Source organism: Salmo salar, chromosome 06, assembly GCF_965601325.2.
Source record: "Salmo salar chromosome 06, fSalSal1, whole genome shotgun sequence".
Taxonomy (NCBI): Eukaryota; Metazoa; Chordata; class Actinopteri; order Salmoniformes; family Salmonidae; genus Salmo; species Salmo salar.
Window position 1 is genome coordinate 15,322,854 of NC_138296.1, and position 60,948 is coordinate 15,383,801.

Here is a 60,948-nt window from a genome sequence, read left to right on the forward strand (position 1 = left end):
GTGTACTGACAGAACTACCCCTAGTACAGTGTACTGACAGAACTACCCCTAGTACAGTGTAGTGACAGAACTACCCCTAGCACAGTGTAATGACAGAACTACCCCTAGTACAGTGTACTGACAGAACTACCCCTAGTACGGTGTAGTGACAGAACTAGCTCTAACCTCTAGTACAGTGTAGTGACAGAACTACCCCTAGTACAGTGTAGTGACAGAACTAGCTCTAACCCCTAGTAGTGTAGTGACAGAACTACCCCTAGTACAGTGTAGTGACAGAACTACCCCTAGTACAGTGTAGTGACAGAACTACCCCTAGTACAGTGTAGTGACAGAACTACCCCTAGTACAGTGTAGTGACAGAACTACCCCTAGTACAGTGTAGTGACAGAACTACCCCTAGTACACTGTAGTGACAGAACTAGCCCTAGTACAGTGTAGTGACAGAACTACCCATAGTACAGTGTAGTGACAGAACTACCCCTAGTACAGTGTAGTGACAGAACTACCCCTAGTACAGTGTAGTGACAGAACTACCCCTAGTACAGTGTAGTGACAGAACTACCCCTAGTACAGTGTAGTGACAGAACTACCCCTAGTACAGTGTAGTAACAGAACTACCCCTAGTACAGTGTAGTGACAGAACTACCACTAGTACAGTGTACTGACAGAACTACCCCTAGTACAGTGTACTGACAGAACTACCCCTAGTACAGTGTAGTGACAGAACTACCCCTAGTACAGTGTAGTGACAGAACTACCCCTAGTACAGTGTAGTGACAGAACTACCCCTAGTACAGTGTAGTGACAGAACTACCCCTAGTACAGTGTAGTGACAGAACTACCCCTAGTACAGTGTAGTGACAGAACTACCCCTAGTACAGTGTAGTGACAGAACTACCCCTAGTACAGTGTACTGACAGAACTACCCCTAGTACAGTGTACTGACAGAACTACCCCTAGTACAGTGTAGTGACAGAACTACCCCTAGTACAGTGTAGTGACAGAAATACCCCTAGTACAGTGTAGTGACAGAACTACCCCTAGTACAGTGTAGTGACAGAACTACCCCTAGTACAGTGTAGTGACAGAACTACCCCTAGTACAGTGTAGTGACAGAACTACCCCTAGTACAGTGTAGTGACAGAACTACCCCTAGTACAGTGTAGTGACAGAACTACCCCTAGTACAGTGTAGTGACAGAACTACCCCAGTACAGTGTAGTGACAGAACTACCCCTAGTACAGTGTAGTGACAGAACTACCCAAGTACAGTGTAGTGACAGAACTACCCCTATTATAGTGTAGTGACAGAACTACCACTATTATAGTGTAGTGACAGAACTACCCCTAGTACAGTGTAGTGACAGAACTACCCCTAGTACAGTGTAGTGACAGAACTACCCCTAGTACAGTGTAGTGACAGAACTACCCCTAGTACATTGTAGTGATAGAACTACCCCTAGTACAGTGTAGTGACAGAACTACCCCTAGTACAGTGTAGTGACAGAACTACCCCTAGTACAGTGTAGTGACAGAACTACCCCTAGTACAGTGTAGTGACAGAACTACCACTAGTACAGTGTACTGACAGAACTACCCCTAGTACAGTGTACTGACAGAACTACCCCTAGTACAGTGTAGTGACAGAACTACCCCTAGTACAGTGTAGTGACAGAACTACCCCTAGTACAGTGTAGTGACAGAACTACCCCTAGTACAGTGTAGTGACAGAACTACCCCTAGTACAGTGTAGTGACAGAACTACCCCTAGTACAGTGTAGTGACAGAACTACCCCAAGTGCAGTGTAGTGACAGAACTACCCCTAGTACAGTGTAGTGACAGAACTACCCCTAGTACAGTGTAGTGACAGAACTACCCCTAGTACAGTGTAGTGACAGAACTACCCCAGTACAGTGTAGTGACAGAACTACCCCTAGTACAGTGTAGTGACAGAACTACCCCTAGTACAGTGTAGTGACAGAACTACCCCTAGTACAGTGTACTGACAGAACTACCCCTAGTACAGTGTACTGACAGAACTACCCCTAGTACAGTGTACTGACAGACCTACCCCTAGTACAGTGTACTGACAGGACTACCCCTAGTACAGTGTAGTGACAGAACTACCCCTAGTACAGTGTACTGACAGAACTACCCCTAGTACAGTGTACTGACAGAACTACCCCTAGTACAGTGTAGTGACAGAACTACCCCTAGCACAGTGTAATGACAGAACTACCCCTAGTACAGTGTACTGACAGAACTACCCCTAGTACAGTGTAGTGACAGAACTAGCTCTAACCTCTAGTACAGTGTAGTGACAGAACTACCCCTAGTACAGTGTAGTGACAGAACTAGCTCTAACCCCTAGTAGTGTAGTGACAGAACTACCCCTAGTACAGTGTAGTGACAGAACTACCCCTAGTACAGTGTAGTGACAGAACTACCCCTAGTACAGTGTAGTGACAGAACTACCCCTAGTACAGTGTAGTGACAGAACTACCCCTAGTACAGTGTAGTGACAGAACTACCCCTAGTACAGTGTAGTGACAGAACTAGCCCTAGTACAGTGTAGTGACAGAACTACCCATAGTACAGTGTAGTGACAGAACTACCCCTAGTACAGTGTACTGACAGAACTACCCATAGTACAGTGTACTGACAGAACTACCCCTAGTACAGTGTACTGACAGAACTAGCCCTAGTACAGTGTAGTGACAGAACTACCCCTAGTACAGTGTAGTGACAGAACTACCCCTAGTACAGTGTAGTGACAGAACTACCCCTAGTACAGTGTACTGACAGAACTACCCCTAGTACAGTGTACTGACAGAACTAGCCCTAACCCCTAGTACAGAGTACTGACAGAACTAGCCCTAACCTCTAGTACAGAGTACTGACAGAACTAGCCCTAACCTCTAGTACAGAGTACTGACAGAACTAGCCCTAACCTCTAGTACAGAGTACTGACAGAACTAGCCCTAACCTCTAGTACAGAGTACTGACAGAACTAGCCCTAACCTCTAGTATAGTAACAGAACTAGCCCTAACCTCTAGTACAGTGTAGTGACAGAACTACCCCTAGTACAGTGTAGTGACAGAACTACCTCTAGTACAGTGTAGTGACAGAACTACCCCTAGTATAGTGTAGTGACAGAACTACCCCTAGTACAGTGTAGTGACAGAACTACCCCTAGTACAGTGTAGTGACAGAACTACCCCTAGTACAGTGTAGTGACAGAACTACCCCTAGTACAGTGTAGTGACAGAACTACCCCTAGTACAGTGTAGTGACATAACTACCCCTAGTGCAGTGTAGTGACATAACTAGCCCTAACCCCTAGTACAGTGTAGTGACAGAACTACCCCTAGTACAGTGTAGTGACAGAACTACCCCTAGTACAGTGTAGTGACAGAACTACCCCTAGTACAGTGTAGTGACAGAACTACCCCTAGTACAGTGTACTGACAGAACTACCCCTAGTACAGTGTACTGACAGAACTACCCCTAGTACAGTGTAGTGACAGAACTACCCCTAGTACAGTGTAGTGACAGAACTACCCCTAGTACAGTGTAGTGACAGAACTACACCTAGTACAATGTAGTGACAGAACTACCCCTAGTACAGTGTAGTGACAGAACTACCCCTAGTACAGTGTAGTGACAGAACTACCCCTAGTACAGTGTAGTGACAGAACTACCCCTAGTACAGTGTAGTGACAGAACTACCCCTAGTACAGTGTAGTGACAGAACTACCCCTAGTACAGTGTAGTGACAGAACTACCCCAGTACAGTGTAGTGACAGAACTACCCCTAGTACAGTGTAGTGACAGAACTACCCCAGTACAGTGTAGTGACAGAACTACCCCTATTATAGTGTAGTGACAGAACTACCCCTATTATAGTGTAGTGACAGAACTACCCCTAGTACAGTGTAGTGACAGAACTACCCCTAGTACAGTGTAGTGACAGAACTACCCCTAGTACAGTGTAGTTACAGAACTACCCCTAGTACAGTGTAGTGACAGAACTACCCCTAGTACAGTGTAGTGACAGAACTACCCCTAGTACAGTGTAGTGACAGAACTACCCCTAGTACAGTGTAGTGACAGAACTACCCATAGTACAGTGTAGTGACAGAACTACCACTAGTACAGTGTACTGACAGAACTACCCCTAGTACAGTGTACTGACAGAACTACCCCTAGTACAGTGTAGTGACAGAACTACCCCTAGTACAGTGTAGTGACAGAACTACCCCTAGTACAGTGTAGTGACAGAACTACCCCTAGTACAGTGTAGTGACAGAACTACCCCTAGTACAGTGTAGTGACAGAACTACCCCTAGTACAGTGTAGTGACAGAACTACCCCAAGTACAGTGTAGTGACAGAACTACCCCTAGTACAGTGTAGTGACAGAACTACCCCTAGTACAGTGTAGTGACAGAACTACCCCTAGTACAGTGTAGTGACAGAACTACCCCAGTACAGTGTAGTGACAGAACTACCCCTAGTACAGTGTAGTGACAGAACTACCCCTAGTACAGTGTAGTGACAGAACTACCCCTAGTATAGTGTAGTGACAGAACTACCCCTAGTACAGTGTAGTGACAGAACTACCCCTAGTACAGTGTACTGACAGAACTACCCCTAGTACAGTGTACTGACAGAACTACCCCTAGTACAGTGTACTAACAGACCTACCCCTAGTACAGTGTACTGACAGGACTACCCCTAGTACAGTGTAGTGACAGAACTACCCCTAGTACAGTGTACTGACAGAACTACCCCTAGTACAGTGTACTGACAGAACTACCCCTAGTACAGTGTAGTGACAGAACTACCCCTAGCACAGTGTAATGACAGAACTACCCCTAGTACAGTGTACTGACAGAACTACCCCAAGTACGGTGTAGTGACAGAACTAGCTCTAACCTCTAGTACAGTGTAGTGACAGAACTACCCCTAGTACAGTGTAGTGACAGAACTAGCTCTAACCCCTAGTAGTGTAGTGACAGAACTACCCCTAGTACAGTGTAGTGACAGAACTACCCCTAGTACAGTGTAGTGACAGAACTACCCCTAGTACAGTGTAGTGACAGAACTACCCCTAGTACAGTGTAGTGACAGAACTACCCCTAGTACAGTGTAGTGACAGAACTACCCCTAGTACACTGTAGTGACAGAACTAGCCCTAGTACAGTGTAGTGACAGAACTACCCATAGTACAGTGTAGTGACAGAACTACCCCTAGTACAGTGTAGTGACAGAACTACCCCTAGTACAGTGTAGTGACAGAACTACCCCTAGTACAGTGTAGTGACAGAACTACCCCTAGTACAGTGTAGTGACAGAACTACCCCTAGTACAGTGTAGTAACAGAACTACCCCTAGTACAGTGTAGTGACAGAACTACCACTAGTACAGTGTACTGACAGAACTACCCCTAGTACAGTGTACTGACAGAACTACCCCTAGTACAGTGTAGTGACAGAACTACCCCTAGTACAGTGTAGTGACAGAACTACCCCTAGTACAGTGTAGTGACAGAACTACCCCTAGTACAGTGTAGTGACAGAACTACCCCTAGTACAGTGTAGTGACAGAACTACCCCTAGTACAGTGTAGTGACAGAACTACCCCTAGTACAGTGTAGTGACAGAACTACCCCTAGTACAGTGTAGTGACAGAACTACCCCTAGTACAGTGTAGTGACAGAACTACCCCAGTACAGTGTAGTGACAGAACTACCCCTAGTACAGTGTAGTGACAGAACTACCCCTAGTACAGTGTAGTGACAGAACTACCCCTAGTATAGTGTAGTGACAGAACTACCCCTAGTACAGTGTAGTGACAGAACTACCCCTAGTACAGTGTACTGACAGAACTACCCCTAGTACAGTGTACTGACAGAACTACCCCTAGTACAGTGTACTGACAGACCTACCCCTAGTACAGTGTACTGACAGGAATTCCCCTAGTACAGTGTAGTGACAGAACTACCCCTAGTACAGTGTACTGACAGAACTACCCCTAGTACAGTGTACTGACAGAACTACCCCTAGTACAGTGTAGTGACAGAACTACCCCTAGTACAGTGTAATGACAGAACTACCCCTAGTACAGTGTACTGACAGAACTACCCCTAGTACAGTGTAGTGACAGAACTAGCTCTAACCTCTAGTACAGTGTAGTGACAGAACTACCCCTAGTACAGTGTAGTGACAGAACTACCCCTAGTACAGTGTAGTGACAGAACTACCCCTAGTACAGTGTAGTGACAGAACTACCCCTAGTACAGTGTAGTGACAGAACTACCCCTAGTACAGTGTAGTGACAGAACTAGCCCTAGTACAGTGTAGTGACAGAACTACCCATAGTACAGTGTAGTGACAGAACTACCCCTAGTACAGTGTAGTGACAGAACTAGCCCTAGTACAGTGTACTGACAGAACTAGTCCTAACCTCTAGTACAGTGTAGTGACAGAACTAGCCCTAACCCCTAGTACAGTGTAATGACAGAACTAGCCCTAACCTCTAGTACAGTGTAGTGACAGAACTAGCCCTAACCTCTAGTACAGTGTACTGACAGAACTACAACTAACCTCAAGTACAGTGTACTGACAGAATAGTCTTAACCCCTAGTACAGAGTACTGACAGAACTAATCCTAACTCCTAGTACAGTGTACTGACAGAACTACCCCTATTACAGAGTAGTTACAGAACTAGCCCTAACCCCTAGTACAGAGTGGTGACAGAACTACCCCTAGTAAAGTGTACTGACAGAACTAGCCCTATCCCCTAGTACAGTGTACTGACAGAACTAGCCCTAACCCCTAGTACAGTGTAGTGACAGAACTAGCCCTAACCCCTAGTACAGAGTAATGACAGAACTAGCGCTAACCCCTAGTACAGAGTACTGGCAGACCTACCCCTAGTACAGAGTACTGACAGAACTAGTCCTAACCCCTAGTACAGAGTAGTGACAGAACTAGCCCTAACCCCTAGTACAGAGTAGTGATAGAACTAGTCCTAACCCCTAGTACAGAGTACTGACAGAACTAGTCCTAACCCCTAGTACAGAGTAGTGACAGAACTAGTCCTAACCCCTAGTACAGAGTACTGGCAGAACTACCCCTAGTACAGAGTACTGACAGAACTAGTCCTAACCCCTAGTACAGAGTAGTGACAGAACTAGCCCTAACCCCTAGTACAGAGTAGTGATATAACTAGTCCTAACCCCTAGTACAGAGTAGTGATAGAACTAGTCCTAACCCCTAGTACAGTGTAGTGACAGAACTAGTCCTAACCCCTAGTACAGAGTAGTGACAGAACTAGTCCTAACCCCTAGTACAGAGTAATGACAGAACTAGCGCTAACCCCTAGTACAGAGTACTGGCAGAACTACCCCTAGTACAGAGTACTGACAGAACTAGTCCTAACCCCTAGTACAGAGTAGTGACAGAACTAGCCCTAACCCCTAGTACAGAGTAGTGATAGAACTAGTCCTAACCCCTAGTACAGAGTACTGACAGAACTAGTCCTAACCCCTAGTACAGTGTAGTGACAGAACTAGTCCTAACCCCTAGTACAGAGTGGTGACAGAACTAGTCCTAACCCCTAGTACAGAGTAGTGACAGAACTAGTCCTAACCCCTAGTACAGTGTAGTGATAGAACTAGTCCTAACCCCTAGTACAGAGTACTGACAGAACTAGTCCTAACCCCAGTACAGTGTAGTGACAGAACTAGTCCTAACCCCTAGTACAGTGTAGTGATAGAACTAGTCCTAACCCCTAGTACAGTGTAGTGACAGAACCAGCCCTAACCCCTAGTACAGTGTAGTGACAGAACTAGCCCTAACCCCTAGTACAGTGTAGTGACAGAACTACAACTAACCCCTAGTACAGTGTAGTGACAGAACTACATCTAACCCCTAGTACAGTGTAGTGACAGAACTACAACTAACCCCTAGTACAGTGTAGTGACAGAACTAGCCCTAACCCCTAGTACAGTGTAGTGACAGAACTACAACTAACCCCTAGTACAGTGTACTGACAGAACTAGCCCTAACCCCTAGTACAGTGTAGTGACAGAACTACAACTAACCCCTAGTACAGTGTAGTGACAGAACCACAACTAACCCCTAGTACAGTGTAGTGACAGAACTAGCCCTAACCCCTAGTACAGTGTAGTGACAGAACTACAACTAACCCCTAGTACAGTGTAGTGACAGAACTAGCCCTAACCCCTAGTACAGAGTACTGACAGAACTAGCCCTAACCCCTAGTACATTGTAGTGACAGAACGAGCCCTAACCCCTAGTACAGTGTAGTGACAGATCTACCCCTAGTACAGTGTAGTGACAGAACTAGCCCTAACCCCTAGTACAGTGTAGTGACAGATCTACCCCCAGTACAGTGTAGTGACAGAACTAGTCCTAGTACAGTGTAGTGACAGAACTAGTCCTAACCCCTAGTACAGTGTAGTGACAGAACTAGTCCTAACCCCTAGCACAGTGTAGTGACAGAACTAGTCCTAACCCCTAGTACAGTGTAGTGACAGAACGAGCCCTAACCCCTAGTATAGTGTAGTGACAGAACGAGCCCTAACCCCTAGTACAGTGTAGTGACAGATCTACCCCTAGTACAGTGTAGTGACAGAACTAGCCCTAACCCCTAGTACAGTGTAGTGACAGATCTACCCCTAGTACAGTGTAGTGACAGAACTAGCCCTAACCCCTAGTACAGTGTAGTGACAGAACTAGCCCTAACCCCTAGTACAGTGTAGTGACAGAACTAGCCCTAACCCCTAGTACAGTGTAGTGACAGAACTAGCCCTAACCCCTAGTACAGTGTAGTGACAGAACTAGCCCTAACCCCTAGTACAGTGTAGTGACAGAACTAGCCCTAACCCCTAGTACAGTATAGTGACAGAACTAGCCCTAACTCCTAGTACAGTGTAGTGACAGAACTAGCCCTAACCCCTAGTACAGTGTAGTGACAGAACTAGCCCTAACCCCTAGTACAGTGTAGTGACAGAACTAGCTCTAACACCAAGTTACAACTACAACAGTTGCTCCACTGCACTTCTAGCACCAATTACCCAGTAATAAGACTACTGGATGGAGTTACCCAAAATATCCCTCTGGTAACCCCTCAACTCCATCCAAAACCTCCAAACACGCCACCATTCTGAGTCTAATTGTTCTCCCTTCACCCCCCCTTCTCCATCTTTCTTTCCCTCGCTCCCTCTCTCCTCCCCAGGCATTGAGATGTTCCACCAGTCTCTGGACAGAGCAGAGGCAGGAGATAACCTGGGGGCTCTGGTCCGAGGGCTGAAGAGGGAGGACATTAGGAGAGGGATGGTGATGAGCAAACCAGGCTCCATCCAGCCCCACCAGAAAGTCCAGGCCCAGGTCTGTATCATAAATAAATAAAGTCCAGGCCCAGGTCTGTATCATAAATAAATAAAGTCCAGGCCCAGGTCTGTATCATAAATAAATAAAGTCCAGGCCCAGGTCTGTATCATAAATAAATAAAGTCCGGGCCCAGGTCTGTATCATAAATAAATAAAGTCCAGGCCTGTATCACATCATAAATAAAGTCCAGGTCTGTATCACATCATAAATAAAGTCCAGGCCTGTGTCATGTAATAAATAAAGTCCAGGTCTGTGTATCATGTCATATATAAAGTCCAGGTCTGTATCACATCATAAATAAAGTCCAGGTCTGTGTATCACGTCATAAATAAAGTCCAGGCCTGTATCACATCATAAATAAAGTCCAGGTCTGTGTATCACGTCATAAATAAAGTCCAGGCCTGTATCACATCATAAATAAAGTCCAGGCCTGTATCACGCCATAAATAAAGTCCAGGTCTGTATCACATCATAAATAAAGTCCAGGTCTGTATCACATCATAAATAAAGTCCAGGTCTGTATCACATCATAAATAAAGTCCAGGCCTGTATCACATCATAAATAAAGTCCAGGCCCAGGTCTGTATCATAAATAAATAAAGTCCAGGTCTGTGTATCACATCATAAATAAAGTCCAGGTCTGTATCACATCATAAATAAAGTCCAGGTCTGTATCACATCATAAATAAAGTCCAGGTCTGTATCACATCATAAATAAAGTCCAGGTCTGTATCATGTCATAAATAAAGTCCAGGTCTGTATCACATCATAAATAAAGTCCAGGTCTATATCACATCATAAATAAAGTCCAGGTCTGTATCATAAATAAATAAAGTCCAGGCCTGTATCACATCATAAATAAAGTCCAGGTCTGTATCACATCATAAATAAAGTCCAGGTCTGTGTATCACGTCATAAATAAAGTCCAGGCCTGTATCACATCATAAATAAAGTCCAGGTCTGTATCACATCATAAATAAAGTCCAGGCCTGTATCACATCATAAATAAAGTCCAGGTCTGTATCACATCATAAATAAAGTCCAGGTCTGTATCACCTCATAAATAAAGTCCAGGTCTGTATCACATCATAAATAAAGTCCAGGCCTGTATCACATCATAAATAAAGTCCTGGTCTGTATCACATCATAAATAAAGTCCAGGCCTGTATCACATCATAAATAAAGTCCAGGTCTGTATCACCTCATAAATAAAGTCCAGGTCTGTATCACATCATAAATAAAGTCCAGGTCTGTATCACCTCATAAATAAAGTCCAGGTCTGTATCACATCATAAATAAAGTCCAGGCCTGTATCACCTCATAAATAAAGTCCAGGTCTGTATCACATCATAAATAAAGTCCAGGTCTGTATCACATCATAAATAAAGTCCAGGTCTGTATCACCTCATAAATAAAGTCCAGGTCTGTATCACATCATAAATAAAGTCCAGGCCTGTATCACATCATAAATAAAGTCCAGGTCTGTATCACATCATAAATAAAGTCCAGGTCTGTATCACATCATAAATAAAGTCCAGGTCTGTATCACATCATAAATAAAGTCCAGGTCTGTATCACCTCATAAATAAAGTCCAGGTCTGTGTATCACATAAATAAAGTCCAGGTCTGTGTATCATGTCATAAAGTCCAGGTCTGTGTATCACATCATAAATAAAGTCCAGGTCTATGTATCACGTCATAAATAAAGTCCAGGTCTGTGTATCACCTCATAAATAAAGTCCTGGCCTGTGTATCACGTCATAAATAAAGTCCAGGTCTGTGTATCACCTCATAAATAAAGTCCTGGCCTGTGTATCACGTCATAAATAAAGTCCAGGTCTGTATCACATCATAAATAAAGTCCAGGCCTGTGTATCACGTCATAAATAAAGTCCAGGTCTGTATCACATCATAAATAAAGTCCAGGCCTGTATCACGTCATAAATAAAGTCCAGGTCTGTGTATCACATCATAAATAAAGTCCAGGCCTGTATCACATCATAAATAAAGTCCACGCCTGTATCACGTCATAAATAAAGTCCAGGTCTGTGTATCACATAAATAAAGTCCAGGCCTGTATCACTTCATAAATAAAGTCCAGGTCTGTATCACATCATAAATAACGTCCAGGTCTGTGTATCACGTCATAAATAAAGTCCAGGCCTGTATCACATCATAAAGTCCAGGCCTGTGTATCACATCATAAATAAAGTCCAGGCCTGTGTATCACATCATAAATAAAGTCCAGGCCTGTATCACATGATAAATAAAGTCCAGGCCTGTGTATCACATCATAAATAAAGTCCAGGCCTGTGTATCACATCATAAATAAAGTCCAGGCCTGTGTATCACATCATAAATAAAGTCCAGGCCTGTGTATCACATCATAAATAAAGTCCAGGCCTGTATCACATCATAAATAAAGTCCAGGTCTGTATCACCTCATAAATAAAGTCCAGGCCTGTATCACGTCATAAATAAAGTCCAGGCCTGTATCACATCATAAATAAAGTCCAGGCCTGTATCACATCATAAATAAAGTCCAGGTCTGTATCACATCATAAATAAAGTCCAGGTCTGTATCACATCATAAATAAAGTCCAGGTCTATGTATCACATCATAAATAAAGTCCAGGCCTGTATCACATCATAAATAAAGTCCAGGCCTGTATCACATCATAAATAAAGTCCAGGCCTGTATCACATCATAAATAAAGTCCAGGTCTGTATCACATCATAAATAAAGTCCAGGCCTGTATCACATCATAAATAAAGTCCAGGCCTGTATCACGTCATATATAAAGTCCAGGTCTGTATCACATCATAAATAAAGTCCAGGCCTGTATCACATCATAAATAAAGTCCAGGTCTATGTATCACATCATAAATAAAGTCCAGGCCTGTATCACATCATAAATAAAGTCCAGGTCTGTATCACATCATAAATAAAGTCCAGGTCTGTGAATCACATAAATAAAGTCCAGGTCTGTGTATCATGTCATAAAGTCCAGGTCTGTGTATCATGTCATAAATAAAGTCCAGGTCGGTATCACGTCATAAATAAAGTCCAGGTCTGTATCACATCATAAATAAAGTCCAGGTCTGTGTATCACGTCATAAATAAAGTCCAGGTCTGTGTATCATGTCATAAATAAAGTCCAGGTCGGTATCACGTCATAAATAAAGTCCAGGTCTGTATCACATCATAAATAAAGTCCAGGTCTGTATCACCTCATAAATAAAGTCCAGGTCTGTGTATCACATAAATAAAGTCCAGGTCTGTGTATCATGTCATAAAGTCCAGGTCTGTGTATCACATCATAAATAAAGTCCAGGTCTATGTATCACGTCATAAATAAAGTCCAGGTCTGTGTATCACCTCATAAATAAAGTCCTGGCCTGTGTATCACGTCATAAATAAAGTCCAGGTCTGTGTATCACCTCATAAATAAAGTCCTGGCCTGTGTATCACGTCATAAATAAAGTCCAGGTCTGTATCACATCATAAATAAAGTCCAGGCCTGTGTATCACGTCATAAATAAAGTCCAGGCCTGTGTATCACGTCATAAATAAAGTCCAGGCCAGTGTATCACATCATTAATAAAGTTCAGTCATGTCATAAATATAGTCCAGGTCTGTGTATCACGTCATAAATAAACTCCAGGTCTGTGTATCACGTCATAAATAAAGTCCAGGCCCAGGTCTGTATCTTCAGCTAGCAGCGCTAGAGGAACTGTTGGTGTGCCATATGCATAGTGATGTAGTCTAGTACTACCAGTATATAGTCTTCTGAAATAATTTAATTCAGTGTTTTAAATTTGACTATCTTAACTATTTGGAAAAGTCTGTAAAATGCATGTCTGTCCACAGCTATGGTATATTATTTGTGGCCCATGTCTGTCTGTATACAGCTGTTGTATAGTATTTGTGGTATATTTGTAAATTGTTTATGTACTAGTGAATTGTTCTAGTAGTCCAAGGTTAGGATATGATTTGTTCTTTAATTGAATTTTAATTGAATGAATTTAGAATCTGTCATTAAAACATCTCTTCATCCCAGGTCTATGTTCTGAGTAAGGAGGAGGGGGGCAGACACAAGCCCTTTGTCAGTAACTTCATGCCAGTCATGTTCTCACTCACCTGGGACATGGCCTGCAGGGTCTCCCTGGCAGGAGACAAGGTGTGTGTCCATCTGTCACCTTTGGAAATGGTCAATCTTTTTCCCTGATGTGATTTGTGTATTCTAAAATAAAGTGTTCACCATAGTCCAGGGCTGTGCTTTACCTTCTTTGAGGAAAGACTGACCCTCTTCTCCTCTCTCTAACAGGACATGGTGATGCCAGGTGAAGACACATCTCTGACCCTCACGCTGCGCCAGCCTATGATTCTGGAGAAAGGTCAACGGTTCACTCTCAGAGATGGCAACAAAACTATTGGCACCGGCCTGGTTACTGACATACTGACCACCACAGAGGAAGACCAACACAACTGGGGCTGAGGAGAGAGGAGGAGGAGAGATGGGAGGGGGACTAATGATGGGGAAGGAAGTATCTGTCCAATATATCGGTCTTTAGACACACACACACACACACACACACACACACTGCAGTAAGGAGCTGCTGAGACTGCATGTCTCTCTGCTTTACTGACCAACCAGAAAACCCACAATGAGATGTTCACAGTTGTCTTTCTGTGAAAATGCCAAACTGGCATTGTCTGTTTATGTAATAAAATGTATTTAATAGTAAAACATCCTGCTTGTTTTTAGATCTACGTCCTTCTAGGTTCTTTAGATTCAGGTTTGGGTAGCAATAGTCACCTGACCTAGCTGCTTGATATAGCACTTAGAAACTATCAAAATATGGTATAATAGTGACATTTATTTTGTTCCATATATTTTATTTGGACCAGCAGAGAAAACCTTAAAGGCCTTGAGTCCACACAGGTAGACCCATTCATTACTGTGAGTATGAACATTCATAGCTGTGGGAACCAAGTCATTCAATTAATCACAGATGGACAGAATGTCACACAGCAATAGGAATAAAAGCTTTACTTCATATATTTAAAGAATATGAAATACAGTTTACCATTGATTAACACACAGGGTTACATAGAATGATAGAAATGTTTCAAAACACAAGGTGATACAAAAAAAACAAAGCAATTAGCACACAAGACAATCCAGAGACCTATAATACACTGACAATCCAGAGGCCTATAATACACTGACAATCCAGAGGCCTATAATACACTGACAATCCAGAGACCTCTAATACACTGACAATCCAGAGGCCTATAATACACTGACAATCCAGAGACCTCTAATACACTGACAACCCAGAGGCCTATAATACACTGGCAATCCAGAGGCCTATAATACACTGACAATCCAGAGACCTCTAATACACTGACAATCCAGAGGCCTATAATACACTGACAATCCAGAGACCTCTAATACACTGACAACCCAGAGGCCTATAATACACTGACAATCCAGAGGCCTATAATACACTGACAATCCAGAGACCTATAATACACTGACAAACCAGAGGCCTATAATACACTGACAACCCAGAGACCTCTAATACACTGACAACCCAGAGACCTCTAATACACTGACAATCCAGAGGCCCAGAGACCTCTAATACACTGACAACCCAGAGACCTCTAATACACTGACAATCCAGAGACCTCTAATACACTGACAACCCAGAAACCTCTAATACACTGACAATCCAGAGGCCTAGAGCCCTCTAATACACTGACAACCCAGAGACCTCTAATACACTGACAACCCAAAGACCTCTAATACACTGACAACCCAGAAACCTCTAATACACTGACAATCCAGAGACCTCTAATACACAGAAATATAGAGCTAGCAGTCTGGTAAGATAAAGTTGTTGAGATTAAGAATCGTACTAGTAGAGACAGTGAAAACTACAGACAACATGATGGATATAACATGATGTCTTTATAAAATTGCTTTTTACTAAGCTAACAGAACACACACTACACTAACACAACACAGGTACAATATTCAAACAAGAAAACAAAAAAGTGGGCCTCAACCTCTCATCCCATTTATCCAACCACCCACCCACCCCTCCACCCTATTTAACAGTCTGATGGCCTGGAGATAAAAGCTGTGTTTCAGTCTCTCTGTCCTGGCTTTGATGCGCCTTTACTGAGAGATCCTTGATGATCTTCTTGGCCTTCCTGTGACACCGGGTGCTGTAGATGTCCTGGAGGACAGGCAGTATGCCCCTGCTGACATGTTTGTTGAGGTTATTTTCCTGACAGCACATCGCCAGGGCACTCTGATTGATTGAGAGATTCAAGGAGCTATCATCGTCGAGTCAAAGCATTGAATATTTATATTCATGCACTTTGAAATTAATTTTGTGACTGTTCCAGAAGCATTTAACTGCAGGGCACTCCAACGACCAAGGACTTGGAGCTGAGGCCATTCCTTCACTGAGCTTTCAATCATTTAACCTGGAAAAGAAAGAAGACAAGTGGATCTAAGTCCACATACAGCAGCATAGACATATAGGGGTCGTATTCACTAGACATCAAAGAGAAGAACACTGAACAAAACGGGCAGGGACTACCTGAACTTATCCAATAAGAAACTAGCATGTGTTGAATATGACTCAGTGTCTGGATGTCTACAATGACTTACTGATCACTACATCAGTGTGCTCATGAAACTGATCAGTAAAACTCACCTCAGTGTCTCCAGTGTATAGAGGGGATCCTCTTGTAGAGAAGAGAGCAGCTTTACTCCAGAGTCTCCTGGAGTATTTCCACTCAGGTCCAGCTCCTTCAGGTGGGAGGGGTTTGACCTCAGAGCTGAAGCCAGATAAGTACAGCCTTCCTCTGTTATGCTGCAGCCTGCCAGCCTGTGGAAAGTGAGGCAGAAAAGTTACACAGTATAAAATATTCCAGAAAATGTACATTTTGCATCTGTGGCAATGTGTCATTTTAATGTCATATGTTGAACAATGTTGAACCTTTTATTGAATTGAAATGAACATGAACTAAACTGATTTTGTCGAATAATGGACTGGTGCCCAGATTCATAATTTCATGTGATAATTGTACATACTCCATGATACATCTAAAGACAATTGTTTCTGTTTAGGTTTTTGCACCTGACAGGACTGTTTGGCTGTCGGTTTTCTTGTTTTGTTTTGTATAGTGTTCTTTCTGTTATTAAATTCAATGATGAACACTTAACTCCGCTGCGCCTTGGTCTACTCTCTCTCACGACAGCCGTTACAGATACAAACTGCTGTCAAATTGTCTTCAATTATGCTACATCAGAGACCAAGGCCAGGATCAAATAAAATGGTATTTGTCAAATGCTTCTTAAACAGCAGGTGTAGACTAACAGTGAAAAACGAATTTACGGGTCTTTTTCCAACAATTCAGAGTTAAAGATGAAAAATTTAATAGAAATAGTGACACCAGGAATTCAATCAAGGCTCGTTATAGAACAGAACAACTACAGTGCTCTCCAGAGGGTGGTGAGGTCTGCCCAACGCAACACCGGGGGCACACCGCCTGCCCTCCAGGATACCTACAGCACCAGATGTCACAAAAATATAATCAAGGACATCAACCACCCGAGCCCCGGCCTGTTCACCCCACTATCATCCAGAAGGCGAGGTCAGTACAGGTGCATCAAAGCTGGGACCGAGAGAATGAAAAACAGCTTCTATCTCAAGGCCATCAGACTGTTAAACAGCCATCACTAGCCGGACTCCACCCAGTACCCTGCCCTGAACTTAGTCACTGTCACTAGCCGGCTACCACCCAGTACCCTGCCCTGAACTTAGTCACTGTCACTAGCCGGACTCCACCCAGTACCCTACTCTGAACTTAGTCACTGTCACTAGCCGGCTACCACCCAGTACCCTACTCTGAACTTAGTCACTGTCACTAGCCGGCTACCACCCAGTACCCTACTCTGAACTTAGTCTCTGTCACTAGCCGGCTACCACCCAGTACCCTACTCTGAACTTAGTCACTGTCACTAGCCGGCTACCACCCAGTACCCTGCTCTGAACTTAGTCTCTGTCACTAGCCGGCTACCACCCGGTTACTCCACCCTGCACCTTAGAGGTTGCTGCCGTATGTACACAGACATGGAACACTGGTCACTTTAATAATAAAACACTGGTCACTTTAATGGTACATACGGTTTTACTAATTTCATATGTATATACTGTATTCTAGTCAATGCCATCCTCTTCAACTATTGCTGTACATATACTATTTTATCCTACTGTACGTATTCTTCAGATATACTAAATATTCTATCCACATACTGTCCATAATGTCTATACGTCCCATCACACATACCAGTGGAGGCTGCTGAGGGGAGGACTGCTCATAATAACAGCTGGAACAGAGCAAATATAATGGCATAAGACAAATGGAAACCATGTGTTTGATACCATTCCACTAATTTCGCCCCAGCCAATACCATGAGCCCCTCCTCCCCAATTGAGGTGCCACCAACCTCCTGTAACATATATGCATATATAATATTTATACTCAAGGCTCCAACATTGCTCGTACTAATATTTATATATTTCTTAATTCCATACTTTTACTTTTAGATTGGTGTGTATTGTTATGAATTGTTAGATATTACTGCACTGTAAGAGGACCACAATGGAAATTAGTCCCAGACTTTATTGTGTGTTATCCTCCATGATTTAACAATGGGAATAAGTCCCAGATTTTATTGTGTGTTGTCCTCCATGATTTAACAATGGGAATAAGTCCCAGATTTTATTGTGTGTTGTCCTCCATGATTTAACAATGGGAATAAGTCCCAGACTGTATTGTGTGTTGTCCTCCATGATTTAACAATGGAAATAAGTCCCAGATTTTATTGTGTGTTGTCCTCCATGATTTAACAATGGGAATAAGTCCCAGATTTTATTGTGTGTTGTCCTCCATGATTTAACAATGGGAATAAGTCCCAGACTTTATTGTGTGTTGTCCTCCATGATTTAACAATGGAAATTAGTCCCAGACTGTATTGTGTGTTGTCCTCCATGATTTAACAATGGAAATTAGTCCCAGACTGTATTGTGTGTTGTCCTCCATGATTTAACAATGGAAATAAGTCCCAGATTTTATTGTGTGTTGTCCTCCATGATTTAACAATGGGAATAAGTCCCAGATTTTATTGTGTGTTGTCCTCCATGATTTAACAATGGGAATAAGTCCCAGACTTTATTTTGTGTTGTCCTCCATGATTTAACAATGGAAATTAGTCCCAGACTGTATTGTGTGTTGTCCTCCATGATTTAACAATGGAAATTAGTCCCAGACTGTATTGTGTGTTGTCCTCCATGATTTAACAATGGAAATTAGTCCCAGACTGTATTGTGTGTTGTCCTCCATGATTTAACAATGGAAATTAGTCCCAGACTGTATTGTGTGTTGTACTCCATGATTTAACAATGGGAATAAGTCCCAGACTTTATTGTGTGTTGTCCTCCATGATTTAACAATGGAAATTAGTCCCAGACTGTATTGTGTGTTGTCCTCCATGATTTAACAATGGAAATTAGTCCCAGACTGTATTGTGTGTTATCCTCCATGATTTAACAATGGGAATAAGTCCCAGACTTTATTGTGTGTTGTCCTCCATGATTTAACAATGGAAATTAGTCCCAGACTGTATTGTGTGTTATCCTCCATGATTTAACAATGGAAATAAGTCCCAGACTGTATTGTGTGTTATCCTCCATGATTTAACAATGGAAATTAGTCCCAGACTGTATTGTGTGTTGTCCTCCATGATTTAACAATGGAAATTAGTCCCAGACTGTATTGTGTGTTGTCCTCCATGATTTAACAATGGGAATAAGTCCCAGACTTTATTGTGTGTTGTCCTCCATGATTTTACTCATGTGCATGTATGGCTTTTTCAAGTGTTATGTGTGCTTGTTTTTTAAAATGGTGAAATTAATAAACTAAACTAAGTTGTAGCTAGGAACACAAGAATTTCGCTACAATAACATCTGCTAAATATGTGAATGCGACCAATACAATTTGATTTGATGAGGGATAGTTTTACTTCAGTGTCTCCAATTTACATTGTGGATTCTCAAGTCCAGCACAGATGAATCTCACTCCAGAATCCTGGAGTTAATTTCCTTTAAGTCTAGCTTTCTCAAACTCGAGGTGTTTAAGCTGAGAGTTGAAGACACCACCTCACAGGATTTCTCAGTTAAGTTGTAATCATTCAACCTGGAGAGAGAGGATGCGGCTAAGTAATGCACACAAATCTATAACTACATTAACCAGGTTTCCATCCAACCTTTATATGCACGTAAAGTACATGTGGATGGAAACAGATCTGATGGAAACAGCAACTTTGCTGGTTACCTTTCCAAATGTCGACAAACAAAATACGCTAGACAAGATGGGATCTTTTTGTGTCGGTAAAATGTGTTATGTGAGAAATGGCGGCGGAAACGAGTTTATCAGCAAATATTGATATAATAACCATCATATCGAAGTACATTTGGAGTCACATGTTGTGTGGTCCTCCTACTACAACTCAGGAAAGCACGCAGTTTATTAATCTACAGATGGAATAGGTTATGATGAACTTCACAGGGTGGTGAAAGATGAGCTTGATGCTCCTATCCAATAAATAGCAAGGGTCTTATTCTGGTGACATAATGATCGATGCTTAGCTGCTGTCTCTCTTTTGTCCTTAATATTCTCATCATATAGGCTATATACCTGCACTGTATCTGCCAGCGGTTGGCTAGAGTGCAAGTGCCAATACCAGAGAGGGCACATTCGCTATATAAAGCAACATTTGTTGTGACAAAACCATCAGTAGTGTTAAAAATGCGATGGAAACCATCACGCACAGCATTTTATCTGCAACAAGTGAATTTGGTGGAAATATCTCTGGTGGAAAAATGCGCATATTTTATTTATGCTGATTTTAGAATATTTGTCACCAATTGGATGGACACCTAGCTAATGGTGCGATAGACAACATTAAGTTGTCATTTAAACCTTCATAATAACAACATCCAACAGTCATACATCTCAGTTTCCCTAGTTTACGGTGTGGATTTCCCAGTCCAGCAGAGAACACCTCTACTCATGAAGTTAATTTCCTCCCAGGTCAAGCTCTCTCAAACTTGAGGTGGTGAACCCAGAGAGTTGAACTCAGAGAGTTGAAGCCAGCACCTCAAATCATTTCTCAGTGAGGTTGCAATCATTCAACCTGGGAAGAGAGGATGCATCTAAGTAATGCACACAAATCTATAACTACATTTATAACATGAAGAAGTTACATCTTTATAATTACAACATCCACTTTCCTTTGCAGTGGAGAGTCAAACTCAGTCAAAATCCAGGCTGCATCACATCCAGCTGTGATTGGGAGTCCCATAGGGCGGTGCACAATCGGCCCAGAGTCGTCCAGGTTCGGCCGGGGTACGCCGTCATTGTAAATAAGAATTTGTTCTTAACTGACTTGCCTAGTTAAAAAAAATATATATATATTTTTTAAGTCACTCACTTCAATTTATTCAGTTTACAGTGTGGATCCCCCAGTCCAGCAGAGAGCAGCTTCACTCCTGAATCCTGAAGTTTATTGCCACTCAAGTCCAGCACTCTCAGGCAGCATGAATTTGATTTGAGAACAGAAGCAATTGCCTCACAGCTTTTCTTGGTGAGTTTACATTCGTTCAGCCTGTGAAACAAAAGGTTCATCTCAAGAAACACAGGTGCCAACAAAACATCTCCCCTTAGGGACTGAGTTGTCAGCTAAATGGTAATGCAAACTGATGTTGATTATTATCTTATATTAGCATGCTGTCTGGAATGTAATTTGACTAAGCACTTACAGGGCTGTTCTAGAGGATCTGACAACTGGGAGAAGTTTGAGAAGAGCCGCATCTGATCTGATATATTTCTTCAGGTCAAACACATCCAGCTTCTCTGAGGTCAGCAACATGAAGACCAGAGCTGACCACTGTCCAGATGAGAGTTTAGATTTTGAGAGACTTCCTGAGCTCAGGTAGCTTTGGATCTCCTCTACTAGAGAATGGTCATTCAGTTCATTCAGACAGTGGAACAGATTGATGCATCTCTCCAGACGGAGGTTCTTCCTGATCTTCTCCTTGATGTACTTGACTGTTTCCTTGTTGCTCTGTGAGCCACTTCCTGTTGGTGTCAGTAGGCCTTCTAGGAGATGCTGATTGGACTGCAGTGAAAGGCCTAGAAGGAAGCGGAGGAAAAGGTCCAGATGGCCATTTTCAAACTGCAAGGCCTTGTCCACTGCATCTTCATATAGATTTTTTTTGTTGCGGAGGGATCTCTCTTTAGCCATCAGATTGTTGTTGTTGTTAGTGAACATGAGGAACACATATAGTGCAGCCAGAAACTCCTGGATACTCAGATGTACAAAGCAGTACACCTTTATCTGGTTAAGCCCAGACTCTTCTCTGAAGATCTGAGTGCACACTCCAGAGTACACAGACGCATCCTTGATGTCAATGCCACACTCTCTCAGGTCTTCCTCATAGAATATCAGATGGCCTTTTTCTAGCTGTTGAAAAGCCAGCTTTCCCAGTGCCAGAATCATCTCTTTATCCCAGTGAGAATCGTTGGCATGCACTACAGGATACTTCTGACTCCTCAGTTTTGACTGGAAGATCATGAGATGAGCGTACATTTGAGTTAGATTCTTGGGGATCTCTCGACTCTCTGCTTCAACCAATAGTCTTTCTAGGACAGTGGCTGAAATCCAACAGAACACTGGAATGTGGCACATGATGTGGAGGCTCCTTGATGTCTTTATGTGTGAGATGATTCTGCTGGCCAGGTCCTCCTCGCCGATTCCCTTCCTGAAGTATTCCTCCTTCTGTAGGTCATTGAACCCTCGTACCTCTGTCACCTGGTCAACACACTCAGGGGGGATCTGATTGGCTGCTACAGGTCGGGTGGTTATCCAGATATTAGCACAGGGAAGCAGATTCCCTTTGATGAGGTTTGTCAGCAGCACATCCACTGAAGTCGACTCTGTGACATCACAGCAGATCTTATTATTCTGGAAGTCCAGAGGAAGGCGACATTCATCCAGACCATCAAAAACAAAAACAACCTTTTCGTTTTCTGAGATTTCTGATTCTTTTGTTTCTATGAAGGAGTGATGAAGTAGTTCTATCAGACTTTGATTTGTATCTCTCATCAAGTTCAGATCCCGAAAAGGAAGTGGAAAGATGATCTGGATGTCTTGATTTGCTTTTCCTTCAGCCCAGTCCAACATGAACTTCAGCACAGACACTGTTTTTCCAATGCCAGCAACTCCCTTTGTCAGCACTGTTCTGATAGGCTTGTCTTGTCCAGGTATTGGTTTGAAGATTTTATTGAGTTGGATTGATGTCTCTTGTTCTACTGGAAACCTGCATGTTGTCTCAATCTGTCTCACCTCATGTTCATAATTAACCTCTCCACTTCCACCTTGTGTGATGTAGAGCTCTGTGTAGATGTTGTTAAGAGGTGTTGTTTTTACTTGATCTTCAATGCCCTCAAATAAAGAATATGTCCTATTCTTCAAGTATGATTTCATTTTCTGCTGGACTTCTGTTGGGTACCTATATGTGGAAAAGAAAGATACATGTTCCTTGGGAATTTAATAAAATTTGGGTAAAAAAAAATCTATTATAAACCCTGACCTGGATGTGATCAATGATGAAACAGCACAGAGTTTGACATCCTAGAGTTTTCTAGACTCAGTGAAGATTAAAGCATAAAATGTGGTGCATTTACTGGGAGACAATGCCCTCTGCATCTCCTGATAGTTACACTAAACATTGGGTCCAGTCTCACTATTACAGTCATCATACTATTTTATTTACATTTCTAGTATAAAGTCAGACTGAATGATGTCCTGTAGATAAGGTATCTAATAACAAGCTAAATTACGCGTCCTGAATGATGAACTATTATCTGGAAATGCACAGAGTAAAGGTACCAGATGCTATCAGACACATGGCTGGTGAATATAATTAATAGAAAATAGGTAGGATGCAGTGCAAACTGCGATCACTCACACTTTATCATCATCAGTAGGGACTCTGGGTTGGTTATCCATTGATGTGTCATTCTTCTCAGAGGTACTGCTGGGTAAAAATGAGCACAGAGATCAATAAAATCAGTCAATCATAAGATGTTAAATAAAAGTAAAGAAATAATCATAAATAAAATATTCATCACTGAATCTTTTCCTGAAGTACTCCTCCTTCTGAGGGTAATTTTACACTCGTACCTCTGTCACCTGATCAACACACTCATGGAATATGATTGGCTGCAGCAGGTCAGGTGGTTATCCAGATGTTAGCAGAGGGAAACAGATTTCCTTTGATGAGGTTTGTCAACAACCCATCAGTCTTTATCTATACATAAGATGATAAATAAAAGGAAAAGCAATAACCAGGTTATTTCTCAGGTCACCTTTGTTCAGTGGAAAGTTCTCCCTCCCTGAAGAAAATAGGAAGTGCCATCGACTTGTCACTCTTCATGGAGATACCACTAGGTGCTGGTGAGACTGGTCTGTCTGTCTTGAACCTGTCAACAGAGAATAATCAACTTTCACTCATAAAACACATTGAAGCTTCGGAAAGTATTTACACCCTTTTACTTTTTTCACATTTTGTTGTGTTACAGCTTGAATTTACAATTGGTTAATTTGAGATTTTTTGATCATTGGCCTACACGCTCTTCTAAATTTTTACAATTTAATAAAAAATGAAAAGCTAAAATGTCTTAATTCAGGAGTAAAACATTTCCTTAAAAAGTCACATGTGTTGCATGGACTCACTCTGTGTCCAATAAGTGTTTAACATGATTTTTGAATGACTACCTCATCTCTGTACCCCACACATACAATTATCTGTAAGGTCCCTCAGTGGAGAAGTGAATTTCAAACACAGATTCAACCACAAAGACCATGGAGGTTTTCCTTTTGGTAGATGGGTAAAAATAAAAATAAAATTGAATGTCTCTTTGAGCATGGTGAATTTATTCATTACACTTTGGATGGTGTATCAATACACCCAGTCACTGGAAAGATACAGGAGTCTTTCGTAACTCAGTTGCTGGAGAGGAGGGAAACCACTCAGGGATTTCACCATGAGGCCAATGATGACTTTAAAACAATTACAGAGTTTAATGGCTGTTATAAGAGAAAACTGAGGATCGATCAACAACATTGTAGTTACTCCACAATACTAACCTAATTGACAGAGTGAAAAGAAGGAAGCCTGTACAGAATAAAAATATTCCAAAACATGCATTCCATTTGCAACAAGGCACTAAAGTAATGCTGCAAAAAATGTGGCAAGGCAAATAACTTTTTATCCTGAATACAAAGTGTTATGTTTGTAGCAAATCCAATACATCACATTACTGAGTACCACTCTCCATCATTTCAAGCATATTGCCGGCTGCATCATGTTATGGGTATGCTTGTAATGGTTAAGGATTAAGGCGTTTTTCAAAAATAAACGTAATGGAGCTAAGCACAGGCCAAATCCTAGAAGAAAACCTGATTCAGTCTGCTCTCCACAAGACACTGGGAGGTTAATTCACCTTTTAGCAGGACAATAACCTAAAAGAAAAGGCCAAATTGACACTGGAGTTGCCGAGTTAGAGTTTTGACTTAAATCTGCTTGAAAATCTATGGCATGACTTGAAAATGGTTGTCTAGCAATGATCAACAACCAATTTGACAGAGCTTGAATAATTTTGAAAATAATAAAAATTGGCAAATAGTGTACAATCCAGGTGTGCAAAGCTCTTAAGAGATTTATCCAGAAAGACTCACAGCTGTAATCGCTGTCAAAGGTGATTATGACATGTATTAACTCAGGGGTGTGAATACTTATGCAAATGAGAAGTTTCTCGATATTTGCAAACATTTCTAAAAGCATGTTTTCACTTTGTCATTATGAGGTATTGTGTGTAGATGGGTGAGAAAAAATGCCTTTAATCCATTTTGAATTCAGGCTGTAACAACAAAATGTGGAATAGGTCACGGGGTGTGAATTCTTTCTGAAGGCAGTCGTGGCCAAAAGTTTTGAGAATGACACAAATATTAATTTTCACCAAGTCTGCTGCCTCAGTTTGTATGATGGCAATTTGCATATAATCCACAATGTTATGAAGAGTGATCGGATGAATTGCAATTAATTGCAAAGTCCCTCTTTGCCATGCAAATGAACTGAATCCCAAAAAAGCATTTCTATGGCATTTCAGCCCTGCCACAAAAGGACCAGCTGACATCATGTCAGTGATTCTCTCGTTAACACAGGTGTGAGTGTTGACGAGGACAAGGCTGGAGATCACTCTGTCATGCTGATTGAGCTCGAATAACAGACCGGAAGCTTCAAAAGGACGGTGGTGCTTGGAATCACTGTTCTTCCTCTGTCAACCATGGTTACCTGCAAGGAAACACGTGCCGTCATCATTGCTTTGCACAAAAAAGGCTTCACAGGCAAGGATATTGCTGCCAGTAAGATTGCACCTAAATCAACCATTTATCGGATCATCAAGAACTTCAAGGAGAGCGGTTCAATTGTTGTGAAGAAGGCTTCAGGGCTCCCAAGAAAGTCCAGCAAGCGCCAGGACCGTCTCCTAAATTTGATTCAGCTGCGGGATCGGGGCACCACCAGTACAGAGCTTGCTCAGGAATGGCAGCAGGCAGGTGTGAGTGCATCTGCACACACAGTGAGGCGAAGACTTTTGGAGGATGGCCTGGTGTCAAGAAGGGTAGCAAAGAAGCCACTTCTCTACAGGAAAAATATCAGGGACAGACTGATATTCTTCAAAAGGTACAGAGATTGGACTGCTGAGGACTGGGGTAAAGTCATTTTCTCTGATGAATCCCCTTTCCGATTGTTTGAAGCATCCAGAATAAAGCTTGTCCGGAGAAGACAAGGTGAGCGCTATCATCAGTCCTGTGTCATGCCAACAGTAAAGCATCCTGAGACCATTTATATGTAGGGTTGCTTCTCAGCCAATGGAGTAGGCTCACTCACAATTTTGCCTAAGAACACAGCCATGAATAAAGAATGGTACCAACACATCCTCCGAGAGCAACTTCTCCCAACCATACAGGAACAGTTTAGTGATGAACAATGCCTTTTCCAGCATGATGGAGCACCTTGCCATAAGGCAAAAGTGATAACTAAGTGGCTCGGGGAACAAAACATCGATATTTTGGGTCCATGGACAGGAAACTCCCCAGACCTTAATCACATTGAGAACTTGTGGTCAATCCTCAAGAGGCGGGTAGACAAACAAAACCCCACAAATTCTGACAAACTCCAAGCATTGATTATGCAAGAATGGGCTGCCATCAGTCAGGATGTGGCCCAGAAGTTAATTGACAGCATGCCAGGGCGGATTGCAGAGGTCTTGAAAAAGAAGGGTTAACACTGCAAATATTGACTCTTTGCATCAACTTCATGTAATTGTCAATAAAAGCCTTTGACACTTATGAAATGCTTGTAATTATACTTCAGTATTTCATAGTAACATCTGACAAAAATATCTAAAGACACTGAGGCAGCAGACTTTGTGAAAATTAATATTTGTGTCATTCTCAAAACTTTTGGCCACGACTGTACAGTGTGGGATGAGAAAAACAACAAAATGGCCGCCCCACCACTTGTTTTGGTTAAAAAAAATGAGGCTAGGGAAATGTAACCCCACTCAAATTCATAGGACTGACAGTCCGTGAAAGGATAGTTTTGAAGCTATACTTTGTTTACAATTAGTGTTTAGAAACCACTAAAACAAGTTTATATCTTAGGTTTTGATTGGGTAAGACAGTTGTACAAAGCTCATGGGGCATTTATAAGTTATATTCTTTAAGAATCAATGGCTAGGGCCTCCCGAGTGGTGCAGCGGTCTACGGCACTGCATTGAAGTGCTAGCTGCGTTACTACAGATCCTGGTTCGATACCGGGCTGTGTCGCAGCCGGCTGCGACCGGGAGACCCATGGGGCGACGCACAATTGGCCGAGCGTCGTCCAGGTTAGTGGAGGGTTTGGCTGGCCGGGATGTCCTTGTCCCATCGCGCTCTAGCGACTCCTGTGGCGGGCCGGGCGCATGCACACAGTCACCAGGTGTATGGTGTTTCCTCTGACAAATTGGTGTGGCTGGCACCAGGTTAAGCCTGCATTGTGCCAAGAAGCAGAGTATCTTGGAAGGGTTGTGTTTCGGAAGACGCTCAGCTCTCGACCTTCGCCTCTCCCAAGTCCGTACGGGAGTTGCAGCAATGGGACAAGACTGTAACTACTACCAATTGGATATGATGAAATTGTGGAGAAAAAGGGGTAAGAAAATGTAATCAACGGCTAGATATGATTCAATTAAGTAAAATGATGTACCAATCCTAGACTGTAGCTTTAAAGAAAAAGCATTTATTTGAAGGTCTCAACTTTGTTAATTGGAAAGTTCTCCCTTCTTGAAGAAAACAGGATGTTCCATCGACTGGTAACTCTTCATGGAGATACCACTAGGTACAGATGAGACTAGTCTGTCTGTCTTGAACCTGTTTAAGGCAAAATTAGAATTTCCAACATAGGCGAGTTTACACACATATCTGATTTGTGTAACTGTGCTTTTTATGGTTGTTTACTTATTTGTCACCAGTCAATGTACTTACAGCTAGGTATAGGTTAGTGATCTAGTAAATTTGTCTCCAACAAAATGTCTGTTTCACTTACCTATTGCATGAAATAAAGACAAAATCAAAATTGTATTTGTCACTTGCGCCGAATACAACAGGTAGACTTTACCGTGAAATGCTTAATTACGAGCCCTTTCCCAACAATGCAGAGTGCAAAAGTAAGAAAAAGATAAATAAACATTTGCAAAAATAAAATGAAAAATACATGAAGGCAGGGGTAAGAGTGACTAGGCAATCAGGGTAGTTAATAAACAAGGGTCAGTGTAAATAGTCCGGCTAGCCATTTGATTAACTGTTCAGCAGTCTATTGGCTTGGGGATTATGTGTATTTGTATTTATTATGGATCCCCAAGGCTACTCTTCCTGGGATCCAGACACATTAAGGCACATCACACAATAAACAAACAAAAACATTTAATAAAACAGTACATCATATAATAATTTCACCACTATATATCTACAACACAAAATGTATAGTACCACCATACAACAATATTAAAATGTACGTGTGTGTAGTGTGGTAGCATGCGTGCGAGTATGCGTGTGCCTGTGTGTGCGCCTTTTCACAGTCCGCGTTGTTCCATAAGGTGTAGTTTTATCTGTTTATTAAATCTGATTTCACTGCTTGCATGAGTTACTTGATGTGGAATAGAATTCCATGTAGTCAAGGCTCTGTGTAGAACTGTGCGTTTCCGGGAGTCTGTTCTGAATTTGAGGACTGTGAAGAGACCCCTGGTGGCATGTCTTGTGGGGTATGCATGGGTTTCTGAGCTGTGTGCTAGTTGTTTGAACAGACAGCTCTGTGCTTTCAACATGTCAATGCCTCTAACGAAGATGTAGTGATGCAGTCAATCTCTGCTCTAGTTTGAGAAAGGAGAGATTGACATGCATGTCATTGATGCTAGCTCTCTGTGTACATTTAAGGACCAACCATACTGCTCTGTAGAAGCTGTTCAGGAGCCTTTTGGGCCAGACTTGGCACTCCGGTACCACTTGCTGTACGGTAGCAGAGAGAACAGTCCATGAATTGGGTGGCTGGAGTCTTCGACAATTTTTAGGGCCTTCCTCTGACACTGCCTGGTAGAGGTCCAGGATGGCAGGGAGCTCAGCCCCAGTGATGTACTGGGCCGTACGCACTACCCTCTGTAGCACCTTGAGGTTGGATGCCGAGCAGTTGCCATACCAAACATTGATGCAGCCAGTCAAGATGCTCTCAGTGGTGCAGCTGTAGAACTCTGAGGAACCGAGGGCCCATACAAAATATTTTCAACCTCCCGAGGGGGAGGAGGCATTGTCGTGCCCTCTTTACAACTGTGTCGGTGTGTCTGGATCATGATAGGTCCTTAGTGATGTGGACATGTGGAACATGAAACTGCTGACCCTCTCCACTACAGCCCTGTGATGATGGTGTTGGAGTTGTGCACGGCCACACAGTTGTGGGTGAACAGGCAGAACAGGAGGGGACTAAGCACGCACCCCTGAGGGGCCCCCGTGTTGAGAGTCAGCATGGCGGATGAGTTGTTGACTAGCCTCACCACCTTGGGGTGGCCCGTCAGGAAGTCCAGGATCCAGTTGTAGAGGGAGGTGTTCAGTCCCAGGGTCCTTTGCTTAGTGATGAACTTGGAGGGCACTATGGTGTTGAACACTGAGCTGTAGTCAATGAACAACATTCTCAGGTGTTAGGTGTTCCTTTTGTCCAGGTGGGAAAGGGCAGTGTGGAGGGCAATAGAGATCGCGTCATCTGTGGATCTGTTGGAGCGGTATGTGAATTTGAGTGGGTCCAGGGATTCTGGGATGATGGTGATGATGTGAGCCATGACAAGCATTTCAAAGCATTTCATGGCTACAGAAGTGAGTGCTAAGGGGTGGTAGTCATTTAGACAGGTTACCTTGGCGTTCTTGGGCACAGGGACTATGGTGGCCTGCTTGAAAATTGCAGGAATTACAGACTGAGTCAGGGAGAGGTTGAAAACGTCAGTGAAGACAGTTTCCAGCTTGTCTGCGCATGCACCAAGTACGCGTCCTGGTAATCCGTCTGGTGTGAATGTTAACCTGTTTAAACGTCTTACTCACCTCGGCTACGGAGAGCCTGATCACAGTCGTCCGGAACAGTTGGTGCGCTCATGCATTGCAGCATGCAGTGTTGCTTGGCTGAAAGCGAGCATACAAGGCGTTTAGCTCGTCTGGTAGGCTCGCGTCACTTGGCAGCTCGCAGCTGGGTTCCCCTTTGTAATTCGTGATAGCTTGCAAGCCCTGCCACATCCGACGAGCGTCAGAGCCAGTGTAGTAGGATTCGATCTTAGTCCTGTATTGACGCTTTGCCTGTTTGATGGTTCATCGCAGGGCATAGCGGGATTTCTTATAAGCATCTGTATTAATGTCCCACTCCCTGAAAGCAGCTACCCTAGACTTTAGCTCAGTGCGGATGTTGCCTGTAATCCATGGCTTCTAGTTGGGATATGTACGTGTGGTCACTGTGGGGATGACGTCGTCAATGCACTTTTTAATGAAGCAGGTGACTGATGTGGTATACTCAATGCCATTGGATGAATTCTGGAACACATTTCAGTCTGTGCTAATTGAAACAGTCCTGTAGCTTAGCATCCACTTTATCGGACCGCTTCCATATTGAGCGCATCACTGGTACTTCCTGTTTGTATGCATCTCTGTGTGTGGAGTAAAGGTGATCTAAAGTTTTTTTCCTCTAGTTGCACAGGTGACATGTTGGTAGAAAATAGGTCAAACTTATTGATGTTTTCCTGCATTAAAATCACTCGCCACTAGGAGTGCCACCTTTGGATGAGCATCTTCTTGTTTGCTTATGGCCCTATACAGCTGAACGTACCGTTATCTGCTGTTTTGTCCTGCCGATGCCCAGAAAACACAGCAAACTGTATATTATCCATGTCCTTGTTCAGCCATGATTCCGAGAAGCATAGTATAATACAGTTCTTAATGTCCCATTGATAGGATAGTCTCGAACGAGATCGCACATTCGCCAATAGAATGGAGGGTCGAGGCGGTCTATCCACTCACCGATGTCGTCTCTTAAGGATGCCCGCACAGCGACCCCTATAGTGCCGTCTTTTTCTCTTCCGAGTGTCGGAGATTAGTGTCCTGGGTGAGCAATTTGTATACCTTGGGCCGAAGACTCATTGAGGTAGTCTTCATCCAAACCGAGGTTAGTGATTGCTGTTCTGATGTCCAGAAGCTCTACTTGGTCATAGGAAATTATGGCGTAAACATTATGTACAAGTAAATTAAGATTAGTGCAAAAAAACACAAAATAGCAGAATTGGTCATGAGCCCGTAAACGGTGGCTATACATCCCAGCGCCATTCTTCGCAACCAATACTGGTTCGTACGAAAGTTTAAAAAAAAATCTCAGCACATTCACACTTACCTATTTGATGAGCTTACCTTTTAAGGTCACTGAAAGTGTCCTGTTCAGCAGGAAAACATATTTTAGGGGACATCACTTCCTCATTCCCTGATAAACTCATTCCAGAAGAACTGGCTTCCTCTTCAGTGTCTTCAGAGTTACTAGGGCTGCTTCCCTCTTCATTCTCCACAGAGAGACTCATTTTGACACCTTGTACACAAAAATAATATTATATATACATATATATATATATATATATATACTTTTTACAACACTGGCACTGCACAGAATTACAACTTTTTAGACAGTTAAAGCTGATCTACCCTGATAGGGGGATGTGCAAAATAAAAAACGTCTTGGTGCTTTGTAGCCTTATTTACTTTATGCCTGTAATTCACCGCTGGTAGACAGAAGTGCATAATTAAGTATTATTAGTAGTGCATAAGTGCAACCCAGGTTGCATCCTTGCTGTCGGAAGAAAAACCTCCAAAACTGAAACCAGGAAATGGAAAAGAAAAGTCCCTATTTTAACATTGAGATCTTAGAGTTCTGGAACTTTCAGAGTCCGTATATAAAGGAGAGTTACCAATAACAATTAATGTAACAAAAAACTGACAAAAATTGAGTTACCACGTTTTCTTCCAAGAGCGACCTGTGACTTGAAAGTCCGTCATAAAGACAAATAGCTAACTTTACATGCTAGAAGTGAGTGTGGTTGATTAATATAATTCACCAATAAATGTCTTGGTAGTCCAAAAAATATTGCTATCAAGTTGTAAATTGGAGTTGGCCTGCCTGGTACATTGTTTGCTTCCTCCATTTGGGATGCACTGTTTCAGTTTCAATGACTCAATATATTGAATAAAAACTGACAAATGTAACTAAGGCTGGGAATGTCAATACAATCAAACTAGCCTTGGCAATGATCACAAGTCAGTCAAAACGTGGCCAATAAGCTAGCGTATCTATGTAGCAAGTTAAAAACATGGAGCCTAACGTTAGCTAGATAGCTAGCTGTTTGGAGGATATCATGTCATTGCAGGAGTGGGTGAGTGACTGAGTTTTTCCCCCTCATATTGTTTTTCGGTGGCTACACAGCTAGAGATCCAGGTGTAATTTGGTTAGCTAGCAAGAAATGTGAAACAATTTGCTAGCTAGCTATGCTGAACTTGAACGACTTATCCAGTTAGCATATCTCTTGCGTTCATAAAATTACTCTGGCCATCTGCTCCGATTTCAGAGGACTCTCGTCTGTGTGCCAGAGCGCAGAATAACTAATGAATTTACGAGCGCGCAACCCCGCTGAATATGACCGGTGTCAGTAAACGTACGCCAAAAAAGTAATAGTTAGTCACAAACGCTATAACCTGTGAGGGCGAGTAAAATGGTCAGAGTGAGGTGTTCTAACATTTGTGTCTGGAAGTAGCTAGCTAGCAAGCTATCCAACTTTATCCAGTTAGCTTGGGTGCTTGGTTGGGACAAGCATGCATTGGCAGGCAAGCTGCAAAAGGACGAGCAGGCTACTTACTATTAACCATCATTAATCAGTGCAATTTTGATAGCCACCTTTCTGAAAAAGATTATGATTTATCTAATGATCCTTCGTTAGATTTTAGCTCATCTTACTCTGGCTAGCATGAGTTGTTGATCTTGTTGTTGTTGATGTGCATAACTGAGTGAGAGGGAGCCTACCTTTTAATGGATGTTTGATCAATAGGACTGTAAAGTTCCCAAATGTAAGAAGACTCCTGTGGTATTTACATATTTGCAGAATTCCGTTCAGATATATTTTGTGGCTTTTGCGGAATGTTTTCTAATGATCTAAAGTTGTGCTGTTGCAACTGACTGTAAACACACAGTCCAGTTCAAAGTGAATGATGGCAGGCCTATGTGGCAAATGGTTTGTTTGCATGAAGGCCTACTGTAGCTCTAATTGGCTATGGCGCACCGGTCTGTGTAGACCGGTCTTGGACGAGACAAATGTTTTTATTCGGTTTTATTTACTGCAATGTCTATTAATTGTCTAAACACACGTCTGCTTTCCCACTCTATATTGCTATAGAATTTTCACAAATGCCTTACTACACGTAATTCCCAAACATTCTAAAAATTTATGAAACTGTGAAAATGACCATATGTGCTCGCTTGTCAGAAAATGTAAAAAATAATAAGTGTCATATTCTTCTTATGGGAGTATATGAACAGATTTTAATAGGATGTAATGTTGCTAAAATGCTGTCAGTTCCACTTTAATAAAGCAACATTAGGAGACATACATAATCCACCAATCAAAAGTGACATTCTGATCTGCTCTGAATTCAGTGAAAGTGTCTTAAGATCTAAAAAGGACACTGTGGGTAGCACTGCAGGAGTGGTAGCACACTAATGTAATCTTAACCTGTTAGGGCTAGGGGGCAGTATTGACACGGCCGGATAAAAAACGTACCTGATTTAATCTGGTTACTACTCCTGCCCAGTAACTAGAATATGCATATAATTATTGGCTTTGGATAGAAAACACCCTAAAGTTTCTAAAACTGTTTGAATGGTGTCTGTGAGTATAACAGAACTCATATGGCAGGCAAAAACCTGAGAAGATTCTGAACAGGAAGTGGCCTGTCTGACAAGTTGTTGTTCATCTTGGCTCTTTTTATTGAAGACTGAGGATCTTTGCTGTAACGTGACACTTCCTACGGCTCCCATAGGCTCTCAGAGCCCGGGAAAAAGCTGAATGATATCGAGGCAGCCCCAGGCTGAAACACACTAGCGCGTTTGGCAAGTGGTCTATCAGCGGGCCATTAGACTGAGGCTCGTGCATGAGGGGATAGCATGCTTTTACTTTCACTCTCTTTGTAATAAAAAACGATTTGCCGGTCGGAATATTATCGCTTTTTTACGAGAAAAATTGCATAAAAATTGATTTTAAACAGCGGTTGACATGCTTTGAAGTACGGTAATGGAATATTTTTGTCACGAAATGCGCCGTGCTCGTAACCCTTATTTACCCTTTCGGATAGTGTCTTGAACGCACAAACAAAACGCAGCTATTTAGATATAACAATGGATTATTTGGGACCAAACCAACATTTGTTATTGAAGTAGAAGTCCTGGGAGTGCATTCTGACGAAGACAGCAAAGGTAATAACATTTTTGTTATAGTAAATCTTTGGTGAATGCTAAACTTGCTGGGTGTCTAAATAGCTAGCCCTGTGATGCCGGGCTATCTACTTAGAATATTGCAAAATGTGCTTTCACCGAAAAGCTATTTTAAAATCGGACATATCGAGTGCATAGAGGAGTTCTGTATCTATAATTCTTAAAATAATTGTTATGTTTTTTGTGAACGTTTATCGTGAGTAATTTAGTAAATTCACCGGAAGTGTTCGGTGGGAATGCTAGTCACATGCTAGTCACCTGCTAATGTAAAAAGCTGGTTTTTGATATAAATATGAACTTGATTGAACAGACATGCATGTATTGTATAACATAATGTCCTAAGATTGTCATCTGATGAAGATCATCAAAGGTTAGTGCTGCATTTAGCTGTGGTTTGGGTTTATGTGACATTATATGCTAGCTTGAAAAATGGGTGTCTGATTATTTCTGGCTGGGTACTCTGCTGACATAATCTAATGTTTTGCTTTCGTTGTAAAGCCTTTTTGAAATCGGACAGTGTGGTTAGATTAACGAGAGTCTTGTCTTTAAAATGGTGTAAAATAGTCATATGTTTGAGAAATTGAAGTAATAGCATTTCTAAGGTATTTGAATAACGCGCCACGGGATTCAACTGGCTGTTGAGTAGCCCAGAGAGGTTAATGAACAATGTAATGTAATCTTAATCGATGTTGATTGATGATGATAATAATAACAACACAGGTGAGTCAGATTATCATTTCAAATTAACTGTGTACAAGGGGGCAGACAAGGCGCCTCTCCTTGGGGGAATCAATGAAAGACCTCTGATCAGGATGTGCTGAACTGTGAACACACAAAACATTATTTGACACACAGCAGAGAAGTGGTTAAATTGAATGTTAAAATCCTCCAAGCTGAATGGGCACACTATGGCTTAATTTGCCTTCACTATGGTTAAAGACAAGCCACTGTATTTTCAACTGTTTGATGAGCTTACCTAGCAAAAATATTACCCTCTAAAAATTAGGGGTTCAACAAGGGTTATTCTAAGATCTTCAAAGTTCTTCGAAGAACCTTAGGGTTCTTGGCAAGGAAAATGGCCCCAAAAACGTTATTCCAAGAACCCCATAGGAGGTGGGGTTCATCAAGGAACTTCCTTCGTTGGTGGGGGTTCTTGCTGGACCCTGACTGACCAACTGAAACTTTTGGATTTGAATTTGAAAGGACAGCAGGTGCAGGCACTTAACTGAAAAATGTAAAGATCTCCTCAATTTAAAGTAAGGTTTGTCCCTTGTATGATATCAATTGATATTGTTTTATGGTAATACTATCTATCTTTTCATATTTGTGCAAGGATCGGAGAAGAACCCTTGTTGAACCCCTAATTTTCAGAGTGTAGGCTATTTAAAGAGTGCGAGGTGGGTGGAGGAATTGACCGATAAATCTATCGATATAGCAGCCCATAGCATAAGTTCGTCTGTCAAACGTGTACAGTGCCTTCAGAACGTATTCACACCCCCTTGACTTTTTCCACATTTTGTTGCGTTACGGCCCCAATTTAAAATGTATAAAATGTAGGTTTTTGTCAATGGCCTACAAACAATACCCTATAACGTAAAAGTGGATTTTTTTTTATTAATTAAAAATTTAAAGTTTAAATGTCTTGAGTCAATAAGTATTCAACCCCTTTATTATGGCAAGCCTAAAAAGGTTCAGGAGTACAAATGTGCTTAACAAGTCACATAATAAGTTGCATGGACTAAATCTGTGTGCAATAAGTGTTTAACATGATTTTTGAATGACTGTGTCACGTCCTGACCGTAGAGAGCTCTTATTTTCTATGGTAGAGTAGGTCAGGGCGTGACTGGGGGGTTTATCTAGTTTATTTATTTCTATGTTGGGTTCTATTTTTTTTTTTCTATGTTGGGGTTTTTGTATGATTCCCAATTAGAGGCAGCTGGTCATCGTTGTCTCTAATTGGGGATCATATTTAAATTGTTTTTCCCACCTGTTTTTGTGGGATATTATTTTGAGTTACTGCATGTTGCACCTCTGTCGTCACGGTTTGTTGTTTTGTTTATAGTTTATTGTATGTCTTGCTAAGTTTCACATATTAATAAAGATGTGGAACGATACTCTCGCGGCGCCTTGGTCCTTCTCTACAAACGGACGTGACAGACTGCCTCATCTCTGTACAACACACATAGAATTATCTGTAAGGTCCCTCAGTCGAGCAGTGAATTTCAAACACAGATTCAACCACAATGACCAGGGAGGTTTTCCAGTGCCTCACAAAGAAGGGCACCTATTGGTAGATGGGTAAAAAACATTGACATTGAATATCCCTTTGAGCATGGTGAATTTATAAATTACATTTTGAATGGTGTATTAATACACCCAGTCACTACAAAGATACAGGCATCCTTCTTAACACAGTTACCAGAGAAGAAGGAAACCACTGAGGGATTTCACCATGAGGCCAATGGTGACTTTAAAACAATTACAGAGTTTAACGGCTGTGATAGGAGGAAACTGATAATGGATCAACAACATTGTAGTTACTCCACAATAGTAACCTAATTGACAGAGTGAAAAGAAGGAAGCCTGTACAGAATAAAAATATTCCAAAACATGCATCCCGTTTGCAACAAGGCACTAAAGTAATACTCCGACAAATGTGGCAAAGCAAATAACGTTTTGTCCTGGATACAAAGTGTTATGTTTGGGGCAAATCTGTTTGGGGCAAATCTAATACAACACATTCCTGAGTACCACTCTCTATATTTTCAAGTATAGTGGTGGCTGCATCATGTTATGTGTATGCTTGTAATTGATAAAGACTGGGGAGTTTTTCAGGATAAAAAATAAACAGAATGGAGCAAAGCACAGGCAAAATCATAGAGGAAACCCTGGTTCAATCTGCTTCCACCAGACACTGGAAGATTAATTCACCCTTCAGCAGGGCAATGACCTAAAACACAAGGCCAAATCTACACTGGAGTTGCTTACTAAGAAGACCGTGAATGTTCCTGAGTGGCCAAGATACAGTTTTGACTTAAATCTATGGCAAGACCTGAAAATGGTTGTGTAGCAATGATCAACAACCAATTTAACAGAGCTTGAAGAATTTTGAAAATAATAATGGGTAAATGTTGCACAATCCAGGTGTGGGAAGCTCTTAGAGATTTACCCAGAAAGACTCACAGCTGTAATCACTGCCAAAGGTGCTTTCAATTTTCTAAAAACATGTTTTCACTTTGTCACTATGGGGAATTGTGTGTAGACGGGTGAAACAAAATCTATTTAATTAATTTTGAATGGATTCATACCACAATGTAAATTACTTGAATCTGGCTTATTGTGTGGTCAATAACTGATAAATACATAATGGGCAAGAAACATATTGTTTTTAATAAAACCAATTAAACCTCCGGTCCACCTTCTCATCTTTGTGCTCTCCTTCTCAAACTGAACAGAACACAGGCTAGTCAGAGTACAAGGCCTAATCACCATTTTTGGGGGGGAAGAAGACTGACTCTCCTCCTGAACTGTCACCACAGGCTTACACAGCACAGCCATTGGTTAGACATCACAGAAAAACGTTTTTTTTTTTTTTAACCACAAGATCAAAGCGGGCTCAGGGTTGGAAGGAATGTTCATTGCTGTGTGCAATGCAGCTTGTTGTATTTTACACCATCCCAGCAGCTATCCTAAAAATATAACATTTGCTTGTGCTTCCCCAAGCATGCACTTCATAGCCTATTACCTATAGGTAATGGATAATTTGATTGAGGCCACATTAAGTAGCCTATAGGCAGTGGTGGAAAAAGTATTAAATTGTCATACTTGTGTAAAAGTAAAGATACCTTAATAGAAAATGACTCAAGTAAAAGTGAAAGTCAACCAGTAAAATACTACTTGAGTAAAAGACTAAAAGTATTTGGTTTTAAATATACGTAAGTATCAAAAGTAAATGGAATTGCTCAAATGTACTTACAGTAGGGGGAAAAAGTATTTGATCCCCTGCTGATTTTGTACGTTTGCCCACTGACAAAGAAAGGATCAGTCTATAATTTTAATGGTAGATTTATTTGAACAGTGAGAGACAGAATAACAACAAAAATATCCAGAAAAACACGTCAGAAATGTTATAAATTGATTTGCATTTTAATGAGGGAAATAAGTATTTGACCCCCTCTCAATCAGAAAGATTTCTGGCTCCCAGGTGTCTTTTATACAGGTAACGAGCTGAGATTAGAAGCACACTCTTAAAGGGAGTGCTCCTAACCGCAGCTTGTTACATGTAAAAAAGACACCTGTCCACAGAAGCAATCAATCAATCAGATTCCAAACTCTCCACCGTGGCCAAGATCAAAGAGCTCTCCAAGGATGTCAGGGACAAGATTGTAGACCTACACAAGGCTGGAATGGGCTACAAGACCATCGCCAAGCAGCTTGGTGAGAAGGTGACAACATTTGGTGCGATTATTCGCAAATGGAAGAAACACAAAAGAACTGTCAATATCCCTCGGCCTGGGGCTCCATGCAAGATCTCACCTCGTGGAGTTGCAATGATCATGAGAACGGTGAGGAATCAGCCCAGAACGACACGGGAGGATCTTGTCAATGATCTCAAGGCAGCTGGGACCATAGTCACCAAGAAAACAATTGGTAACACACTACGCCATGAAGGACTGAAATCCTGCAGCGCCCGCAAGGTCCCCCTGCTCAAGAATACATATACAGGCCCGTCTGAAGTCTGCCAATGAACATCTGAATGACTCAGAGGACAACTGGTGAAAGTGTTGTGGTCAGATGAGACCAAAATGGAGCTCTTTGACATCAACTCAACTCGCCGTGTTTGGAGGAGGAGGAATGCTGCCTATGACCCCAAGAACACCATCTCCACCGTCAAACATGGAGGTGGAAACATTATGCTTTGGGGGTGTTTTTCTGCTAAGGGGACAGGACAACTTCACCGCATCAAAGGGACGATGGACGGGGCCATGTACCGTCAAATCTTGGGTGAGAACCTCCTTCCCTCAGCCAGGGCATTGAAAATGGGTTGTGGATGGGTATTCCAGCATGACAATGACCCAAAACACTCACACCTGTGTTAACAAAAGAATCACTGACATGATGTGAGCTGGTCCTTTTGTGGCAGGGCTGAAATGCAGTGGAAATGTTTTTTGGGGAATTCTGTTCATTTGCATGGCAAAGAGGGACTTTGCAATTAATTGCAATTCATCTGATCACTCTTCATAACATTCTGGAGTATATGCAAATTGCCATCATACAAACTGAGGCAGCAGACTTTGTGAAAATTAATATTTGTGTCATTCTCAAAACTTTTGGCCACGACGTAGATATTCCATAAAAAATCTGCCGTTTCCAGCTACAATAGTCATTTACAACATTAACATTGTCTACACTGTATTTTTGAAAAATGGTATGTTATTTTAATGGTCAAAAAATGTGCTTTTCTTTCAAAAACAAGGAAATGTCTAAGTGACCCCAAACTTTTGAACGGTAGTGTATGTGCTTTTAAAACAATAGGTAGGCTAACACACAAAGCATAAAGAGGACTGTTTCCAAATAGTCTGTGGGACAACAAAAATATTTTAATCCCAAAGTAATCTGTGTTACCCGCAGCCTGAAAAATGCAGACCGCCCCTCAATGATCTGTGTTGGACCCGCAGGTCCCGTAGGCATCCTGCGGGACTGCAGCCCTCTAGTGCACAGTCAGTACACAACACTGCTCATCATGTCTTAGCAGGATCAGATGGTGACACGGGTCCCAGCAGGGTCAGGCAGCCAGGGAAGACCAGTATATGGAGCTCAGGTGAATTTTGCAGAATATTAACAATATCACTGAATGATACAAAGATCCACCTTGAATTGATGGGCAGACCTACAGTAGCTACAGGACAGAATCTTAAACTTAAAGCTACAGCCTTTGATAAGGCAGTCTGAAAAACCTCCAAAGTTGATTTCCAAACTGTATCAAGGGTTGATAGAGGCTTTTCCCAATGACACAAAACATGTAAAACAAACATGTGAGGAAGATCTGGTAAAAGCCAATGATGATGAATGGATACAGATATGTTAGAATGCCAAGTCATCTTCATAGAATCTCAGACATAAATTAGTGCAGTTAGTGCACTTCGGGCTAGGGGGCGGTATTCGGAAGTTCGGACAGTCTGACGTGCCCAAAGTAAACTGCCTGTTACTCAGGCCCAAAAGCTAGGATATGCATACTGGTTGTATTTGATAGAAAATACTTTAAAGTTTCTAAAACTGTTAAAATAATGTCTGTGCGTATAACAGAACTGATATGGCAGGCAAAAACCAGAGGAAAATCCATCCAGAAAACATTTTTTTGGAGCTCCCAGGCCATTCCTATGTTTGCCTATTGAATAATAAAAAAAACAGCACCCAGTTTGCAGTACCAATGGCTTGTTTTTTGAAAAACGAAACAAGTAGTTGTAGTTTATCCAAGGTGTTCCTCATTAGGACTGTAGTCTTGTGGCGCGGGTGAACATACTACATTCCGTCTTAAAAATTATCATTTATTTACATATTAGGGCACCTGAGGATTGAATAGAAACGTTGTTTGACTTGTTTGGATGAAGTTTACCGGTAACTTTTTGGATTATTTTGTCTGCATGTTGAACGAGTTGAATGAGTGGATTACTGAAATCAAACGCGCCAACTAAACAGACTTTTTGGGATAGGATTTTATCGAACAAAACAACCATTTATTGTGTAGCTGGGACCCTTGGGATTGCAAACAGAGGAAGATCTTCAAAGGTAAGTGATTTATTTTATCGCTATTTGTAATTTTTGTGACACCTGTGCTGGTTTGAAAAATATGAGTGTGTGGGGCGCTGTCCTCAGATAATAGAATGCTATGCTTTCGCAGTAAAGCCTATTGTAAATCAGATAACGCAGTTCGATTGTATGACACTTGTATTTTCATGAATATTTAATATTACGATTTTTGTATTTTCAATTTGGTGCTATGCAATTTCACCGGATGATGTCAAATCGATCCCGCTAGCGGGATCCGATCCGCAAGTTAAGACCATCCATAGAACGTACTATATGCCAGTGAAACTGAGTTACATGCACTCAGAAATCCTCTGCTGGAGGTGTAAAACACAAAAGGGGACATATTTGCATATGTTATGGTCTTGTGAAGGCTGGCTGAATTCTGGCAAAAGAGTATGTTTTTTTGTTATCTCAGTATGTCTACAGATTTTCCCTTCTCCCTGTTTTTGTTTGCTTGGAAATGTTGACACTGTAGACTTCTTTGAAGAAATTGTGTAACCAAGCATTTATAGCATTTATTGGAAGGTTGGTTATCCTCCCAAAATGTCAAGTTATGTATCACGAGATTTGATTTATTATAAGATTAAGGGTATACTGGGCAACTTTCACCCACACTTAATATGTTGTGAAATCTGTTATTAATGTATTTCAATGTTTTTAAAATGTATTACTGCCTTAATTTGGCTGGACCCCAGGAAGAGTAGCTGCTGCCAGGGGATCCATAATAAATACACATACAAATAAGGTCTGGATGCCTTATATGGAATACAGTACGACTAAAGGAGTCTGTATTGAAAACATGACCACATCAGGGGAGACACCTATTTAGGCAATCCCTAGCTGCTGGGATGCTCAGTCCTGGCCCTGGGGGTCTGCCGTCCTGTGGGTTCTCACTCTGGCCTAACACACTCCCAAAACCAATAATGAATGTTTCACTAAGATCCTAAAGCTGAGTGGGGTGTGTTGGGGCGCTGCAGGGTGGTGGACCCCTAGGGACAGGATGGGACAACCCAGCTATATTGTCTGCAAGCAAAAAGAGCTCTACAATACTATTAGGCCTATGAGATTAATTATATGGAGGATTTTCTGTTTCTGTGTGTTAATGTATATTTGAGGTGTATATGTTTATTTATTTATTTCAAACCTTATTAGGGAATAAAACATTTTAAGGTGAGAACTGGGAAGGAAATTGTGTTGGGAGAGAGACTGGTGGGGGTCGGGCGTGCAGGCGGCTCAGGCTGGCTGGTTGGTCTGGCTGAAATTTGACATAGAGGATGTCTTAATAAGGACAATCAAAAGTCTTTGTATTTTTTCAAGAGTTGTTAATTTGTTATGCTATTGGTTATAGGTGCGAAACAATATTTATTATTGAATTACCTTTGATCTAGTTCCGTCTTATTAATCCCTTATTTAATAATGATCTCTTACCTTGCTTGATGACTGTGGGCAGTTTTGTTTACTTTTGTTCTAAATAGAGACGCCATATTGTGTAAAAATGCAGGAAATTAGCTTTAGATGCCCCCCCAAAATATGGGGGAGGAACCCCTGATCCTTCTAAAACCAAAGTGGCGTCCCTGCCTACTTAGTTAGTAGACTTGTTGTTGTGTGTTCTATGTGATATAAATATTCCTCTCAAGGGGCATTTAAGTTGCGAGTGATAGGGAGAGAAACACGTAGACTATTCTGACAAGCACTCAATTCACAACAATTATTAATGCAATGGGGGAAAACAATTTTGAATGCAGTTTTGGGGAAGCTATTTTGAAACCAGTGTTGGCCTTTGTTCAAAAAGCGTGTCGTCCCAGTTTACCATTGCTAACATTTTATTTCTTTACTCCTTCAATTGCGCGAGAGGCATCGTTTTACAAACTCGGTTACAACTGGAGTTTCAAGCATGGTTAGGAGGGGTTGCGCAACGAAAGAACGGTTAATTTGGCTCCCCGATTTGTATACTTTCAGTATTGCTTTTTGAGCTCCAGACGTCAATTATCTGCTCCATGCTATTTTTTTCTGTGCTTATTTTTTGGTTGTTGTTGCAGGCCATCTAATAATTTGGTCAGGTAAAAATTCACATTTCACGACCTGCCATAATGGTAGGTAACGTTTTAGGCTATACATTTGGAGTGACATTTTTTTTCATGGTTTTTCAATTTCTAAACCTTACTGAATGATGAACCGTTTGGGAGCCAAATTAACGGCTCTTTTAGTTGAATGGAACCAAATGATCTGGCTCACAGAAAAGACTCGCAATGCCCATCACTACGCAAAAGAGCTCAAAGGAGACAATGCATCTTAAAAGGGCAATGACATACTTTTTAATATATACCCCCAAAAATCTAAAATTAATAAAATAATTATTAATAATAATAACCACAATCAGGATGTTGTGTCCAATGGGGTAAATGCAGATGGACAAACTCCGCTTCAGTTTATGCATATTTTATAGCAACTAATCCGTTGGGCTACAGGAAATAATGTGTATTTCTAATAGCACATCTGATAATAGGTCCAATATGTACACATTGTTTTAACATAATTTTCCCCAATATGTTTTGGGGCTAATTTCTGGAGGTGGAAATTATATTTTAGATTGTTTCAGCATAATTTTATTTTCATTAATTTTGCAGTAGAATGTCCTTTTAAAAAGTCACCAGAACTGAGCTTTTCAGTCCTATATACACATTATTCTGGGTAGGAACCCGGACCCCCTAAACAAAGGGACTGGAATTGGCCAAAATCGCAATTTAATACATGTACCAAAGTATCCTCTTTTCCTAAAACATGATGGTCATGACTTCCTTACATGAAAGGAGAGGTTAACTTGGCCAAGAAAAACCATCTGAGATCAATATATGTTTCAAATGTTCTTTGTTGTCGTTTGTTTTAAATACTGCATATAGTGTTGTGTATTCACGCATGTAAATTCAAGAGGAAACAAAGAACGGATGGATTGACCGCAATGAAAAACTGCCCAAATAGCGATGTTTTACATACAGCCGTTTTTTAAAGGACCAAAGAGTAATATTGCGATACTGTACTTTATAGCATTTTAACTTCAGGTATATCTGTAAACACATGGATTCCCAGTAGGATAGACTATTTTGTTATTGATGCATTTTATTTTACGCCATTCGGAAAAGTTTCCTACCTGTTTTTTGTCTCCTGCAAATGTAATCCAGAGCCTGTTATTAAGGAGGTGCTGTTTCTTTGTTGTGCACACTTTCCACATGGTGTCCGCAATTGACTCCCTTCTCTATCTAACGTTTTCGAGGTGCTCTTTCCCGCCCAAAAAACACCTGATCAGGATCAACAACAATCTTTCAACATCCATCTGCCAGTAGGGTTCTAAGGGGTAACTACTAGCCCCTCCCTGGCTACCACTGCTCTTGCTCAACAACACAATTCCTGGGTCATCAGAACTTTTTAAGGTATTTCAACAAACGATTTTGTGGTAAATTGATCAAATTCTTTGACATTTGGAAAGTTAGATTAAGTTAGTTCGATAATTGTTTTTTTTTAATATACAAGTAGGAAAGCCTTAAGAAAAATAATCCACTTGTTTAGAGAGAAAAATGTAGATAATTTTGGAGTAAAGTAGAACTATGTTGAATGAGTGTGTTGGTAACTAGGGGATAACTGGCCCCTGGGGGCTAGTTACCCCTTTATGGTTATGAATGTGTTTATACCTGTCATTTAGACAATGACTAGCCCAGTTAGCGCTAGTTTATGCAAACTTTCTAGCTAGCAACTTCACTAGCAGTAAATGTTAGCCAGCTAGCTAGTTTAAGCTGCTAGGAGTGCTAGCTAGCAACCTTACTACCAGATCGTCTGAGGTAAAATAAATTAAAAAGATAACATACTTAATTGCAGTTGTAAATGTTTCCACTAGTGACTGATAGCTTTACAGTTAATATTACTTTATAAGGGTTTTCGTTGGAGCTACTACGGAGTCCAGACCAGGTCTCCACCGTGCGCATTCCCCCTGAATATGCCAATTTGGCTCTCGCCTTCTCCAATTACCACCTCATCGACGGGGCGATTGTGTGATAGATCTCCTGGTAGACGCTGCACTTCCCAGGAGTCACGTGTATCCCCGACCACAGGCGAAGACGGAGGCTATGGAAACATATGTCTCCGATTCCCTGCGTCCTCCACTTCACCCGCCTCCTCGAGTTTCTTTTTGTGAAGAAAAAGGAGGGAGGTCTGCGCCCGTGTATTGACTATCGGGGTCTGAATCAGATCACTGTGAGGTATAGTTACCCGCTACCGCTTATAGCCACAGCGATAAAGTCAATGCACGGGGCGCGCTTCTTCACCAAACTAGATCTCAGGAGCGCTTACAACCTGGTGGGTATCCGAGAGGGAGACAAGTGGAAGACGGCTTTCAGTACCACCTCTGGGCACTATGAGTACTTCGTCATGCCGTATGGGTTGATGAATGCGCCATCAGTTTTCCAAGCCTTTGTAGACGAGATTTTCAGGGACCTGCACGGCAGGGTGTAGTGGTGACAACTCCATTGTGTCCTCCTCCCAGAGTGCTAAGAACCTTGGCGTGACCCTGGACAACACCCTGTCGTTCTCCACTAACATCAAGGTGGTGACCCGATCCTGTAGGTTCATGCTCTACAACATTCGCAGAGTATCCAGGCACTTGTCATCTCCCGTCTGGATTACTGCAACTCGCTGTTGGCTGGGCTCCCTGCCTGTGCCATTAAACCCCTACAACTCATCCAGAACGCCGCAGCCCGTCTGGTGTTCAACCTTCCCAAGTTCTCTCACGTCACCCCGCTCCTCCGCTCTCTCCACTGGCTTCCAGTTGAAGCTCGCATCCGCTACAAGACCATGGTGCTTGCCTACGGAGCTGTGAGGGGAACAGCACCTCCGTACCTTCAGGCTCTGATCAGGCCCTACACCCAAACAAGGGCACTGCGTTCATCCACCTCTGGCCTGCTGGCCCCCCTACCTCTGAGGAAGCACAGTTCCCGCTCAGCCCAGTCAAAACTGTTCGCTGCTCTGGCACCCCAATGGTGGAACAAGCTCCCTCACGACGCCAGGACAGCGGAGTCAATCACCACCTTCCGGAGACACCTGAAACCCCACCTCTTTAAGGAATACCTAGGATAGCATAAAGTAATCCTTCTAACCCCCCCCACCTTAAAAGATTTAGATGCACTATTGTAAAGTGGTTGTTCCACTGGATATCATAAGGTGAATGCACCAATTTGTAAGTCTGCTAAATGACTTAAATGTAAATGTAAATGTGTATATTGATGACATTTTGATATACTCCGCTACACGTGCATGTGTCCCTGGTGCGCAGAGTGCTTGGTTGCCTGTTGGAGCATGACCTGTACGTCAAGGCTGAGAAACGCCTGTTCTTCTAACAGTCCGTCTCCTTCCTAGGGTATCGCATTTTCACCTCAGGGGTGGAGATGGAGAGTGACCGCATTGCAGCCGTGCGTAATTGGCCGACTCCCACCACAGTAAAGGAGGTGCAGCGGTTCTTAGGGTTTGCCAACTAGTACCGGAGGTTTATCCGGGGTTTTGGTCAGGTAGCGGCTCCCATTACCTCACTGCTGAAGGGGGGACCGGTGCGCTTGCAGGGGACAGCTGAGGCGGACAGGGCTTTTAGTCACCTGAGGGCTCTGTTTACCTTGGCTCCCGTGCTGGCCCATCCGGATCCCTCTTTTGCGTTCATAGTGGAGGTGGACGCGTCCGAGGCTGGGATAGGAGCAGTGCTTTCTCAGCGCTCGGGTATGCCACCGAAGCTCCGCCCCTGTGCATTCTTCTCGAAGAAGCTCAGCCCGACGGAGCGAAACTATGACGTGGGGGACCGGGAGTTGTTGGCTGTCGTCAAGGCTTTGAAGGTGTGGAGACGTTGGCTTGAAGGGGCTAGACACCCTTTTCTCATCTGGACTGACCACCGCAATCTGGAGTACATCCGGGCGGCGAGGAGACTGAACCCTCGCCAGGCAAGGTGGGCCATGTTTTTCACCCATTTTGTGTTTACCCTTTCTTACAGACCAGGCTCCCAGAATGCGAAGGCAGACACATTGTCTAGGCTGTATGACACAGAGGAGCGGCCCATGGATCCCACTCCCATACTGGTGGCGCCGGTAGTGTGGGAGCTGGACACGGACATTGAGCAGGCGTTACGTGCAGAGCCCGCTCCCGTTTAGTGTCCCATCGGGGGTCTGTACGTCCCGTCTGCTGTTCGTGACCGGTTGATCTATTGGGCCCACACGTCACCCTCCTCTGGTCATATTGGGATCGGTCGGACAGTGCACTGTTTGAGCGGGAGGTACTGGTGGCCTACCTTGGCTAAGGACGTGAGGGTTTATGTTTCCTCCTGCTCGGTGTGCGCCCAGTGTAAGGCTCCTAGGCACCTGCCCAGAGGTAAGCTACACCCCTTACCCGTTCCACAGCGGCCTTGGTCGCACCTGTCAGTGGATTGTCTTACTGATCTTCCACTCTCACAGGGTAACACCACGATCCTGGTCGTTGTGGATCATTTCTCTAAGTCCTGTCATCTCCTCCCTTTGCCCGGTCCCCCTACGGCCCTACAGACTGTGGAGGCCTTGTTTACACACGTCGTCCCGGCACTACGGGGTGCCTGAGGATATAGTGTCTGATCGGGGTCCCCAGTTCACGTCTAGGGTCTGGAAGGCGTTCATGGCTCGTCTGGGGGTCTCGATCAGCCTTATTTCAGGTTTTCACCCCGAGAGTAATGGGCAGGTGGAGAGAGTTAACCAGGATGTGGGCAGGTTTCTGCGGTCCTATTGCCAGGACCGGCCGGGGGAGTGGGCGGAGTTCGTGGCCTGGGCCGAGATGGCACACACTTCGCCACTCCTCCACTAACATCTCTCCCTTCCAGTGCGTATTGGGGTACCAGCCGGTTCTGGTGCCTTGGCATCAGGGTCAGACCGAGGTTCCTGCGGTGGACGACTGGTTCAGGTGCGCGGAGGAGACTTGGGAAGCTGTCCGTGTCCACCTTCAGCAGGCCGTGACGCGCCAGAAGAGTAATGCAGATCGCCACCGCAGTGAGACCTCGATGTTCGCACCGGGGGACCGAGTCTGGCTCTCGACCCGAAACCTGCCCCTCCGCCTGCCCTGCCGAAACCTGGGTCCGCAGTTTGTGGGGCCATTTAAAGTCCTGAGGAGAGTGAACGAGGTATGTTATAGGTTACAGCTTTTAAAGGTTACAGTTTCCCCCCGATTACCGCATTAACCCCTTGTTCCATGTGTCTCCCCTCAGGCCGGTGGTGGCTGGTCCGCTCCAGGAGTCTGAGGTGCGGGAGGTTCCTCCGCCCCCTCTGGACATCGGGGGGGCCCCGGCGTACTCCGTTCGCTCCATACTGGATTCGAGGCGCCAGGCGAGGGGCCTTCAGTATCTCATGGAGTGGGAGGGGTACGGCCCGGAGGAGAGGAGCTGGGCTCCGGTGGAGGACGTGTTGGACGTGTTGGACCCATCTATGCTGCAGGAGTTCCACCGTCTTCGTCCAGATTGCCCTGCGCCTCGCCCTCCGGGTCGTCCCCGAGGTCGATGCACTGCTGGAGTTGCGCGTCAGGGGGGTGGGGTACTGTCACGACTTCCGTCGAAGTTGGTCCCTCTCCTTGTTCGGGCGGCATTCGGCGGTCGAAGTCACCGACTTTCTAGCCATCGCTGATCCTCTTTTCATTTTCCTTTGGTTTTGTCTTGTCTTGTATCACACCTGGTTCCAATCCCATCAATTACATGTTGTGTATTTAACCCTCTGTTCCCCCACATGTCTTGTCGGTGATTGTTTGTTTGTAAGCTATGTGCAAGTTATGTTCTGGTGTGCGACAGGTTTTGTACCCACTTGTATTATTTTGTATATTTTGGTTGTCGGAGTTTCTGAGCACCTATTAAACTGCTCCGTTTATACCAAGTTCGATCTCCTGCGCCTGTCCTCCCTGCCACCAGCACGCACCCCCTTACAATAGCCTTTTAGCTATTTTATACAGCATTTTATGTCATATTGCTGGATAGCTAGCTACATTTTTAAGAGAGAGCTTTTCAATTGGCATCTCTCCCCCTGTTTTCAGTCAAAAGTGGGGACTGGATTAGGTGTGAGCAGTGCAGGAGATGAGTTCATGAGTTGTGCTTCAATTTTACTGGGGATCGCTTTATTTGTGACCTATGTACAAATTAGAATCGTGCAATCGCAGAGCATAAGAGAGTTACCACATCAATATTCCACTGAGTTAATTAGTTAAGTTATTGTTATTAAATGCTATATTCCAATGTTATTTCATGTTATTAGTTATATTCCAATATTATATTCCATATACATTTTTTAAATGAATTATATACAACTATTGAAAACCCTTTGCTCCTGAATGTCATTTTAAAGACTGCTGAGATTTAAAATCTTCCATTATTCAAATAATATTTTGTGCAATTGTACATAATGGATTGTATTTTATTTTATTTCCCAAGATGGCGTAGCAGTTCAGACGTCCTTTGTCTTCCTCTTGTCGTGTCCCGTGTATATATATATATATATTACTTTTTTTTTACATATTTTCTTCGCATATGTTTTTACATATTTTTTTTCTTCTCAAAACACTCTCCTGCAACCCGCCTCACCAATTTAAAAAATAAAAGTATTATTTACCTCAAATCTGAAATCCACAACAGAAGCTAGCCAGAGGTTAGCCAGTTCAGCTAGCCACGGTTAGCGGTCCTCAGCTATCCATTAGCTCGAAAAGCTATCGGCAGTTTTTGTACACCGCGAGTCAGACCAGAGCTTACCAGACCTATTCTCTCTCCATATCCCCGGATTTCTACCGTAGGCTCTGGACATTTACACCTGGATCTTGCAGCTAGCTAGCTGCTATCTGAGTGACTATTGGCAACGTCTGTCCCGGAGTTAACATAAATTATTCCGGAGCTAGCCAGCTGCAGAGTTTCATCAGCCACTCCTGGGCTATTCCGGAGCTAGCCAGCTAAAGAGTTTCATCAGCCACTCCTGGGCTATTCCGGAGCTAGCCAGCTGAAGAGTTCCATCAGCCTCTCCTGGGCTACAATCACCTATCCGGACCCGTTTTACTGCCGATGCGGAGCCCCATCGGGCCTTCACGACTGGACCACCGACGTTATCTGCCCGAGGGAGTTATCCAACTGGCCCCTACGTCGCAACGGAAACCCGAATGCCCATCTGCGGCCCGCTAATCGTTACCTGTCTCATCGGCTGCTATCTGAATAGGTCTATCGGACAATTTTCTTGGGCCACTATAACTAACTATTTTGCCAATTGGACTGGTCCCCCCTACCACACGGAAACCCACTAATCTACAGACGGAATCGCACGAGGTGGCTAAAAACAGACCTCCCTCCATCTTCTACCAGCTTGCTACCTATGGCTCGGCTAGCTATCTAACTCTCACTGGACCCTTTGATCACTCGGCTAAGCATGCCTCTCCTTAATGTCAATATGCCTTGTCCATTGCTGTTCTGGTTAGTGTTTATTGGCTTATTTCACTGTAGAGCCTCTAGCCCTGCTCATTATACCTTATCCAACCTCTCAGTTCCTCCACCCAGACATGCTATGACATCTTCTGGTTTCAATGATGTTTCTAGAGACAATATCTCTCTCATCATCCCTAAATGCCTAGGTTTACCTCCACTGTACTCACATCCTACCATACCTTTGTCTGTATATTATACCATTAAGCTATTTTATCGCCCCCAGAAACCTGCTCCTTTTTCACTCTATTCTGGACGTCACAGACGACCAATTCTTATAGCGTTTAGCCGTACCCTTATCCTCATCCTTCTCTGGTGATTCCTCTGGTGATGTAGAGGTGAATCCAGGCCCTACAGTGCCTAGCTCCACTCCTACTCCCCAGGCGCTCTCTTTTGATGACTTCTGTAACCGTAATAGCCTTGGTTTCATGCATGTTAACATTAGAAGCCTCCTCCCTAAGTTTGTTTTATTCACTGCTTTAGCACACTCTGCCAACCCGGATGTCCTAGCCGTGTCTGAATCCTGGCTTAGGAAGTCCACCAAAAACTCTGAAATCTTCATCCCTAACTACAACGTTTTCAGACAAGATCGAACGGCCAAAGGGGGCGGTGTTGCAATCTACTGCAGAGATCTGTCCTACTATCCAGGTCTGTACCCAAACAATTTGAACTTCTACTTTTAAAAATCCATCTCTCTAAAAACAAGTCTCTCACCGTTGCCTCCTGCTATAGACCACCCTCGGCCCCCAGCTGTGCTCTGGACACCATATGTAAACTGATTGCCCCCCATCTATCTTCAGAGCTCGTGCTACTAGGTGACCTAAACTGGGACATGCTTAACACCCCAGCCATCCTACAATCCAAGCTTGACGCCATCAATCTCACACAAATTATTAATGAACCCACCAGGTACCACCCCAAAGCCGTAAACACTGGCACCCTCATAGATATCATCCTAACCAATTGGCCTTCTAAATACACCTCTGCTGTTTTCAACCAAGATCTCAGCGATCACTGCCTCATTGCCTGCATCCGTAATGGGTCAGCGGTCAAACGACCTCCACTCATCACTGTCAAACGCTTCCTGAAACATTTCAGCGAGCAAGCCTTTCTAATCGACCTGGCCCTGGTATCCTGGAAGGATATTGACCTCATCCCATCAGTAGAGGATGACTGGTTATTTTTTTTAAATGCCTTCCTCACCATCTTAAATAAGCATGCCCCATTCAAGAAATGTAGAACCAGGAACAGATATAGCCCTTGGTTCTCCCAAGACCTGACTGCCCTTAACCAACACAAAAACATCCTATGGCGTTCTGCATTAGCATCAAACAGCCCCTGTGATATGCAACTTTTCAGGGAAGTTAGAAACCAATATACACAGGCAGTTTGAAAAGCTAAGGCTAGCTTTTTCAAGCAGAAATTTGCTTCCTGCAACACAAATTCAAAAAAGTTCTGGGACATTGTAAAGTCCATGGAGAATAAGAACACCTCCTCCCAACTGCCCACTGCACTGAGGATAGGAAACTCTGTCACCACCGATAAACCCACTATAATTGAGAATTTCAATAAGCATTTTTCTACGGCTGGCCATGCTTTCCACCTGGCTACCCCTACTGCAGTCAACAGCACTGCACCCCCCACAGCTACTCGCCCAAGCCTTCCCCATTTCTCCTTCTCCCAAATCCATTCAGCTGATGTTCTGAAAGAGCTGCAAAATCTGGACCCCTACAAATCAGCCGGGCTAGACAATCTGGACCCTTTCTTTCTAAAATGATCTGCCGAAATTATTGCAACCCCTATTACTAGCCTGTTCAACCTCTCTTTCGTGTCGTCTGACATTCCCCTAGATTGGAAAGCAGCTGCTGTCATCCCCCTCTTCAAACGAGGGGACACTCTTGACCCAAATTGCTATTGACCTATATCCATCCTACCCTGCCTTTCTAAGGTCTTTGAAAGCCAAGTCAACAAACAGATTACCGACCATTTCGAATCCCACCGCACCTTCTCCGCTATGCAATCTGGTTTCAGAGCTGGTCATGGGTGCACCTCAGCCACGCTCAAGGTCCTAAACGATATCGTAACCGCCATCGAAAAGAAACAATACTGTGCTGCCGTTTACATTGACCTGGCCAAAGCTTTCGACTCTGTCAATCACCACATCCTCATCGGCAGACTCAATAGCCTTGGTTTCTCAAATGATTGCATCGCCTGGTTCACCAACTACATCTCTGATAGAGTTAAGTGTGTCAAATCGGAGGGCCTGTTGTCTGGACCTCTGGCAGTCTCTATGGGGGGTGCCAAAGGGTTCAATTCTTGGGCCAACTCTTTTCTCTGTATACATCAATGATGTCGCTCTTGCTGCTGGTGAGTCTCTGATCCACCTCTACGCAGACGACACCATTCTGTATACTTCTGGCCCTTCTTTGGACACTGTGTTAACAACCCTCCAGACGAGCTTCAATGCCATACAACTCTCCTTCCGTGGCCTCCAACTGCTCTTAAATACAAGTAAAACTAAATGCATGCCCTTCAACCGATCGCTGCCTGCACCTGCCCGCCTGTCCTGCATAACTACTATGGACGGTTCTGACTTAGAATATGTGGACAACTACAAATACCTAGGTGTCTGGTTAGACTGTAAACTCTCCTTCCAGACTCACAACAAACATCTCCAATCCAAAGTTAAATCAAGAATTGGCTTCCTATTTCGCAACAAAGCATCCTTCACTCATGCTGCCAAACATACCCTCGTAAAACTGACCATCCTACCGATCCTCGACTTCGGCGATGTCATTTACAAAATAGCCTCCAATACCCTACTCAACAAACTGGATGCAGTCTATCACAGTGCCATCCGTTTTGTCACCAAAGCCCCATATACTACCCACCACTGCGACCTGTACGCTCTCGTTGGCTGGCCTTCGCTTCATAATTGTCGCCAAACCCACTGGCTCCAGGTCATCTACAAGACCCTGCTAGGTAAAGTCCCCCCTGATCTCCGCTCACTGGTCACCATAGCAGCACCCACCTGTAGCACGCGCTCCAGCAGGTATATCTCTCTGGCCACCCCCAAAGCCAATTCCTCCTTTGGCCGTCTCTCTTTCCAGTTCTCTGCTGCCAATGACTGGAACGAACTACAAAAATCTCTGAAACTGGAAACACTTATCTCCCTCACTAGCTTTAAGCACCAGCTGTCAGAGCATCTCACAGATCACTGCACCTGTACATAGCCCATCTATAATTTAGCCCAAACAACTACCTCTTCCCCTACTGTATTTATTTATTTTATTTTGCTCCTTTGCACCCCATTATCTCTATTTCTACTTTGCAGTTTCTTCTACTACAAATCTACCATTCCAGTGTTTTACTTGCTATATTGTATTTACTTTGCCACCATAGACTTTTTGCCTTTACCTCCCTTATCTCACCTCATTTGCTCACATTGTACATAGACTTATTTTTCTACTGTATTATTGACTGTATATTTGTTTTACTCCATGTGTAACTCTGTGTTGTTGTATGTTGTCGAACTGCTTTGCTTTATCTTGGACAGGTCGCAATTGTAAATGAGAACTTGTTCTCAACTTAAACAAAAATGATATAACAAAAAATGTAAACTGTAGCCATTTATTTCCCTTTATAGTTTATTTGCCTAAGCATGACCTTGATTTACATACAAGTTTTTCTCTCCAAACTTTGCTTTCTTGTGTCAGCAATTAGACATTGTTCTTAAGGGTGGCTAGTTACCACCTAGTACCCTAATAATTTTCATACTGTCCAAGAAGTGCAGGTGCAGGTGCAGGTGCAGGTGCAGATGCTTCCCAAACTGTTTTCGTAGACCACAGGAGGTTGGTGGCACCTTAAGTGGGGAGGACGGGCTCATGGTAATGGCTGGAGAGGAATCAGTGGTATGGTATCAAATACATCAAACACATGGTTTCCATGTGCTTGATGACATTCCATTCGCTGGTTCCAGACATTATTATGAGCTGTCCTCCCATCAGCAGCCTCGCCTGTCGTAGACCTACTGATATAGGCTACACACTCACAATCAATTTGTGCAATAAACTGCAAAAAGTATTGCATCAGTTTTTGTGCAACTTAATTTGTGGAAAAGACATACATCTTTGTGCTACTTCATTCCTAGGAAAATAGACGTATTTGAGGGGTACATTTCGGAACAATCTTTTGAAAGTTATTGGAGCAATGCATGATGGACAATGGTGTTCTACACTGCTTTTTTGTGTCCAACATTTATTTCTAAAAAATTAAAATAAACAATATTGTTAATCAACCAGGTTGTCACCGAAAATATTGTAATGTAATAGTAGCCTTACGTTTTTTTATTAATACCAATACTGTTTTCTATGCTATGATTTCGCTTAATATTTTGGGATACTGGTGCACTTGTAGTCAGAAAACATCTGTTTCATGACCAAACCCACTCTAGGTGATGGTGCCCATAATAACATGTCTAGGATCAGCTTTCTCTCTCCAAACAGTACCAGAAAATAACAAAAAGCGGACCCCTTGATCAGTACTGTCTGTACAGTATCACAGGTTATTGTGAAATAGACAAGGATTGCTCATTTGAAAGGCCTTTTTTTCATGTAGGCAACAGTACACAATTTTCTTCATAAAGCATTTCATAGGCTACAAGGCTACACTTTTTCGTGTAGCCTACATTACATAATTTTCTTGATAATGCATTTATTACAAGGCTCCACCTTTTCGTGTATATAAAAAAAAATGTTTTCATAATGCATTTTATACAAGGTATTGCCAGATTGGAGAAAAGGGACAAATTTGTTTAAAAAAATGGTGGTATTGATGGAGGTATGTATTTGATTGGGGAATAGGGATACAATTTAATTCTGGGAAATTCATCAATAAATGTGGGGAAACAGAAGACCGGCAAAAAAAATCTGCTTGGTTTAAATGCTCCTAGCGTATTTGCAACTATAACGAGTCTGTCTAGACTATGATCAATTAAGCCATATCTGTCACACCCTGATCTGTTTTTACCTGTCTTTGCACACTCTTGGCATTCTCTCAACCAGCTTCACCTGGAATGCTTTTCCAACAGTCTTGAAGGAGTTCCCACATATGCTGAGCACTTGTTGGCTGCTTTTCCTTCACTCTGTGGTCCAACTCATCCCAAACCATATCAATTGGGTTGAGGTCGGGTGATTGTGGAGGCCAGGTCATCTGATGCAGCACTACATCACTCTCCTTCTTGGTCAAATAGCCCTTACACAGCCTGGAGGTGTGTTCGGTCATTGTTCTGTTGAAAAACAAATGACAGTCCCACTAAGCGCAAACCAGATGGGATGGCGTTTCGCTGCAGAATGCTATGGTAGCCATGCTGGTTAAGTGTGCCTTGAATTCTAAATAAATCACTGACAGTGTCACCAGCAAAGCACCCCCAAACCGTCACACCTCCTCCTCCATGCTTCACATTGGAAACAACACCTACTCTGCATCTCACAAAGGCACGGCGGTTGGAACCAAAAATCTCTAATTTGGACTCATCAGACCAAAGGACAGATTTCCACCAAAGGACAGATTTCCACCAAAGGACAGATTTCCATTGCTCGTGTTTCTTGGCCCAAGCAAGTCTCTTCTTCTTATTGGTATCCTTTAGTAGAGGTTTCTTTGCAGCAATTCGACCATGAAGGTCTGATTCACGCAGTCTCCTCTGAACAGTTGATGTTGAGATGTGTCTGTTACTTGAACTCTGTGAAGCATTTATTTGGGCTGCAATTTCTGAGGTTGGTAACTGTAATGAACTTATCCTCTGCAGCAGAGGTAACTCTAGGTCTTCCTTTCCTGTGGTGGCCCTCATGAGAGCCAGGTTCATCATAACGCTTGATGGTTTTTGCGACTGCACTTGACGAAACTTTACAGATTGACTGACCTTAATGTTTTAAAGTAATGATGGACTGTCGTTTCTCTTTGCTTATTTGAGCTGTTCTTGGCATAATATGCACTTGGTATTATACCAAATCTTCTGTATACCACCCCTACCTTGTCAAAACATAGCTGATTGGCTCAAACACATTAAGAAGGAAATAAATTCCACAAATTAACTTTTAACAAGGCACACCTACTAATTGAAATGCATTCCAGGTGACTACCTCATGAAGCTGGTTGAGAGAATGCCAAGAGTGTGCAAAGCTGTCATCAAGGCAAAGGGTGGTTATTACTCTACGATGTAGAAAATAGTACAAAATTAAGAAAAACCCTTGAATGAGTAGGTGTGCCCAAACTTTTGACTGGTACTGTATATATATATATATATATATATATATATATATATATATATATATATATATATATATATATATATATATATATATATATATATAAAAAAAAAACGTTTATAAGTGCAAAAATGGATGTAGCTGTTAGGACCGACGCTGGAGATGAGAAGCAGGTATGGGGAGCTGAACATTTAATGAAGAACAGACAGGTGACAGGAACAGCGTCAGCACACGGGTATACAAAGACATGTGAACATTAATGCTGAAGCGGGGAACAGAACGGGAAAACAGACAGTTATAGGGGAAGTAATGACAGAGGTGATTGAGTCCGATAATCGCTGATGCGTGTGACTGGGGGAAGGCAGGTGTGCGTAATGATGGTGGCAGGAGTGAGCAATGCTGGGGATCCTGGCGCCTTTGAGCATGAGGGAGGGGGAGGGGGAGCGGGGGCAGGCGTGACAGTAGCAACTACATATTGCCTCTTTAAGTCTATCAACAGTGTACGAGTTTGAGCATGTATCCATTAGGCCTATGGATCTTTTTAAATTAGCATTAATAAGATGACCAATAAAATACCCACTTTTATTCCATGGGCTGGGACCCGCACTATGCAACTGTTGCAAGAGCGCATTTTTCACTGGCTGTCCACTGGTTTCAAAAACAATGATTAATAGGCAGCTTAACTTCTTGAATTCAACCATTATTGAGCTAAATACACATTTAGATTTGTGAACAGCCATCCACAACAACCACAATCCGTAAAGCGCAAATAGCTAAATGAGAGAGCAGCAGTGTGATTCACATCAATGCGCTATATAGATATCAATAATAAGTAATATCCGTATTGCCGTAGACTACACCACTGCTGTTATCCTTACCTCTAAGCGTTTATTCAAGTTGGATAATCTTTGGATGCCGACAGCAGTCGAACCATTGGAAGACATAGCTTGGATTGTAGCCTACAAAAGCCTATTCCTGCTCTTTCCCCAGGATCCATCAAACAAATTGGTCTGTCATCATAGGGATGGATCTATGACACGTCGAACAAATTTAAACTTGCCCCTCCGAGAAAACAGAAAAGTGTCAAATATTTTTTTCGCAAACATCCTTCCTGAATTGAAAAGTAATCCTCAAAGTAATCATATAGTTTTTCAAAAGTATCTGTAGTCTGATTACAATATTTTTGCCGGTAAAGTAACGGATTACAGATACAGGTTTTTTGTAATCCGTTACTCCCCAACCCTATTTACAATTGTCATCAGTCTAAATGCACATAACAGCTAGGAATAGGTTAGTGATACAGTAAATGTGTCCAACAAAATGTCTGATTCACTTGATCTATTGCATGAAATAAAGACAAATCAAAACAATACTGGCTTGTTCGATAGTTGTTACAAACTCTCAGCTCCTTCACACCCATTTGATGATCTTATGTCTTAACTTCACTGTCAGTGTCCTGTTCTGTAGGACAACTCCTTTTACAGGACAGCGCTCCCTCGCTCAGTGACAAACTCATTCCAGAAGCAGTAGCTTCTTCTTCTGTCTTTTCACAGATACTAGGAGGGCCTCCCCCTCTTCTTTCTCCCCAGAGAGACTCATTCTAGAGGGTTCTCTCCCAATCTTTCTCCACAGAGAGACTCATTTTGAACCCTTTGTCGTGTCTTTGGCTATGCCGGATTAAGTGATATGACATGCTAACCTATAAAATTCTCTCTGTAATTAATATTACCTGATTAAGCTAATCATGTAAATGTAATTAACTAGAAAGTCGGGGCACCACGGAAGATCGTTTATAGAGCCGTTATCTTCCGAATAAACTCTTAAAATACTTAGTAATATTTTACATCGATTGCAGTCAATATTAACCCTTATCTTATTTTCAGTCTCATAATGAAAGTTGTAAATTCTTGGCTATCTTCACGAACCCTGGCTAACAAGTTGAATCAGCAATGCAAAATTGGGTTTAACTATTTATTTACTAAATACCTAAACCAATCACACAGAATTACAAATACACCGAATACATATGATGTCATACAGAAAACGTCCTGGTGGACGGAACCTGTATCATGGCTGGTTACACAAAGGAAAGGGGGTTGGGCTTGAATGAAAGAGCGGGAAGATTTAGGAACAAAGAAACAGCAGCTATGCTATCGTAAATACATTATCTTATGCATTCTAAATTACCGCCCATTTGGAAAAGGAAAATGCAATAAATATTTACTCTGAGCTGCGCTTCGGTAGATTGGTCGTAGATGCTGGCCGGGTTGGCCAACAGATCTTCCTGTCCTCGGAAGAATGTCAATGGTGGTAAATTGGATACGTGGTGGTATCTTCGTCTGTCTGTTAGACTGGATCCGTCGTCCGTCCTTTCCTAGCCCACGTCTACAGCGGCCGCTGCTAACTCAACGGCTAGGAAGTATCACTTCTGTAGTGAATAAGCTCAAAGTTCATACCATTCGCCACCAAAGCTCACGCCGAGGTTGGCTTAGTTCTGTACTTGACATGTGTGTCCTTCTAACGTAGAGGCTGCAGACCTCACGTACTGGAACAACGTGGTTATCTTTTCGTCAAAGGCTTATATAGTGGAGAGGGGGAAGGATGTGTTTCATCGTTTATAACCCCTGTCTCTTCACAGGGGTGGGCCACTGATCAAGCAGGGCACTTTCCTTATGAAAACCCAATTCTCTCATTTGGAAGCTAAAATTACATTTAATCCCCTAACAAACAATTTCAATATCAAACATTTCAATTGCATAACAATTCCATGTTACTCTGATAACTAGAGGGTGTATACTTTCTCAGGTACAGTTTATGTCATCCTGTCATCAGTCATAATGTCTCAGATGACAACTGAACTGACATACATACTCATTACGTTCCCAAGCATATTTCCAACTGGTTTTATTACCAAAATATGGTTCCTTTTCCCCATTTGTTTGATGTTCCCAGACTCTCTATATTTAACACAGGCTATTCAAGTCCTTCAGTAGTGTCAGAGAGGGGAAGGGAGAAAGGTATTTATGGGGGGGTCATAAACCTTACCCACAGGCCAACGTCATGACAGTCCCCCCATGTTGGGTTCAATCTTGCGATTAAACTGCATGTTGTAAACCAACATAAAAATGAACGTGGGTTGTCCTGGTTGTGGATCATCGTTGTGGTCCCCATCTGGCGGTCGACCCGGGTAGGGTGTCTGCAAATGAAGAAGTCCGCTCCAAGGCTGGGCAGCAGATGTCCAGTTGGTGGTTGCTATTGCAGTCCCCCCTCTGGTGGTCGACCCGGGTAGGGTCTCTGCAAATGAAGAAGTCCGTTCCGTGGCTCGGCAGCGGATGTCCGGATTGGGATCGCCGTTCCGGACCCGTCGTCTGGTCATCCAGACTGGAATATCTGTGCAGTAACTTAGGCAGATGTTAACAACGCACACACACTCATGAAATATTTCATTACAATTCCTCCCAAATGAGCGGCGTTGTGGCACTAACTGATGGTTGTATGGGGGAGTTGTTTATGGCTTTATCACTTTCTATGTGCCGAAGAAAATGAAACAAAATGAATGAAAGCATAAACAAAACAAAATATAGTTATGCCACCTTAATCATCTAATTGGACTGTATTCTATCTACGTCCATGGTCTTGGCAAAATGACCCTATCATGGC

General features: G+C 42.7%; 2 protein-coding genes across 2 annotated transcripts; one reads left to right on the forward strand and one right to left on the reverse strand.

Moving 5' to 3' along the window:
• Positions 1–9,271: 9,271 nt before the first annotated feature.
• On the forward strand, positions 9,272–14,176 carry LOC145879737 (elongation factor Tu, mitochondrial-like). Its single transcript, XM_082976092.1, has 3 exons — positions 9,272–9,420; positions 13,485–13,604; positions 13,752–14,176. The coding sequence occupies exons 1-3, from the start codon at positions 9,277–9,279 to the stop codon at positions 13,920–13,922; spliced, it is 435 nt and encodes a 144-aa protein (XP_082832218.1). The 5' UTR covers positions 9,272–9,276; the 3' UTR covers positions 13,923–14,176.
• A 1,736-nt stretch (positions 14,177–15,912) lies between these two features.
• On the reverse strand, positions 15,913–44,903 carry LOC106606347 (NLR family CARD domain-containing protein 3). The gene is made up of 8 exons (XM_082976138.1): positions 44,681–44,903; positions 31,605–31,776; positions 23,942–24,055; positions 23,542–23,610; positions 21,331–23,082; positions 21,003–21,176; positions 16,159–16,332; positions 15,913–15,925 (listed from the first exon to the last, which is right to left on the reverse strand). The coding sequence occupies exons 2-8, from the start codon at positions 31,766–31,768 to the stop codon at positions 15,913–15,915; spliced, it is 2,460 nt and encodes an 819-aa protein (XP_082832264.1). The 5' UTR covers positions 31,769–31,776; positions 44,681–44,903.
• Positions 44,904–60,948: the final 16,045 nt, after the last annotated feature.

Coding starts and splice junctions, on each gene's coding strand:
- LOC145879737 (XM_082976092.1), top strand. CDS start 9,277: ATGTTCCACCAGTCTCTGGACAGAGCAGAGGCAGGAGATAACCTGGGG. Junction 9,421..13,484: donor ACCAGAAAGTCCAGGCCCAG/GTCTGTATCATA, acceptor TCTTCATCCCAG/GTCTATGTTCTGAGTAAGGA. Junction 13,605..13,751: donor TCTCCCTGGCAGGAGACAAG/GTGTGTGTCCAT, acceptor TCTCTCTAACAG/GACATGGTGATGCCAGGTGA.
- LOC106606347 (XM_082976138.1), bottom strand. CDS start 31,768: ATGAGTCTCTCTGTGGAGAATGAAGAGGGAAGCAGCCCTAGTAACTCT. Junction 23,611..23,941: donor GAACTTTCCACTGAACAAAG/GTGACCTGAGAA, acceptor ATTTTTACCCAG/CAGTACCTCTGAGAAGAATG. Junction 23,083..23,541: donor CCTACTGATGATGATAAAGT/GTGAGTGATCGC, acceptor TTCCACATATAG/GTACCCAACAGAAGTCCAGC.